At 36.4% G+C, this 56,215-nt stretch overlaps 5 protein-coding genes and 2 long non-coding RNA genes across 10 annotated transcripts; 2 read left to right on the top strand and 5 right to left on the bottom strand.

The window, feature by feature from the left end:
* Positions 1–4,738: 4,738 nt before the first annotated feature.
* On the bottom strand, positions 4,739–6,109 carry LOC6650216. Its single transcript, XM_002073931.4, has 2 exons — positions 5,097–6,109; positions 4,739–5,038 (listed from the first exon to the last, which is right to left on the bottom strand). Exons 1-2 carry the CDS (start codon positions 6,106–6,108, stop codon positions 4,833–4,835), a joined length of 1,218 nt encoding a protein of 405 aa, XP_002073967.1. The 5' UTR covers position 6,109; the 3' UTR covers positions 4,739–4,832.
* A 5,470-nt stretch (positions 6,110–11,579) lies between these two features.
* Positions 11,580–12,268, top strand: LOC124459767. The gene is made up of 2 exons (XM_047009373.1): positions 11,580–11,760; positions 11,824–12,268. The coding sequence occupies exons 1-2, from the start codon at positions 11,712–11,714 to the stop codon at positions 12,138–12,140; spliced, it is 366 nt and encodes a 121-aa protein (XP_046865329.1). The 5' UTR covers positions 11,580–11,711; the 3' UTR covers positions 12,141–12,268.
* A 23,118-nt stretch (positions 12,269–35,386) lies between these two features.
* Positions 35,387–36,622, bottom strand: LOC6650215. 2 transcript variants are annotated; one of them, XM_002073930.4, is made up of 2 exons: positions 36,424–36,622; positions 35,387–36,325 (listed from the first exon to the last, which is right to left on the bottom strand). In XM_002073930.4, exons 1-2 carry the CDS (start codon positions 36,505–36,507, stop codon positions 35,669–35,671), a joined length of 741 nt encoding a protein of 246 aa, XP_002073966.1. In that variant the 5' UTR covers positions 36,508–36,622; the 3' UTR covers positions 35,387–35,668. The 2 variants fall into 2 exon arrangements, with proteins under 2 accessions (XP_002073966.1, XP_023036272.1); XM_023180504.2 differs by having other exon boundaries at positions 36,417–36,481.
* A 2,559-nt stretch (positions 36,623–39,181) lies between these two features.
* LOC6650214 (calmodulin-related protein 97A) lies at positions 39,182–39,713 on the bottom strand. Its single transcript, XM_002073929.4, has one exon. It carries the CDS (start codon positions 39,711–39,713, stop codon positions 39,267–39,269), a length of 447 nt encoding a protein of 148 aa, XP_002073965.1. The 3' UTR covers positions 39,182–39,266.
* Positions 39,714–39,830: 117 nt separating this feature from the next.
* On the bottom strand, positions 39,831–40,440 carry LOC6650213 (calmodulin). The gene has a single exon (XM_002073928.4). It carries the CDS (start codon positions 40,332–40,334, stop codon positions 39,831–39,833), a length of 504 nt encoding a protein of 167 aa, XP_002073964.1. The 5' UTR covers positions 40,335–40,440.
* Positions 40,441–48,483: 8,043 nt separating this feature from the next.
* LOC124459766 lies at positions 48,484–49,077 on the bottom strand. The gene is made up of 2 exons (XR_006953785.1): positions 48,924–49,077; positions 48,484–48,863 (listed from the first exon to the last, which is right to left on the bottom strand). It is a non-coding gene; the product is annotated as an uncharacterized LOC124459766 (long non-coding RNA).
* Positions 49,078–54,088: 5,011 nt separating this feature from the next.
* LOC111519483 lies at positions 54,089–55,136 on the top strand. 3 transcript variants are annotated; one of them, XR_002724390.2, is made up of 3 exons: positions 54,393–54,503; positions 54,562–54,653; positions 54,738–55,136. It is a non-coding gene; the product is annotated as an uncharacterized LOC111519483 (long non-coding RNA). The 3 variants fall into 3 exon arrangements; XR_006953783.1 differs by having other exon boundaries at positions 54,089–54,653; XR_006953784.1 differs by having other exon boundaries at positions 54,089–54,658.
* Positions 55,137–56,215: the final 1,079 nt, after the last annotated feature.

The following is a 56,215-nucleotide window of genomic DNA, read 5'->3' as shown; positions in this document are numbered from 1 at the left end:
AATCTCAGTAGCAGCATCCTTTTGGACCAATTTGCAGAGAGGGCGAAAGACAGACAGAGAGCATGAGAGAGTGTACTGTGAGCGCGTTGAGAGATGAGATGAGTCAAAAATAAGAGAGCAAAGCTTGCGTAGAAGCTTTGATTTTGCAGCTTTGAGTATGAAAATCGCAAACTGAGAGACCGTTAAGAGAAAGTCCTCTCTTGTAGCATCAACTTTCTCTTAATTAAAACCAACACTTTTAACGTTATGAGTAAGTTTTTTTTTATATCAGTAGGTATTTTAAATAAATAATTAAATATGCAATTGTAAGAAATATATAAATATTATAAAATATTTAGAAATATTTCCGATGCAAACGAGTTTCAAAGTAAAACAATAAACAATAAATTTGTTTTCGTTTGTAATTTCAATATACATTTTGTTTGTTAAACTCGGATTCACACACAGAGAAATTACATTACTTAGGATCACTATAAATTCAAATATAAAGTATGAATTTAAGTTAAAATGCACTATCGATTGATTGAATCAATTCTCAATTATTAAGTTTGTCTATATTTGATGCAAAGTTATATTGTTTGTGGTTTTTCTTATTAATGTTTTGCCTTTTTTCACGAATTTAGTCAATTGTTAAAGATTTAATTAAGGATATTTGTTTTAAATTGTAAATAATTAGCCACCATTGATTTAAAATCAACTTTTTTATCTAAATTGTAGTTAAACAATGACAGGTAAAGATGCTAAACCTGCCTGGCTTTGGTTATTGGCAAAGGATTCTTTTCTTTATAATAAGTATTAGTAAAATGCCTCCAACTGAAACAATTTTCAGTCCTTTACAAAGATGCTGATGAAACATCCTTCTAAAGTCTAGTATCGAGTCGCTAAACTAATCCTTTTTAATTTGCTACCGCGTTCTTTGAACTTTTATCCCACAGACATAGACACAGCTGCAGCCGAGCCTAATTCTTTGTGTGTTTTTCATTATATATAAACCAACCACACACACAAGCATACTTAGTAGCAAACACACCCACACATATACGATATAATATGTACATACATATGTACGCTTAAAGAAGGCATCTGTCGTTTTGCTTTGTTATGTTCTGTGACTGTTTTATTGTAAGATTTTTAATACGCTTTCTAGCTTTTGTCTCGACACACACACACCCACACATACAAACACGAAATGTCATTGTCCTGTCAAAGGTTATGCCCTTTTTTGCTTTTGACATTTCTCTATTTCTTTTTCCAGCTCTTTGTGTGCTGACCGGGTCACCCGCAGTCATTTAATTGGAAATGCAAATATCAAATTTCAATTACAAACAACTAATTAGATTTTCGTGTCAAGTTTTTCTGCTCCATCATTCATCATGGGAATAAGATTGAAATTGGTTTGGGGATGAGAATGAGGATGTGAATGTGGATGATAGCGGTGGATAGAACTTTATCGATTTGCCTGGGTGTTGGCTAACTCGCACTTAATGAAATCATTTAGCCAGACACGCAATATCGAGCATACGCCATGTGGCAAAAATTCATTGACTTCTGGCTATGAAATGAAAATGTTTAGTCAACTGTAACCCCTGGGATCCACATTCCCGTAACGGACAACGCACGATACCAGCAACGATAATAACAACAACAACAACGACAGCATAAAACAACATCATGGAAAAAGCAACAAGAGCTACTGCTCTACCATCAAGTCATCTAAGTGAAGGTATTTTTAAACCTAGTACAATCTTCCCAGGCTACACTTCGACTCATGGAAATTTCATTGAGGCCCACAGGTTGGCCAACAACCTAACTGTGGTAATTACTCACACTTGACCCCAAAGGGTTAGGAAAATTGTGCTCTGACTGTGCATGTATAGCCTTCTGCAGCTTCATAGGTTCAACTACTGAGCAGGGTAGATAAATTGAAATTTTTGTTTAAAGCCACTGGTGAAAAGTGACCTATAGGGCCAAAAATAAGCCAATTGAACTTGCTTAGGCATGCAGGAAGGCAGTCGGAACAGATAAAAAGCTTAAAATTATAAAATGGTGCGAAATATGTAGTTGTTGCCTACCCTCAGGCAAAACTGACATAAAAATGGGGTCAACATCTACATATTTCGAGTGTGCTTTAAGAACTAGTTTGACCAGCAAATTGAGTAAATATACCATGTTTGGGCCATAGTAACATTAGAAAGGAAAACCAAGATAAAGCTGTGAAAATATAGGTAAAATAAAGATAAGCTGAACTAAACAAAGCCAATGAGAAAGTTAGTTAGATTCTAATTGACGAGAAGGCCACGAGGTTAAGATTTGCACTTTAGATTATGAAAAATGAACCAAGAAACTTTTCGAGCTCCTTGCCCAATTGTAAAACCTTACCTTTAAAGTAAAAGAAAGCACATATGAATTAATAATAACCAACTCTGCGTTTTTTTATCGGTTGCCCTTTCTACCGAATTGATTAAGTGCTTGGCTACTTCAAGAGGCGGTCTATAGCCATAATGTCATTGGATTTCTTCGACATTCGTACTTGGCAAATAAAACTTGGCTCAGGTTGTTAAGTAAATGTAGCCAGGCACAACTTTGCCTGCACATAAATTCACTTGATTTTGTTTTGTTCTGCCTTCTCTTCTGTTGGTAGTTCACACACCCAACCACACATACATACTCTAACCAACACATAAACAATACTTTATTTACAATGTAATGGCATATAAAATGGCTGCTGTTGTTGCTTGTGTGTATGTGTGTGTGTGTGTGTATGTGTGTTTTGTGGGTTTATTTGCCAGCGGTCAGTTGCTTAATTTCTACGTTTTTATTTTTGCCACAATTTCACTTGCTGCAGTTGCTCTGTTTAGATCTGGGTGCGTTTGTGTGTGTGTGTGTTCATTTGTGGGTGTGGTCAGACACCCCATTACGCCCCTAACTTTTCTCGTTTTTGCTTTTCTTATTTATTTTCGTAATAACAATAAATTACATTTTTCTTCGGTTTTTGCTCTGCTGGTCTCTGTGCGTGCGTATGTTTCCTGCGTGTGTGCCTGTGTGTGTGTGTGCTCATTTGCTAAGTTGTTTTATGTGACTGTCGCTTGTTTGTGGCTTTTTGACATTATTTGGATTAAGCATATAAATCCTTCGGCCTTCGACTGCCCTCAGCTTCGAAACTGGCCGATATTTATAAAACTTTGATTTTAATTTCGAATTTTTCTTCATAAAAAAGTCAGTGGAAAGTAAAATCCAATCAGGATTGAAGAAACCAATGTACAATTGGATGCCGCGCAAGAATAATTACTTTTCTGTCAGCCATTTAGGGACACACGAAAAGGAAAATGTTCCACTTATCGATAACAGTCTTGAAAGAATTAAATAGATTACGAATAATATGAAAAATTTAACGAACAGCATACTAATATCTCGTTTTTAAAGGTCTTTTTAAATGATCTTTTCAATGAAAAATTTAATTTCTTTTTAAACGTCACGGGGTTTCCTTTGAAACAAATGTCCTTACTCTTGGCCATCTCCTTCCGGAAACAGAAACAATCAAAAACTAACAAAAATATACGACAAATTGACAAAGTAAATATTTGCTGTAAGCATATTGAGTATCAAAGGCAGCAAATGTAATTAAAATGTTTAGAAAACTACAAAAAAAAAAAAAAAAATGCACTAAATATAAAATGGGAAATAAAGTCAAGGAAAGGAATATGAAGTCACAGAAAAGATTTCAACGACAAATGCAAGTTAGAAGGTAAAAGCTCGTAAGTCATACAGGTGTAAAACAAAAATGAAAATATATTTATTGGTATGTAGATTTTCATTTACAATTATTTTGATCAAATTTTGCAAGTGTTTTATTTCTTAAGTAAATCCCTAAAAGCATGCTATGAAAATTCTGAAGAGAATCGAATTATTTTTCCGGGTCTTAAAGCCATATTCAGGCATATGTGTTTGTGGGCATGTGTGTGTGTGTGTTGTGCCTAGAGGACGTGGCATAAATACAAGGAGGATGAAACATAAGACGAGGAAGAAGCGGCAATGGCCATAAACAAAGCTGGCAGACAATAAACTTGTTGAGATTGGAGAGGGCTGCGCCTGCTTTTTATGCTCTCGCGATACATTTTGTCGCATTGAGGACACACACACATACACAGAAAAGCACATACATGTACACATGCATACACATTCACATTTACTGAGATAAGAATGCCAACCATTAGGCTTAGTTGCGATTTGCGAAATATGGCCTGTGTATTCCTCTCTCTCTCATTCGCACACTATGTATTAGTGTGTGTGTGTTTGCCTTTCATTCACTCGCTTCGTGCAATTTCGTGATTCGTGATTGCCTGCCATAAACTGTTGCCTACTTTCAGGTGCCACCTAAATGGCAAAGTTTAGCCTAATGGCGCTAAAGTTTAATGCAATTTTAATGCACCAGCACCAACAGAAGCAGCAATACCAAAAGCAAAAACATCAGAGACAGCAACGTAGATTGCCGCAGAATTTTGTTAATTTTCCAACAGCTTGGCTCTGGCACATTTCGCGCTCAAGTTTTTAATTAAGCTAGAGTTCACACATTCAAAAGCACAGACACGCACACACATCCAGTCACATTTTTCTTTTCATTCCATTCATTCTTTTACACAACCATTCACTCACTCGTTTTCCCACCCACTCACTCCATCATTGCATTCATTTATTCAGCATTCCAAAACAATCCGCCAAAACAAAAAGTCTGTAACTATTTGATGTTGCCCTATTGTGTGGAAACTTTTTTCCACTTTCTGGCCAAAATTTTCTGTATGTTTATTAGCTGAGGAAACCAAAAATGCTCTTCATTAAACATATTGCTCCGGCTCCAAGAGACCTTCTAATTCAAATTGTTTAACCAACGTTTTCACAGAGTCCTGTATGGCCTCATTGAGGTAAAGGCGTCGTTTCATATTAATGCCACGCGGTTTATCTGAAAGCAAAGCTGCAAAATCCGCATCCGTCTCATCTGTATTCAGTAAAACTGGTTGCAGAATTAGACCACAATGAACAGCTATAATAGAAAATATTAATTTGGAGCTCTAATTTCTAAATTCCAAGTCATTACTCACCATAGAATCTCTTTTGCTCTGAAGCTAAATGGAACTTTTTCAGGCTAGATGACCATTTTCCTTTGAACTGAAGTCTCTTAATTTGCTCTCGAAATGTTTTATAATAAACACATCTCATTTCCATTTGTTTGCCACTTCTTACGCATTCAATGGCCGATGTATTGATCAAATGATGTATGTCCAATGTTGGTGAACCCCAAAAGGCATATTGAAAGTCAATCAAAAGGACATCAATTGGCACATTGTTTTCATATTTAAACATCATATTATTGGTCCAAAGATCACCGTGCGTCAATACATTAATTTGATCTTCTTCTGGCCGAAAGCAACGCAATCCCAAAGACATATAATGTGGTGCAAGTTGCTCCAATAGAACTGCACTCTCCTTATAGCCCGGTTGACTTTGCAGATATTCAGCACAGGCCCTTAGACATCCCACAAAATAGGTCTGAAAACTTTCTGTATATTGATTAAAAAAGCCGCGATCAAATCGATTCAATGATTGTGTCTCCGCCTGCATAATCACCGATGCTGCCTGCATTTTGGCCAACTTGTTTAGTACTATTCGCACATGTTGCTCATCCAACCGATTTAATCTCGATGCCATCTTGTAACCTTGCATACTCAAATCCTCCATTAGCAGGGCTCTATGTTGTCGATCTATATGGTAGATTTTTGGACAGATTTGTTCATTGGCCAACTCTTGCAGCCTGGGCATAACATTCTCATATATATCCAGTTCTCGATTGAAAATGTCGTAGGGAGCTTTCCTTTCACGTGTATCGAAATCTTCATTTTCCAGCTCAGTTTTTGCCATTATAAAATCAACATAATCCACCTGGCTATCCCCCCATTTGTATACAACTCGTATGCGTGTCAATATGGCTCCATAGTTCTCCCCTCGCCCTAATGCTGTTTCAAGATTCACCGACTTCACTTGAACTTCATCGCTTTGATAATGGACACGAAGTACTTGCTGAAGATAGCTATTATTTAGCCAAGCAGCTGTCATTGTCAAGAGCAAAAAGTCAACTGATTTCGCATGACACGAGAAATGAGAAATGCGTCTAGAATCGTGATAAAATTTTGTGTGATAAGTGATAATATTATTTTATGGATGTAACTAGAGATCTACTTATGCAAATTGTGATAACAAAGAGAGAAATCTGGTAACAGAATATCAAAAGCGGTCTAAATTGTTTTGAACAAGTTTCTAATATAAGACAGTGCATCAAATGAATTTTCATATTTGTTTAGATGAATATCACATTTTATTTAATGTTGTATGAAACTTTTATTTAATATTAAATAAATACATACGTTAGGAAATTTCATACAAAATCGAGTCTAAATATATTCAATCTTGTTCAATTAGTTTAGTGAAAGTTGCATCACCTGGGTCAAAAATACATGTGTACTTTTGTATTCCATTTAATCTATAACATAAAATACATAGAAACTATTATTTTTCTAGTTTTCATTTACACTTTAATCAATTTAAAGTTTTGGCACGTGCTCAATATACGAAACAAACTCAAAATGCTTGTGCATGGCCAGACACACGTGTCCAAGACCCAACCTTAAAACCAATTGAACAGACACAAACATATCCCGAAAACCGAAACCAAAGCAAAGCAAAACTGACCACAAATACCGCAGCAACTGCTCCAACTCCGAGCCAACAAATGATGCCCACCTGGGCATAGGTTGAAGAGATGAGATGGCCGTATCCGCCATACTTAACTACATACATACAAGCAACTGAAGAATGGTTAGTTGTAATAAAGCCCCGCCACGTGGACTTGTTTCTGGCAGGTTGTGTCCGCTGGCCAAATACTCCCAAAAATTGGGGTGAAAAAAATTTGAAAATTCGTGCTCAGTGGCTAGGAAATTCATGGCCACTTAAATGCTGAAAAATAGACCAAACTGTCGAGCACTAAAAAAGCAAAAGTTGCGCTAACAAAACTTTACTTTTGACTTTACACTCGTCTGAGGCTTCTTCTTTGCACACACACACACACACACACAACCGAACAACACCTTGGGCACTTTTATGGTTCATCTTCCCCGCGCTTTTTTCGTATTTTGTTTTACATTTTCTTGATTTTAGGTAAGTTGTTAAAATGCATAAAAGTTAAAGTTTTTTATTCGGGAGAGTCTCTAGCAACAGACGATAAATCAGTTTTTATTGTGCATAAATTAAAAAATATCCAATTTAAGGGAAATTGTAACCCTTTTTACCCTTTCCAATTAACTTTTTGTTTTTCATTTGCAAAGGTTTTGCAGTCCTCTAGTTTAAATCTACATTTTTTTTAACAAACTGAAGGAGTTTGCTAGGTATTCCCAAAAAGGTCTGATCTTTTTAAATGACAAGAAGATACTTAATAGTAAAGAAGGAATGACATTAATACCCAGGTTTTCATTTTCTTTGGGAGTAACAAACTTTGTCAGCAAAATTACTTTTGTTTAAATGAAATAAAAGCTACTGGGTTTGGTCGTATCTATTTAGAACGGAAGTACATATTATTTAGGACTCAATCGCAATTCCATATTATATTCATTTCAACTGCTTTCAAATATTCTGGCCCCTGGGCGCTATGACCATAATCCTTTCCTGATATTAGCATATGTTATCAAATTGCTTAAATAATGCATAATATAAATTAACACATGAGTAAATAGCAACAAAAAAAAAAAATTGTCACAGCTGCCAGGGCAATTATTTATGCATTTGTTGCCCACACACATATACAAACACACACACACACTTTACACACAGACACATTAATGCATAATTATTGTTAATAATTAAGACAATAAAAAGTGAAATGACAATGCAACTCGAATTAAAATGCAACCGGTTCACTCATCTCTATTTTCATTTTTCATTTTTTTTATATATATATACATATTTGACATAATCAGCAACAACACGCGATGTATTCATTATTGTTTTTATGTTTATTTTTGTTCATTAAATGTGTTAAGCATAAATATTGATGGCGTTTATTTATTAACCAAAAGCCTGCATATGATACAGGAATGTCTGTACCTATCAGGATGTTGGGTGTTATTAATTTTTAATGTAATGAAAGCAGCTGCAAGGCAATGAGAAAAATCAACAACAGGCAAAACCAAAGTATGAAAACCAATAGACCGAGTAAAATACATTTTCGTCTGACCAAATTTTTTTATACACTTTTCAATAATTGCTTTCACAGCGAAAAAACATCCAAGAACTGTATTAAGTTTTGATCAAAGAGACCAATAGAAACTTTAAAATGTCAATTTATTGTAAGTCGTATTCTATGAATTCAGTTCAAAATGGAAAGGTGATCTATTAATATCATTCTACCGAAGTAAATTTAATTTTTACCAAAGCTAATTATATCTCAGAAAATTAAAGGGAAAGGAAACCAAATGAAATGCATGGCTGGAAAAATCAAAACGTGAATCAAAATTTATAATTATCCAAAAAATTGCAACTGCAAGTAGCAGACATCTTGACAGATTTGGGGCAACATCATTCACTCACATGGAAACTGCATGTGAGATAAAAATTCCTGTCAGTCAAACGCATGTCTCAAGGCAATGAAAATCAATTTGAAAAAAACCAAAAAAAAAAATAGGAAAAACTGAAACGAGAGAAGAAAAACAAAATTAAGAGACACATGCCAAGGCGTTTGACGCGAATCGTAAGCGCCATCAACATTGGCATTGGAGGCATCGACAGTGAATCGATGCGAATCACTGGGATTCAGCGGTGGCTGGCACTAAGCTAAGGAATGCGTCGCCTTCTTTCAATGCAATGCAAATAGCTCTAAATGCATTTGACGATGCTCTGATTTGATTTCGATATCCTCGGATGGGTGTTGACTTTCAATTTCTGTTCTCCAGCTGCGATTTTCTTCGTAGTTTTCTAGCTCACGTTTTTTTTTGTGCCTTCCTCTTGATAATTCCCTCATGTTGGCGACAGAATTTTCGATTTCAAGTTGGCAAAATGTTCAATGAGATTTTCGGTGTGCTTTTTTTTTGTGTCTCTTGCTTTTTATTTTCGTTTTATGTCCTTGAGCCTCTCTTGGTTGATTGCAAATCTTGTGTTCCTTTTCATTTTTTATATTTTGCCACACTGACAACATGACGTATGCTTGATATGATATTAGGTCGTTTCTCAAGTGCATTCTAAGAAGGCAAAAGACATCTCAATGGATTAAGGCGGCAAGTTGTCACTTGCCAGGATAAAGAAAGGTAGGTAGAAAAAAAAAGAAACTTTGTTAATTTTCAGCAGCTCACGCAATAAAGCAAACCCAGAACGAAGCGGTGCAGAGTATCACGTGCGCATTTAAGTTGCAAGTTACAACGGCAACGTGAGGAACACACAAACAGTCACAGACACTCACACACACACACATACGACTAGTTAGCTCATGTCAGTGTAAATTTTACACACACCGAAACCTGACGTTGCATACAAACTAAATAAGCGAGCAGCTGGGGCAAGAGCAAGACGAGGAGGGGCAAGATGAAAACTCATCTCCGCCTCTTCGGTATGCTTCATCCTCATTCTCAATTTTGCGGTTTATTTTTGCGCGCGTGTGCAATAAAAAGATACTCCTCATCGTCCTATACCAGGGTGAAAAACGGAAGTCAACGGCGGCAGAGACAAGTTTTCTTTTTCCTTTCGTTCTCGGTGCTTATTCCCTCTTTTTTTTTCATTTTGGGTGGCATCGCATCTACATGCCACAACGGAATAGGTAACCTGACAAACGTTAAGGAGGATAGCTGCGCCGCTGCATAATCAGGCAAAGGTATTGCGCCAGCAACTTCAACTCCAACTTCAGCTCCAACAACAACAACTACAACAACGGCAATGGCAACATTTATCAAATGAAATGCACGTGCCAGGCGTTTTGTCTGGTGATGCTTCCTTCGTGCACCTGCAGATAAGGTAGAATAGCTCGAGAACACCAACTTGGCAGATTATACACTCACACGAACACATTCAGGCATGCATAACTTGTCTGTGCATACACTGAGACAATAAATATGATTCTCCTCCTAATCGAATTTGACGAAAGCTAGAATATAGTGAGCTGAAAATATTAAATAATCTTAATTGAGTTAGCTAATTATCGTATTTATCAATCAATTAAATAAAAATGATGAACTTAGGACTTAAATCTGGCCATAACACAGCCTAAAATAACTCACTTGTAATTTGTTCCTATTTCCAATTTGCAACAAGTGCGGGATGTCCTTTACGTACACTATAGTCTCTATTTGAATGATCGTCTGAACAAATGGACGTAGTATTAGTTATCCAAATCCTAAGTTTTGCTGAAAATATCTTTGAAAAATCTAATAAATTTCTTCACCGTGTAAATAGTTAAAAAAGGCAAATAGAATTAGGATTGGACCGCCACTTGCAATGGATAATTATAATGAAGCTTTTGAGTTACTTTTTGAAATGAATTAACCAGCGCAGCTAAGCGTAAGAAGGGTTCCTTTGTCAAGAGCGCTTAGGTTATGAATACAAGATATAATGGAAAGCACTTGCATCTATATATCGCAGAATTTCTTCTGGCTGTGACTGATTACACAAATACCCATCACATTGAATAGTGCAGGCTGAATAAACTTTTTTCTTATTGCGCTCTCACACAAATTGCATTCTGTTGTCTATGGGAAAGTTTCATCACCTTGAAACCGAATGGCAGCCAAAGTGGCTGACTGCATCCTTGTTATTGTTGTTAGTGTTGCTGTTGCATGAGCTGCTTAAGTGCCATGCATTCAGATTGAGTTGTTTTCCTTGTTTTCGTAAGTTTCCCCATACCAGTTGCTTATGCCGTCAACCCGTCTCAATCGTCCTTTCCTACGCTCTATTTCAACTTGAGAAAATCGATGATGTCTTGGAGTTGCTTTTGTTTTTCTAGCCGCACTTCAACTTGAAAATGTTTTGATAAACTAGCTGAGGCTATGCAAAGAGCCAAAAGTAAAGATGCCGGAAATTACTTTTTACTACCGACTGTTTTATACTCTTAAGTTTATTGATAATTGGTTTTATCTTTTCAAGGATTTTAAGTTAGTTTAACATTTTGCATCTCATACTATTAATGATAAATGTAAAGATATCAGCTTCAAGGATCAAATCATTCCTATAAGTGGGGAAATGCTATCAAATCCGCCATTCCATGTACCCTCTTTTTTAGGGTACATACAGTAAAAGTATATGCATTTAGTTGAAGAAGAGAAAAAACTTGAAGAAAACTTTAAGCCAAATGCCAGTCAACTGCAATGACAGCCAACATCGACAGTTGTCAAAATGCTTAAGTAACAAACAGTTGAAAATAGAGGAGGTGAGAGAAAGAGACATCAGATAGGGCAAGAGAAAACTTTTTTCCAATTGTTGTAAACCAAGCAAACTGAAATTGGTAAAACAATTGTCAATGCGTCAATTTGAATAGAATTTTATACAAACAAAAAGCCAAAGTCAAAGTAGATGAGTAGCCCTTGACAAAACCAGCAAGCTTCTTATTGTCAGCTAAAATTCAACGAAAAGAGAACAAAAACTGTGATCAAATAAGGAGTCGAAACAACGATTTGTGTGTATACAAAATGAATTGGCAACTTGCTCTACTTTATGGTGTATTTTTATATTTTTTGTGTAAGTATACACAATGAATTAGCATCCAAAGTTAGCAAATTTTAAAACTAATTGCATTTGCAGTGAATATCATTGATGCAAAATGTGTGGGACGTCGTTCAGGCACCGCACAACACATTTGGCGTCAACTAAAGCAGCCTCTTTCAACTGAGACAAGCTCTTGCCATCGCCTGCAGATGATTGGCAGTGACAATGCAACAGATGCAGTAATCAACGGAACAGCAAACAAACAGCCTTCCGTCATGACTTTGGCCAACTATGTCTATCAATGCGGCAAGCGTCAAGAGAATGATTGTAATGATGCCAAGGAGATCAAGTCCCTAGATGAGGATGAGCAACATATGGCCATTATCAAAACTATTGATATGGACATGACTTAAAAGCCTTGGCTTAGACTTCATATAAGCCAACAAAAATCAATCTTTTGTATATTTTGTTAAGTTATTAATACAAAATAAACTACAGTTAAAATTTCAATTTGCAACTAAGCTGCAAGCTAAAATGTAAACACTTGCTCTTGTTAATGCGGGTTAAAGGAATAATATTTCGAATACATAAGTTTTAGTTTCTTTCATTTATTAAACTCTTGTTATAAACTACTCTGATAAATGATACAAAAAGCTTTTGAGTATTTTATCGAACTTTATTAAGACAAACCACAATTGAAGTATTATGGTATAGATAGATACAAATTGAGTTTTTCACTCTTACAAACAACTACGGGTGAGTATGTGTGTGTGTGTGTGTGTTTGTGTGGGGTATGTATGTGTGATTGTCAATGGGGGTGATGGTGGAATTTTGCATGGCATTGTTCAGCTGACAACTGCAATGAAATGACGATGATGCATGGCTGGGGAAAAACACAAACACAAATATGGAGAAAGGGAGAGATATAAGAGGGAGGTAGAAATGGAGACAAAACATTGCATGTTGCAGTGACAACAAGCAGCAAGAAACTGAAAGGCAGCTCCCGTAGAACAGACATTTTCACAACTCACCCCGACACTCACAACATACACAACTGCCTTTCCAACTTACCCTCCTGGCCAGTTGCAGCAGCAGCTGCATCAGCTTGTTTGGGATTTTCACATTTGCCTGGTTTACACTTTGCTGCTGCTGCTGTTGCTGTTGCTGTTGCTACTCGGCTGTGACATTGATGTGACACATGCAACACATTAGTCTAATGAAATTTTGCCACCATTGTCTTTTGCTTAGGTGTTTCGTTCTCATTCTTTTAGCTGCCCTTCTTGCACCTCACTCACTTAAAGGCACCTATCTACCTAGCTTTAGTATTATCAATTTAATAAGCAGTTTTACTAGTAAGTAATGGCAACTGTTATGCTGTCGACCCTATCTTACCTGGCCCGGCTCTGGCCTGACCTGACATTACCTTAGCTGGCTGTTTTTAATTATATTTGCCTTGTGTTTTTAGCGCATGGCTCATTAAAATGTGTTGTGCTGCCTACTTTTTGGCGGCCCACGAAAGACATTCAAGTTTAATTGCGGCCATAAATATGCGAAGATGCCAAACGCTTCACAAAGAAAGGGTATGTATACTTTTATATAAACTATGAACTATACAATTTTAATACCACAAACAAATATTGCAACACTTGCCAATGAAATTTAATTAATAAGTAAGTCAGGGTTTCAATCATATCTGCAGAAACTTTACTAATTTCAACTAATGAAATAAATTCATAAAGGAAATATTTTACGAAATGTTGTTAAAAGTATTTGAAATTCGTTGGAGTGCTAATTTATTGGCTTTGGTGGTTTGTCCACGTGCCGACAGCTGGTAAGCTTTACCTTGGCGCACTTTTTGTTTCTCTCTCTCTCTCTTTTATTCTCTCGCTCTGCTTGTCTCTCACTGTCTGTGGAGAATTAATTTTTGTAGCTACCCAAGTAATTAAAATGCGGACAGAATAGCAGCAGAGCAAGTAGATAGAGTGAGATAGAGAGATAGAGAGAGAGAGAGAGAGCTGAACAAAAAGAAGTGGCTTCCGAATATCAAAAGGCGAAATTCGACCTCAAGTACGTACTTGGAACTGAAGCTCAAGCTTTGATTGACTGAATGACTGACTGTCGTCTCATGTCTTCTCGTCATGATGAACGAACACTGTGTCATGAACTGCAGCTGTCTGACAATGAGATTCGTTTTATTCATTTCTCAGTGTTACTGTTGGTTCAAACTTCAAAACAAGTTGCCTACTTCCCTTTGCCACTTTTATTTTGCCTCTTTTCTTTTTTGTTTTTGGGTTGGCATTGTCAACTGTCTCCTGAGCTTACTTTTTGGCTCTAAGCAATTTTACAACCAAAATAGAATGAGAATGTAGGGGAAGAAGCCCAAATGCGGAGATGCGAGGCTTACCTGATGCCTCTATGCCTCTGTTTCCGCCTCTGCCATTTTGCCATAAATCAACTCAAGTGCCTACGCCCCAGCTGATTTATTTTTTGCCCTGGCAACTCGTCAGCATTGGAAGAGTACAAAACCAGCGGAGTGAAGTGAATTGTGATGATGGGAGGGGGAGGCAAAGAGAAGACGGTTGGCAGAAGGGATGTGGGCGGTTGGGGAGGGGGTGTAAGGCATTTGCCTAAAATATTTAACCGGCACTTGTGCACAACAATTCCTTTCGTTCTTACGTTTTCCTCTTGTTATTTGTTGTCCTACTTGTCTGTATGCTCATTCTACTTATTCTTATTCTCAGTCTTTACCCTTACCCTTCTTTCCCTATCTTGTCTTCCTCTTTTTTTTCTTTTATTAAATTCTCAAGTGGCATCGAAGGCGAATTTTCGGTTTACCTTCTGTATGCTTTTCCTTTTGCTATTTTCAAGCTCACCGAAAGAACAAAACGAAGAAACAAAAAAAAAAAAAACACACCGCGGAAAAACAGAAAAGTTTCTTTGTCAATTTCCGTATAATGCACAATAATAATACAGCAACAACAAAAACGAAAACGAGAAAGAATAACAACAACAAGAACAACAACAACAACAATTTGCGGCAAGTGATTACCTTAGGCATTTTGTGGCTCACAAATTGCGCTGTTCTCACTGCCGCATGGCTCAAGGGGATTCCTTCCTCCATACCCCTCTCTCCCATCACCTCTCATCAGCTTTCACTGCCCCAGCGTTTCGTAGTGATTGTTGTTAGGGCAGGACCCACGTGCCCAGAGAGATCATCATCAGTGCCAGGTCCAACACCAGCAACACGAGCAACAAATTTAATTTTTAATTTCGTTGCGCATAATAAAAATACCATTCGGAAGCATTTGTCGTGGAGTTAGAAGGAAGGTGAAAACATCAAAATGGACTAGCCGTAGTTAAGAACTTAAAATTGGGCATTGAAATTGGTATACCAAAAAAATAATAAAATTTAAAGCACTCACTTGTGATAGATATGAATTCATCGCAGTTAAGATGACGAATAGAAGAGATTTATATCTTCTTGAGACTGTTCAAACACTCAGACTAATAATAAAAGTTTTATTTACTTAGGTCAATTTTTTGTCCTTTGAAGTTTGATATTTTTTATTGATGCCTGAAGCATTTAAGTCATCCGACTTTAATTCCATTAATAAACGATTTCAGCTGAATGCACTTCTTAATTGAATGACGAAACCTTTTACACCTTTAAAGTATTTATAATTGAACAATATCTAAAATTTTAAAATCATTGATTAAATTAAATTAAAATTTGTTGAAATCATTTAGAAAGCATTCCATTTATCGGCCAAAAATAGTTTAATTTTTCAAGTTTGAAGCAGCTTTCCACTTGCTTTTGCCTAGTTATGACAAAGAATTTTTTTGTTGGAATGTTCAAGAAAAGGAATTTGCCAAGAAGAAGTCTTCTATTTATTGTTCTTTTTTGTTTTTTGTTGTTTGTTCGTAACATTCTTCATATAGCTCACCTACTGACTTGCCGTCATAGTTGCAACAATTTGCCTGACAATTGTTTAATTATGCAGCACAAATATTAAGCAAAGTGCCATGGCGACAAGGATACACCGTCTGCTTTGCATCCTACTAGCTGCAGCTATCTCTTAACCATAGAGATGCCAAGGAAAATGGCAGGCAGTGGCAACGGCAATGGCAAGTGAACTTTGCATAGTTTTCGCCTGTTCCCCAGGCATTGGCAACAAAGAGAAAAGGTAAATAACACTTTTGGCTGGCCTCAGGCGAGACATGGAAGCAGACGCATACCCACTCTCTCATTTCCACGACTCTTCTTTCTCTTATACCACTTGCAGCAGCAATAATAACAACAACATGTCGACTGCACTTTGCAAAAGTTTATACTAAAGAACTTGCCGAGATTTATTTCATTGCTTCTGTCTTAGCATTCCCTACCAGTTGCCCCTGCCATGCACCCTAAGGGCAACACTTTTAGCCAAGAAGAAAGAGTCCGCATAGAAAACTGTGTCAGTTGCAGTTTCCTTCTTCTTCACATTCTTCTTTAGTGTTCTGTATTCAACATTTTCTGCTGGCAAAGAAAAACACATAATAAGTAAAGTGTTTTTTGAGGAAAAACGGAAATTTACGTTATTTTACCAAGTCGTTGAAGCTAAGAGAAAAAAAAAACTTCTGTAAGCCAGGCCAAGTTATTTATTTAGCTAAAAAATTTACTTAAAGTCGCCTGCGTCTGGCACGTATTCAACAATTTCTGCAACAGGAGCAGATCCTTCTGCTGGGGATGAGTTCAACTCATTTGCATGCAATATGACAACAAAATGGAGTCATCTCCATTCCATGTGCTGCTTATAAATTATGCTTCATCTTCGCATCCAACCATCCAAACAGCCATCCTTCTCATCCAGACAATTTCAAATGAAATTTGTAGGAAAATTCTTTTGGCTCTGCATTTGAAGTTTTGAGAGATCCAACAGAATTGACTTTTAATTAGGCAACTGTCAACAGCTTGGGCTTGACTTTGTTCTCCAAAAACTTCTATCAAAATCTCATTAGCACATGGCAGAACGAATGAACGAAAGAGCATAACAACAAACTGGCCGCAGGAATGGGGAACAAGGTTACTCTTGTTCCATTCACCATGAGGTTTGCTAGTTCTCGGTTATCCAGATTCGGTTTTTCATTTTTTTTTCGACCTGAAAGTGCAAAGCAAACAAAACAACAAACATTTTTGATACCCTTTCAGAGAGTATTATAAACTTAGTTAGATATTTGTAACGCCAAAAAGGAGTCCACAGTTAAACCTTATAGTCGATTAAAAAGCTACTTAACTGAAATTTAGTATAATTCAGATTCGGATTAGACCTCTTTGAAAAGTATCTGGGATCGATCAAAAAAACAACTTTGCTAACAAATATTTCATAAAAGTTCCTATTAAAGTTGAGTAAAACAACTTTGCAGCTACAAGTTGAATAGAAACATATGGATACATTTTTTAAAACACTAATTCAACAACTGGACTTGGTCAAATAAATCCCGTTGAAGTAATTAAATATTTTTAGATGGCTCGTATGGCAAGGGTATTTTCTAATTAGTTCCTTACTAAGTTATTGTTTTAACTTTCAATTCTGTGCGAGTGTGTGTGTGTCCTCCTCTCTCTCTCTCTTTCCCACCTGGCTTTGAACAACGTATTTCACTCACATGGACATAGGTGTGCACATACTCTAATTTCGCGTCTAATTGCATAAAGTTGGCTTTTTACTCCTGTTGCCAACTACGTAATTGCATTTCCCTACCAATTGTTGATGCTGTCGAAACTTTCCAACCTCTTTTTTTGTTGGTTTAATTTTGTTTACAAATGTTTCTGTTATTGCTTCACATGTGCTCTCAATTCTCACATAAAAACAATAAGAATCCTTTTTAGTTTTGAATTTTTTTCAGTTTCTTCAACACATAAAAAACAATAAGAGAATCTTCAGCTAAAAAACGTCAGCCGATTACTGAAAAAATATGTAATAAGTTGGCTATATCTTGATTTATTTTTATTTAAAAATCAAATCAACATTTGTTTTAATAAATTTAAAAAGAATTAAGAGTATAAAAGGGAATTCTTTTAACGAGAATATTTTCTTCTTCTCTTCTTTAAATGACTGAATCTCTGAAAAAATCTCATTAACTCACGCCAACAATATACAATCAATTGTAAAATAATGATTTAGCTTTAATTTTAAGTTACATAACTAAGTAAATACTCAACCCCCTCCCTTCCGGTAGTAATTAGAGGCATAATTACGCATACGCCATGTAAAACATTTAAAAGTCTTTTAAAATACATACCGAAAATGAAAGAAGGAAAGGCAACTTCAATTAAAGTTAATTAAGTTGTGCTGAAGAATTTTGCTGGCAAGGCATCAATGACTAAGCATAAGTATGTATAGAAGCCAAAAATTTCATCTAGGTACTTGCAAATTTGATTAGCTGTTAATTAATTTCATTATTAGACAGTCAAGCTGTTAGAAAAGGCAAGTGGGCCAGGAGTCTAAAGAGGCAGCCGTCAATCGACAAACTGGCAACCGCCGGCAACCGACAACCAAACCTGGGTAAACTAAGTTTGCCAAAGTTTTTGCCAGCTGCCGGCGGAAATTGTCAGAAATTGTATAAATAAGCTGTGTATATCCTGTCAGGATGATGTTTCAGGTCCTTCAGCCCTCCCTATGCGTTCTGCCAGTGTAAGTGATATTGTTTATTGCTTTCAATTTGTAATGATTTGATGTTGATTTTAAATATCGACTGGCCTGCATATTTCATGTATTATGTTGCCTAATTGGCAAATTAATTTCCACCATCATAACAATTTACATTTCAATGGGAATTGGAAATTACCCAAAATAGCGAGGGTTGTTCAATAAAGTCAGTGAGTGAACTTCCGCCGTTGTTGTGTGGTTTATTAAGAGTATTACAATTATTTAAAGCTTTCGAAAGAGGTTCAGCATTAAGTGAAATACTTAAACTCCTTGCCCAAATTACCCTTTTTATACCATACACCCATAGGGTGAAATGGTATATTAAACTCGCCAAAATGTATGTAACAGGCAGAAGGAAGCATCTCCGACCCCACAAAGTATATATATTCTTGATCAGGATCAACAACCGAGTCGATCTAGCCATGTCCGTCTGTCTGTCCGTCTGTCCGTCCGTCCGTCTGTCCGTCTGTCCGTCCGTCCGTATGAACACCTAGATCTGGGAGACTGTAAGAGCTAGACCCACCAAATTTGGTATGTAGACTCGTGTAGTATGTAGAGTGATCAAGTTTATTTCAAATGTTTGCCACGCCCCTTCCCGCCCCGCAATTTAAAAAAAGCGTTTATCTCAAAAACTATTCCAGCTAGAGACACCATATTTGGTATGTATATTCGCTTAGTAAATGCACACATTTTGTATGCATAAAAATTTTGCCACGCCCTTTTCCGCCCCCGTAATTTGAAAAACTTGATTATCTCCCGTATTTTTTTTTTCTTATGCAATCAAGTTTGGCACACTTAAATTTAATACTAATATCTAGCAAAATACCAAATTTGATCAAAATCGGATAAAAAACAGTCGAGTTATGCATATAAACGTTTTTCCATAAGGCCGGAGTTGGCCGTTGGCTGGTGGGGGCGCTAGGGTGCTCGTATGATTGAGTAAGCGAGATACTAAGATATGCTTGTAAGAAGCATGTGAAAATGCATTTGTTTAATAAAGTTGAAATATTTGCTTTACTGGTGTATGGTATACCTAAGTCGGCGAGACGACTTACTTACTTCATTTAATCTGACCTCTTTTTAAATGTTAAACATCATAAAACCTTCCTGGAATTGAATTGGCAAGTTATTAAATAACCCTTTGAAAAATATTTATTTTATTTACACACATACACATACATAAATCAGCCCACAAAAATGTTGATTGTGACAGGCAAAAACATTTAAAGCTGACTTTGCTCTAATTTTTGTGGTTTTACCAATCGATGCAGTGACCAGTCAATTCAATGCAAATTGCACACACAGCAACTACAAAAAAAAAGTCAACAAATTGTAAAACGGTAAGCTGGGCCGAAGTAAAAGGACATCCAGAATTTTTGTCAGATACAACCCCAAATGTGTAAGCAAATGAAAGAAGTAGGGAAGAAAAAATGTAAGCAAAAATGCAAAAACTGTGAATTTGTGTTATTTTCTCCACTGGCTATTTTGTTCTCGAGCAGTCAGAATGTGCGGAAGTGGTTGAAAAGCCAGCGACAGGTTGAGCAATAAGAGATTGACTGGACGCAGGAACTCAGAACTGAGAAGGGAGGTGAATTGCAGACCAAACACATACTCTACTTCGAATTTGACACAGCGCATTTGAAAATTGATCATTTCGTGGCTTTATACACTTGCAAAAAGGGTCCGTCCGACCGAAAAACTTGCAAGGGTATACAAACTTTGACGCGGCCCTCTGGTCTTCACCAGGTTTCACTACTAAGGTAAACTTAGTATTAGTGATAGTCTACATCTAAGAGGTAAGGAGAAGAGATGAATGTTCTGTTCAGTGGTCAGATGTAAGAATATTATGCACAAAGGGTATACAAAACTTTACATAGCCGATATTAGCTTTATCGATATTATATACACTCAGCGAAATTCAATTAAAGGCAACCACATTTTTGTACTTACAACTGCAAAAAAAATAAGAAACATCAAGTAACGGGGCATTTTTTTTTCCTATTATATTCTTATTGGTCTGAAGGTGGGCAGTCGATTAGTTACGACTTTCATTTTAGCCGATCCTTTTTGGGTTTCCTCGATGAAAATACTTCGGCCATCAATGCTTTTACGGGTTTTGAGCATTATTATTGGCTTAAACAATAAATTGGAATAAAGGAAGAAATGTCCGGCCAGTAGAATGATACAGGCACCTAATGACTATTGAAAAAACGATATGAAGTGGTTTTAGGTGGACAGGTTATCCCTTGCCAATGCCGAAAGTATGCGACAACCCTGCTGCCCATTCCAACGTTCAAAAGTCTCCTTTGTTAAATAAATAAATCAACCAATTCAAGCCTTTGAGCAGCGACTGCGACGACGAAGATCCTGACACAGAGGTAATATCAATTCAATCGAACGAGTCTTCAAATTTGGCCGGAAACCTACAAACACAATTGCAATGGCATTATGCAAACGTGCGAACCATTAATACATATTAATACAATCCGATTCAATCCTTTAGTCTTATAACGGGGTTCGAAATTAAGAACACCAATATTATACTTTGATTAGGTTTGTACTGAGCCATCGAAACAGACAAAAAAAGTCTACAAATTGTAGAACAGTAAGCTTTCTGCCCAGCGTAAAAAAAAACTACCAACATTTTTCAATATGAAACCCCAAACGTGTAAGCAAAGGGAATAAGAATGGAAGATGAACTGTAAGCAAATATGCAAAAACTGTGTATTTGTGTTTTTGTGTTATTTTCTCCATTGGTTATTTTGTTCTTCAGCAGTCAGAATTTATGCAAGTGCTTGAAAAAGCAAGCGACAGGTTGAGCAATAAGAGATTGACTGGACGCAGGAACTCAGAAAGGAGAATGGCGTTAAGGGAGGTGAATTGCAGACCAGGCACAGACTCGGATTCGAATTTGGACTGTGGCGTACTGACACAGCGCATTTGAAAATTGATCACCGGAACATCCGTGCGCTGACCGGAAATGCACAAATACAATTGCAATTGCATTTTGCAAACGTGCACACTATAAATACATGTGTGCATCATACATATCCGTGTCTGTGTGTGTGAGTGTGTGTCTGTGTCTGTGTTTCTGTTTCTGGTTGTAGGGTGGATGGGTGCTTCAACTTATCCGTTAGTTTGTGTCCAACTATGAAATAACAATGTTCTCTGCGTACTACGCGCACTTTTCATCTGACAATTGTGTGAAAAGTATTTGAAATATTTAGTTTTTCGTTTCATGTTAACTAAACTTAATGGTATTTGTGCATATAAAGGACTACTTTAAGCGGGAAATTATAAAAATAAATATTCTAAACTGTCAAAAGCAAAGCAAATTAGTTTTCTGTATTTTAATATAGTAAATTTTCATTAGAAATATTGTTGGGGATAAGTAATCATTTGGTAACTCTCTTATTAAACATTTAATTCTCACAGTCTAAACTTAACGCTATCCAAATTGATGCATCCTAGTAGCAGTAGTATTAAGGATCAAATCGATGTGATTCAGTTGTGAAATATATATGGAAACCCCTAACAATATTTCATTTCAAAATTGACTTTTTGGTCACCAATAGTTTTGGCCTTAATCTTTTATGGCGAACAACTTCCCCATGTGCCTTGTTTTGTTTTATTTTTCCCCCCCAACATAACTTAAAACCATAAAACTGTTTGACTTATTCTTTAGTTTGTTGATTTTTCTTTGCACATTTTGCCATGTTTTTATTTTATGTGTGACACAAATTGCATTTTGTGGATGACAACAAAAGTTTGTTTGCTGGCCGAGCCAACGGACATGATTAAATTACTCATACGCCCTGTATAGAGATGGTGTGGCACAAGTTTATAGAATTATTGTGTGTAGTCGTTGTTGTTTTTTGGCTGGCATTTAGTTAATTAAGTTTTACAACAGCTTGATGCTGGCCACTCCCACAGCCCTTTTAATTAGTTTTTAATTATTGCACACAGGCACAAAGTGGTAAAGAGAATGAGAGGGGAGTGAGATAGACACAAAACAAAAAAAAAAACTAGGGCAACAAACGAACTTTGACTTGGAGGAAGTTGAGTTTGAATTTGAGTTTAGTTAATTTTATTTGTATTTGCAAGTATTTATTTTGCCTGGCCAACGCCTCCTGCTGCCAGTTACGCCCCAGGACTCTAGACCTAAGCCCTTTGTTTATTTAGCACAAAATGTTTTTGTATAAGTTGCAAGGATATTTAGGGATATGCAAAAGTTTTCAAACAAAGGCCCATTAGAGACCAATCGGTCCAAGTTTATGTGTTGGGCAATTAAGCCATTGTTTGAAAATTCACTGAAAAATTTAAAGAATTTTTAAATTCTACTTTGATCAGCAAAATACGCTTATATATATATATATATACCAATAAATCCATTTAAATGGTCTACACTATGAGAAAATTCAAGCTAGTCAATGATTTTCGAAAGTATAAACTTAGTTTTTGAAACCTTTTTTAGGACTTACATTTTATCCATATTTAATGCAATTATAATAAACATTTAATTTAATTTGTTTTGCTATTTTTTTCTACATTACTTTTCAGTGTGCATTTTGGTCATCACAATAACGGTGATTGAAATGGCTTAGTAAATATTTCACTTTGCCAACTTATGCATATTAAAGTGTTTCTCCGAAAATTGCCCTTCAACTGAAACAGAAAAAAAAGGAAAAATAAAAATCTGATTCATATGCAGATGAAGCAGGAACAACGAATCTCATCCTCATCTATTGCCTTCCTCTCCCCCTCTCCTGCTCTGCTATGTACAAATATTTACACGCTTCGTTGTTCGGCATTTGCCATAAACCACCGCAAAACAATAAAATTCGCAATAAACCAAATGGAAAGAGGCACCAGAAACGGCAAACTGGAAAAGCAATGGCAACCAGCAATGCAACTGGCTTTTCCTCATATGAAATGCATGCAAAGCAACAATGCCAAACAAAGCAAACAAAGAACACAAAACAAAAACCGTTTTCATAACTTATATTGCAGCAGCAGCAGCAGCAACAATATCAAGGCAAAGAGTGAGTACTATAATGGTAATGGGATGATGGGGTTAAACGAAAGGGGAGATAGACTTCTACTTTCTGCTAAGAGAAAATCAACACTGTACAATTATGGAAACAAAAGAATGAACACGTATTCAACACAGTAATTTCTATTTTTCAGCTATTTTCCTGTAAAAATTTGCAACTAACTAACAATAAACAATTTAATTTGCCTTTGAATCGAAAACAAATATCAGTAGCAAGGGTTTTTTTAGCAATGTTTTTCTTGGGGTTTATGTTTCCGCTATAAATTTTCATTATTATTGTGTTTTGTATTTCTCAGCCTTTAACAAAGTTTAAAAATTTATCTTTTAAGCCACTTTTCAATATTGGCTTACAGATTCTACAAAAAAGTTATTTGCTTATCCAACCCCATCTGTTTCAGTCTTTATTACCAAGTGACTAGTTGCCCTTACACCTTTTGCCTATTTTCATTCACTTAATCCTCATCATCGTCATCATCATCATCATCTTTACCTCGTCAAGTTTCAATAAACTTTGCCGACGGGCTTTGCTTTTTGCTTTGATCATCAGATGTTGCCTTTTACGTATATTTTTCTGCTCCGCTCCTTTTTCTTGCCTTTTAAAGCCTTTCTTTTTGCAGCCATGGCAACACATACTCAAATTCAGCGGATTTTGGCTTAAATATGCCTTTGAAGTGGGCTTTAGTAGATTTTCTTTTCCAAATTGTATTCTTTTTGTAATTCTTTATTTTTTTCTGGTTTGCTGGTTTAATTTATTGCCTGTCAGAGGCCAGTGGCGAAGGGTCAGTCAGGACTTGATAAACGGCTTAAGATATATTTGGTCTTTAATAATATGGGGACCCCATATTGCCAGTTGGCCAGTTAACCAGTGTTAACAATTTGCCTTTTTGCCATTTATCTGGGGGAGGGACCAAAAAACAAAATTTGTTTGCACTAACAAAGAGCATAAAAAAAATTAAAGCCATAAAAATGCACAAGTACAGGAAGTTGTTAGTTGACAACAAGGGCAACAGCAACAACAACAACAACAACAACAGCAATACCACCGGCAGCAACATTCAGTTGTAGAGCACTTGTTGTAGTTGTACTTCTGGCTGGCGTTGTAGTTGTAGTTGTTGTTGAGTGCTCGACGTCGTATGCAATTATCACCGAAAAAAAAGAGAAAGACAGAAACAAACCTGCAGGGTCCAAGAGCTGATGCTGCAGTACTCGTCCTGGTCACAGGTATAACAAGAACAACAACAACAACAATAAAAAAAAAGTTACATTATGTGCTCAAAATGTAAATGTCATTTGTGTGCCGAGGAGCATGGCGACAGCAATTGCAGCAACAACATCAACAATAGCAACAACAACAACAACAACAACACTAGCTAGTACTGGTGGCAAGTGTTGCACATTTGAAAAATGTGCTACAACTGAAGTGCTCCTTCTACTGAGTTCACTCCACCTCCGTTTTCCTATGCCTCTGACTCTATATGAATAAATGTTAAAGTACAATCGAGAGCCGTAAATTCTGAGCAGTCATCAGGTAAAATAGGTGTGAGACAGAAAGAATGTAGGGTGAAATAGAACAATGGACACCCAGCGGCCCATCGGCCCAGCCGCCCAGCCGCCCAACAGCCCACAGAATGCGAACAATGCGAAAAAAGGGCAGACACACACACTCTGAAAAGAAGTCTAATTGGTATAATAAAATGTCATAAAATCAAGGAGCAGAGCTGGGTCCTGAAAGTAATCGGAATTGTTACATAGAAATAAATAAATCGAGAGAAGAATACCCAAATTGATTGATTCAAAATGGGCCATCAATGCAGATAATTGAAACCATATTGTGTATGACATATATAAAATTAATTCGCTTTTGTTTTCATAGATATTAAGGACTTTTATCCCCATTTGGGCTTCCAAATCGTTTTCAAATTTTTACAAATTTAAAATATTTAGCAAAGCTACATATATAGCTATCGACAGCTTTGTGCCTAATATAAGCAGTCCTCGGTAGATGTAGTTTTCGTTTAAGCCGAAGGCCTTAGTGGCCAGTGCTTGTAAAATATAGTTAGGTTGATAGTTTATAACTATATCCTATACTTTAATAATAATAATAATAATAATAATACCTAATATAAACGAAAACAAGCCTGTTTCTTTATATTTTTAAACACTTGACTTCAAATTTACTAAGTTTCACTTCTAAGATAAAAAAAAATCGCTTTGTAACTTATTACAGCTTTTATACCTCGATTGAATTTCAATTTCTCGATGCTCTAACATTTTACTCCATAGTGGAGCCTTAACTTTAAACTGACAGAGGCAGCTTTGTCAAAGACCCACAAGCTTAGAAAGTTTTGTGAGATACTGAGACACACCCACCTATGTATACTCCCTCTTTTTTCTCATACATGAACTGTCGATGGCTATATAGCTTAGTTTGATGTTGTTGTTGCCGGTGTGGAGTCGTTTTTTTTTTCTTTGTATTATCTTTTTTTTTTGTTGTCGTTTGCCAACGCGAAGGAACAATCAAGAAAATTAGTTTCATTTGAGCAAATGGCATGGCCATGCACAACGCTGGCAGTAGTCAACATCGACCCACATAACAAACTGAGCTTAAAGCGAAACCCGCATACCAATATTCTAAATAAGGAAGAAGGGGCCACCAGAATGGGGGCAGGGCAGAGTCAATGGATGGATGATGCTTCTGCTTTTGATGGCTTTGCTTGCATTCGCTTTTGATCTTTCCCAAACAGCTGATAAATGATAAGACGCCAACAGAGATGGAAGGAACCAAGAAAAAGTGTAGAACATTTCGCCCCAGGTGTGTTGCACATCAGTTCTCGAAATGGCTGCCCTCCCAAATGATTCCCCTGCCAACTGGCTACTAACTTATATAAAAGAAACCAAAATACAAATACATCAAGGTAACCGCAAAGTAAATAATTAACAAAATAAAAAATACAAGTAACATTAAAGTATTCACACAAACAAGCCGAGCACTCGCCGGATATTGGACTCCAACAGCGAACGGTTACCAATTAGCGTGAAAATAATTTACAGACTACAAGGAACGGTTCGAAAAGATGGTTTAAAATTGCCTTGTTGGCTCCCTTGAGCATTAGACTGGACACGAATTGTTTAACACTTTCAGTTTCAGCCGCATTTTATTCGAAAATATATACCAAGTGCTGCAAACCATATTGAAAATTTATCAGTATGTGATAACATCGATTGTCCAGCCACTTTCCAAAGATTTTGCAAAAAAATAAAATTTATAAAAAACACACTTCTCTGCCAGCATAATGGAAAAGTCCTGTTTAAAATTGTATAAGCAACGGGGTATCCTTTTTGCCTTCTGGGTATCCCGCCAGCTGTCTGTCAACGTGACTAATGGCCCCAATGCACATTTAAGAAGCTTGATACGAATTTATGCATTTAATATAGATCTAATTGCATCACAACTTTAAGTTTGTACAAAGAGAAATTTAAATAAAGCCATGCATACACGCGAATATGACTCATACGCCCCGTTTTGCATGTCATTCTTTTGACCATCATTCGTTTGGCTTTACTGGCCGCTTCGCCATATTTATACAGGTCTCTGGGTTGTATACCAGCTTTGGCTGAGGAAAGCGGTCAACTCTCTGTCAATATTTTATTGGCCACGCATCGGTTTTATATTGTGCACCTTTTTGAGGCAGGAGCACGAGCAGCCACCGCGACACAGAGATATCACGAATATCCACAGAGATACCCACACGCAAATGCACAATTTAATTTATGCCAGAAAAAAACAAACGGAACCAGCAAAGAAAATAAAACCAAACAAAAAACCAAATGGGGGCAAAATAAAGAAATTTGTATGCAATTGCAACAAGCGAATACCATATACATATATATATATATACATATATCTATAGGAGGGTATTGGATATGTTCGTGGTGTATAGGTGCTCAATCGAGCGTTGAACGACATCAAGATGATAAAGCAAATGGAAATTTTGACTGCAAAAGCATATCGACTGAAAGGCAATTTATGATATTAAAAGTATTCAAAAGAAAATTTGACTCGATTAAATGCAACGCTTTTAAATTCAAGCAGACGGAATTTTTGGGTTTTTTTAAATAATTACTTACGTTGACATATGTGACTTTAATCGATTAACTTCAACAATGAACATCAACTTCATTCAATGACATTTGGTTTCTAATAACAATCAATATTAAAAAATAAACTTTTAGTGTTAATATCGCTTTACAATCGTGTCATATTGAATTAGTCCTCTTTAAAACTAAAAGAGTTAAACTAAACCATTTTTGCTCCATTTTTATTTGGTTTACATTTCCCTTTTAATTAAATGCACTTTTTTTCCTTGGCCAACTAATTATATATTGTTCCAAGCTAAATACATATATATGTATATATTACTCCATTCTTATTATCCCTTCAATTTAACCGGTTCTTTCGTTTTCTCATTATCTTTTAGTCTTTAGCAACTGGGCAGCGCATTGCCACTTCGTTTTGCCCTCGAGTCCTTTTTTTTTGCATCGCCTCTCCATCAACACTTTCTCATTTCTTTTGTTTTGTCAGTGCTTTTGTGTTTTTGTTTTTTTTTTTTTGGTATATTTCAGTTTTCTACCCCTAACCCTCAATGAATTCCCTACCCCACCTCTCTGCCACATTTTATTGGGTCTCTTTTTTATTGTTGTTGTGCCATTTCATTGTCTTTTAATACCTTGTACGAATGACATAAATGGGTATATTAAACTAAAGTGGATTTTACAACTAGAAATGTTAACCTTTTTTTTTTTTTTTGAAAGAATTTTCCAAAATTAAATGTGGTAAACTAAGGCAATAGCAATTTGTTATATTAGTTCTTAAATTAAAGTCCAATAAAAGTCTTACAGGATATCTAGCAGGCGTTGCATTGATTTGCTTATGAGGTTCTATTTTTTTATTGCACTGGAGAAATTCTCGAGGACTCTTATGTGATGGTACCCCGGTTGCAGCTTCTGTTTTACATTGGCATACATATTTGCATTTGCTTCGTCTACTTTTTTCCCTCTCTTATACCAATTTTTTTTTGACTGTGCTCCACTCTGCTTGTTTTAATTTCGTTTGCCGTTTTTTTTTTCGAGGGGGGATAAGGGCGTATCTTTGATGACAGAGTCATGAAATTGCAACCCACTTTTCTTCGCTCTCTGGAAAAGAACAAAAAATGACTCGTTTTTTCCCCTTCCATGTTGAAGCTAAATTTCAATTGAATTGTCAGCATTTTGGCCATGGAATTTATGTCACCGAATGGCTTGTCTTCAATATTTTAAAAGTTTCTATACAAATTGATAAAAAGAAAACTTTGAAATAGTTATAGATTAAGACATATAGATAGATAAGTATATAGTGCTTTAAGAAATCCTTAAATCACTTTCCTTATATTGGCCCAGGGTACACTTATTTGTTAATTTTCTCAGTCGATTGACTTGAAACTTTTCAAGCTGTCAGCCAAAAGCATTGAAGAAAATAAAAACATTAGGGGGAAAAAAAAATAAACCTGTCAAATTGAAAATATTATTTCAGGCTAGCAAAAGTCACTGAAGAGAACTGTCTAGAGAAGTGGCAGCAGTCCTTGACATGTGGGCAAGTCCAGCAAACATAATTTTCCATTAGAAAGATAAGAAAACCACAAACGTAACGGATGGGACGAGGACGGAGGGGGGGCAGGGGATGGTTGTGAGACTGGTTTAGTCTAGCTTGGCCCCATTGCTGGTGCGTCCAATGTATAAATAAGTAAGTAAGCAGGAATTAAAATTGCAATATAAGGGCCAGAGGGGTGGAAATGGATGGAGATACAGAGAGATAGCTGGCTTTGGTCTAAATAACTTGGCAAGTGGTTGCCCGCGGCTTCGCAACTAATCAGAGAGCGTCGAGTTGTTGGCAAATTGCAATTTGTGCTGAACAAATTGGCAGCAAAACCTGTGAGTTGGCTTAAGGAGGGAGAGATTTCACGAGACAGAGAGAAAGTGTGAGGGAAAAAAGCTCTTCTCGTTGGTTGGTGTCAATTTAATGTCCATGAATTATAAATGAAAATGAATGGGCATAGCCATGGCGTATACTTGATGTAGAATGTGTTGGTTTTGTTTGTTTTAAAGATGCCACAAACTTTATTTGAGTTGCACCGATATCACCGATATCACCGATTGCAGATTATTGTGAGAAATGCAATTTGAAATATTTGATTTTAATTTTTAGATTGCAAGAAAGAAAAAATTAAACATTGAGTTTAGGGTGAGTGAGGTCAGAATTTAAAAACATTCTTATTAAATTTTTGAAAGTGACTCTCCACCTTCTTCACTCTTTATATGTTCTTATTTAAGCTCTTACTTTTTTGTGGCTTTTCCGCTACTCAGGTAACCTTGTATGTGTGAGCGTGTGAGCGTGTGAGCCATATTGACTTACATATTTGCCTTTCCACTTCAGACTCCATCTACCACTTTGTGCTGTTTCCTTTACGTTTTGTTTCAAATTGTGGCATAGTCTGCCTTCGCACTTCCCCTCTATGTCACCTGGTTTCGTACACTTCACGCACGTGCCATCAACGCAATGGAGAAACAAACAAAAGGGAACAAAACAAAAAAATAAACGAAGAAAAGAGAAGAAAAAAAAAAAACCCTCCCGCGCCATAGAAATTGAGGGAAAACAACATTTGGTTTGGCTTTTGCCTTTGCCTTTTAAGTACATGGCATATGTTTGCCCAGTCACTGAGCCACATAGGGGCTATAGACATATACCTACATAAGTACATATATGAGCATGGGCTTGGGCGTGGGCATGGGCATGGGTCTGGGCCTGGGCATGGTCATATAATAAAGGAAAAGTAAACACAAAAGAAGATGGCTGGCAGTGGGAGCTGTTAATGAAAAGTAACAGCTGTGGCCAAAAAACAAAAGCAAATGGAAATTGAAATTGGAAATTGAAGTTGAAGTTTCGTTCACAAATTTTTGCCATCATCCAAGCAGCTGGTTGCCTAAGCCCATGATTTTGCTGCTTGTAACTGATTCATTTCCGGGCTGTTGCAAGTTATATCTCTCTTTCCTTCTGTCTCTCTCGCTGTCTCAGTTTGGGGGTCTGTGTGTCTGCTTCTGAAGAGGATTGAATGACATTACGTTTGTGACTGAGCTAACAAAACCGATATTGAAGTCTTCTCCTGCCTGCCACTTGCAGCTGGCCAACCAATTGTATCGCAAAGTGCGGCATTGTTCTAGGCAACTCTGCATTCATATGCTTAATTGAAAGGAAGCTGGATATCGACAATTGAAATAGCTTTGTCTAACAGGAATCCACTGATCAAAGAACTGACATTTAATAACTGGAATCGTTTGAGTTGTTGCTTATTTGAAAGTCGGTTATAGAAAAACAACTCACTTATCCATCTGATTGATAATTGAAATTCAAACAAGTCATCAGAGATCTACTACAAATTTACGATGTTTAACTAAGAACTCTTTAGAAAAGCCCCTTATCTATAAAGGTCTTTTTGTTTCTCCACCTAAAGCAGTTAAACCGAAAAAAATAGTATTCCATTCTTTATCTTTTGCTATTCGCCAAGTTTTTAGCAATTAAAATTTTAATTAAAATAGGGTGAATTTGCTCTTAAAATAATTTTTCTGTTCCTCTCTTATCTATTTGTTGTGTGTATTTCTTTTTTCTTGTTTTCTTCTAACTACCCATTGTGAGTATGGAATGCAAATTTTTGTTACCCAATATTGGATTTTACGTGCAGAACTGGCAAAACTGACCAAATGCAAATTAAAGCAATTTGCATAATTTTCAACAACAATTTTGGGGAAACGCACTTTAGATTATACATGCATATACATACATACATATGTATGTATGTATAACCTATATATCCTTTTGGATGCTTTCTCACACGTGCACAAACAACGACATCAGCAAGAGTTTTGGATGCTGGCTAATGAGAAACAAATGCAAGGATACAGGGTGCTGCGTGGGCGGGGCAGGGCCAAGTTACTACAATTGCCAACAAACCCGGACCAAATGTCAAACACTTCTCAACTTGCATAGATTCGAGATGAGTTTCGGTTGCTGTTAAGTAGGCTCATGTGGTGTTCCTATTTATAATGGGAATCGAGCTTGTAATATGATTGTTTGACTTTAATCAGGCATAAACAGGCGACACAACAATAGAAATGTATGAACGACAATAGCTCTTATGGGATTTGGCCAATACTAATTTGCATTTCTTGGTACGCCCCACATCCATTCACAAGTCCTTGCATATAAATGGTGAAAGCATTGAACCAAATCTAAGCTAAAGAGAAATGGTAAACAAACTCTGTTCGAATCCACTTATAGATAACATATTCCACTTCCTAAATCCTATTTCAAGCATGGCTCACTACCGATCCGCAATCCCAATTCATTAAGCGATTTAAATTTCATATATTGCATTATCTTACCCTTACTTATTTGCGGTAATAAACTCATCATCATTTTTATCAAGCACTTCGAAAACGTTAAGCAATGCCTTTCTCCAGTTCGTCATTATTATCAATGAATGCAGAAATCAATATCATCGTCAATGTGCACAGCGAAAGTCTAAATCAGGGCAATTCAGGACTTGCTGTAGTGACTTTTGACCAGCAGAGAGAAATATTGTGACAAATTGAAACTATCTTAGCCTCGAGCAACATCTTAATCAAAGAAATTAGAACAAAACTAGACTTTGAGATGAATAAATATATAAATAAATTTGAAATTAAATACTTTGTCTAGTGCTAACTAAATGATTACTTTTAATTAATTTGATATATTTTGAAATTAAATCTAATGAGTATGAAATAGAATCAAATGTAATTATAAATACTTCTGATGCATTTGTTCAATCACTGAAAGTATGTTATGATTATATTCATAACATTTAATCAGCTTAATAGCTGCAACAGCAAACACTTCAGCACACTTCGAGTCGGCCTCATCATCAACATCAGCATCCACATTAATATCAACAACAACATGAGCAATAATTAATCATTGGCTATATAATAACCGCCATTAAACTAAACAAACACACGTCCCACCATTCGCATAAATTTCAATACGACCTCGACGGTTACATTACATTTAACCTCCTGCCATCTATCTATATGCTCCGCCCCGTATTTATCTGGATTTTCGGTCCCTCCCAGCCATTCACTCGTGCTTCATTATTATCCTCATACTCATATATGTATTATACCTGTGTCTGGCCTTCTGTTTTCATTTCCAATTAAATGGCAATGGGAACTACTTACTATGTATGGTATACGCGTATGTATATGAAACTCTTGCTTTCCTGGGAATTGAGCCCAATGCGCCGTGTGTTTTTTTTTAATATTGCAGGGCAAATGTTTAATGATATGAAATTAATGCGCAAATATCATCGATATCAAAAATGGCTGAAAAGATGTTCCATTTGTGTGTGTGTGTGTGTATGTGCGATTGCGTTGGTGTGATTTCCCCAGTTGCTATTGATGCTACCCATGGAGGATTTCATTGAGTTTTCACAGCTGTCTCAGGCCAGGTGAAATGTTAATGATATAAGCCTCCTTCAGTCTGGAGTGAATAAATTAGCACAAAATGATTGTTAAAAATGCACTGAGAAAAAAAATAAAGACTAAAGACTATACAAAACTTAACTTTAACTTTAATTCAAATACAAAATGTACATATGTTTCAGGCACAGAAATCCTTTGGCTTTTTTCACCAAAAGTTTTATCAATCAATTTTGCTTAGTGTAAAAGAAATGGAATTCATGGACTAAGTCTTTCCAATTTATACCTTTAAGTCATATGATAGATGGGTATATTTAATGCAGGAAAAGAAAAAAGTCAAGATGGGTATATATTAATGCAGGAAAAGAACAAATTTTATGGCTTGTTCATTATATAGATTATTGATTTACATTAAGTTGGGTTAAATAATTTAAGCGCCCTCTCTAACTCTTCATAATTAAGGCACTTTAATAAATCTATGCTAAGTTTTGGAAATGCATGGTAAAATTTAAGTTCTATGTGGAATTGTTAATCATTTTAATTGATTATATAGGGTATTTTTTGTGTCGAAGCTTATTGGAGACATTTTTAAGGACATTTTGTGTTGTTGCGCCCGTGGCATTTCATTTCTTGTCAGCTGAAACTTTTGTTCAAAAGTCAATTTATACAAAATTTATGCCATTGTCGATCTTCATTTGCATGCCGAGCACACACACACACACACACACACATAAAAGAGTGAGAAAGCAAAAGAACAGAGAGAGAGAGAGAGGCAGAGAGATGGCAACCCACAAATTATGTTGTTGCCTTAGATTTTTATGGTCCACACAGACGCACACACATACACACCCATTTAACGCCTATTTCCCCATAAATATTTGCCGCAATTTGAGCCAACAGCAACAGATTTGATTTAACTCAGTTTCTGGTTTCCGTTTCTGTTGCTGTTGTTGTTGTTTTCTGGTTTCAGTTTCAGTTTTAGGCCAAAGCCTCGAAGCAACAAAGAAACAAAGAACAAAAAAAAAAGGAAATTTTTATTGTCCAGCAAAAAGCGACGAAATACGCATGAAATTTGATTTGCTTCATTGAATTGATTTCATTTGTTTTGATTTGTTTCCCCAAAATACGCAAGAACGCAAATTGGAAACGAATGAATGAGTGAGTGAGATAGACGAGGGGAATAAAGAAAGGGGGATTTGTGTGTGTGTGTGGGAAAATCGAAATGAATTCATTTTTGTGTTGAAGTTGAGGTTGAGGCGTGGCATCCATGTGGATGACAGAAAAGCATTGCGGTTTATGTTGATACTGTTGACTGACATATTCTGGTCACAGTTGTCATGGTGCCCACTGCTTCTGTGACTTTTAGTCGTAGTTTATTTAGTTGGTCGCTAAAGCGATCAACACTTGACTTGCCAGTCTAACAGTGTGACAGGCATTAAAGTGTTGGCAAATATTCGACCCTGGCAATGGCATGTGGCAGGCAAACAAAATGAAATGAATGGCCGGCAACAACAACTACAACAACGACAACAACAAAAGCAACAGCAACCCATGATTTAGGCCACATGCGGCTTAAACCTTTCTCTCGCCAAAAACCCAAATACAACAAAAGTTGCCTCTCAATCAAGCAACAAATCCTTAGAAAAGCAACCACTTTTCCTCTTTTTAGCCATCTACTCCTTACAGTGGGCCATAAAATTCATATAAACTATATGGTCAATCAGATCGAAAACGTTAAAACATATTTACAAATTAAATAGTTATTAGCCATTAGCCAAAGGGCATAATATTAAGGATGAGTCCCTTGGAAATTTGTAAAACCTTTAAAATACAAAAAATATTTTTCGATTCTCCATGATAGAACAAAGTTTTATATGTTTATTAAACATACAACATGCAAAATGCAAATTAAACAACATTTCATACTCTTTCTTTCTTACCTGCCCCTGGCGTCATCTTTCCAAAAAGACAAATGTTTGCCTTTCATTCCCATTGTCCGTTCATGGGACTTAACAGATCGAGTCACAAATGACCCAAAAAAAACCTTTTCTAAGCCTTCTCTCCAGTGGGCTTTTGTCTTGAGTGCCTTGGCAAACGTATTCTTTGTCGACCCAATTAATAAAAGGGGTGTCAAAAGTTTTTTGTAACTTTAAATTTAATATATTTTGTTTATTCTTTTCCCCAAACGACGGCAAATCCCAAAGCCAAAAAAGAGAGCGAAAACTAATCATTATTGAAAACGTGTGGAAAAAACTTTACAAAGTGCGTTTTGGACTATAAAATAAAATGGAAAGAAACAAAACAAAGAATGAAAAGGAAAGAGTTTGTACTTATAACTCAAAAGTTATAACAAAATAGCAAAATAGCATGCCAATTGTGTTTGTTCCATTTTTTTTTTATTGGCCATCGCCTTGGGTGCTGCTGAAGTTCTTAGACCTTCATTTGACGTTATCCCAAGGAAGTGACAATTCAAGAGGCAAATATTTCAGGAAACTACGGTTTTTTATCAGAATTTGTTAGACCCTTTCGTAAAGTGGATGAAGTGATCAATTGAAGTGAAGGAAATTGAATTAAAGCAAGCCCAATGCTATGGACAAGTTAAGTTTTCAAGTGAAAAAATTTAAACAAAAAACAGTTAGAAAATATATTTTTCTTGCTACTGCCGCCCTCTTCCTGGCCGTACATCGGCACGTCGATCTCTGGTTGCTTTTTGCCTGGCCTCAGATGCGGCACAGGCCGCCTTGTAAGCCGCTCTCTTGGTATTGTCATAATCCACCTTGGCCGCATTTAATTGCCTTAGCAACAACTCAATTCGATTGCGTGCTGCCTCCACAAGCTGAGCCTTCTCTTGCATCTCCTGTTGGGCACCATTGGCAGCCGCTTCGGCATTGCTGAGATTCTGTTGGGCAATTTTAATCGCATTTTGCAGAGCCTGCAGCAACATTTGAGCCTGTTTGGCAGCATTGGCGGCTGAATCGAGATTACACTGTGAGCCATTCATGGAGGAGCTCTCCTCTTGGAATACATTCTCTGCTTCACGCACTTCTTCTGTGAGTTGTTCGAGAAGTTGTTGCTTACCGGCGAGTGCTGCCTCCGCTGCTTTGGCCGCGGCAATTGCCTTATCAGCTAATTGAACTTTGACCTGGCGGCCAGCTGCCTCAGCAGCCGCCTGCTGAGTATCCGAAGCATGTTTGGCCTCCAGGGCAGCCTTTTGGGCAATGTTCGAGGCGGTTTGCTTCGAATTGCCGCCTTTTACTTCAAGGCCACACGAATCGTCTTCCTTTTGATCCATGCACATGCTCATGCGTTTGTGCTAAATGAGAGATAATTTCAAATTAGCGATTTTCTTGCCATACTAGGACTTTCCCACTATCTCGCTACTGTCTGTGTCAGACACACTTTACCTCTCACCTGTCGTGAATAACCTGGGTTGGCTAGGGTAGACATTAGTTGGACATAGATGACGAGGGCCTGAACTAGCGGTGCAATGCGCATAATTACGTGAGCCTTCAAAGTTCTTGCAAGTTTTCTTTTTCAGTTTCAGCTCGAACATTTTTACATTTCAAGTAGTTTGCTAAGCCAACGTAAAACTCAAGGGGGCAAAAAAAAAAAATAAGAAATAAACGACGAAAATAATATAAAATGTTTAACAAAGTTGTAACTGAGTGAGGGAGCATGATGGTTGGCTGGTGAATGACGTAGACGGCGGCGGGGGTTCGGCATAACTTTTCCGCGCAATTTAACTTAACGTTTTCAGCAGTCTCAAGTCGAGACGAGTTTCTTACATTCTTGGGAAAAAAAAAAGTAGTCCAACAATGCATGTGGCCAACATTTCTCTTCGTTACTTGTTTGCTCTTTTCATTTCGGGCTCTAAATTAATTGGGTCGTCAAAGTCCTTTAGCCCTGATAAGCTTTTCAGCCTTATCGAAATGGAGGCGTAAAAAAAATGAACCAAAAACGAAAGAACAGAATGAACCAAACAAAATGTGTAGGATGAAGAAAAACCCAAGACGATTGCTTGGGTCATTTGTGCGTTGATCTGTTAATCCAACAAAAAGGGTTCGTTCGTTGAAAGCTTTAGCTTTTCTTAACCATTTGATTGAGAGGCATCAGAAAAAAGCTCAAGCCTTTAAGCGGGCACAACCAAAAAGAGAAAAAAAAAATAACAAAATGGTTTCGATTTGACAAGTTTGCTCACTTTATGGTCGACGACTAACCGCAACAAGGCGTATGCGTAATAAAATCTAGCACAAGAGAAAACCCCAACTTAAGCCCAATTAAAGTGCCAGTTCCAAATTTAGTTTAAGCCGAGTTGAGTCCACTAACCGCAACTGTCTGAAATTTTAGTTTTTAGTTTTCTATTTTTTTACCTCTTCTACTTTTTTTTTTTGTGACTTTGGCATTCCCACATTTGTTGTCCTTGTGAAAGAAACCTCGTCACTTGCATGCGCCTTTTTGCGTGTCCAAGTGACTGTGCAGAAGTGTCCCAAATGACACTTTGAGTGGAAACGTGGGCGGCAAACCACAAACAAAAAAGATGAAAGCAAATAAAAAAAAAACATGAATTCTCTGAGAGAAAAACTAAAACGAAATTCCAACAGATATCGATGTCCATAAAAAAATTGACCAACATCATTCGTTTAAGGTGGCAAAAGACGTATTTTGAATACTCTTCAACAGAAAATATATTTTTCGATAGCTATACACAACACAAAGGGTATAAGCAATAAATAAAAGAAGTCAAGTGTCAAATTGTATAAGCAATAAATAAAAGAAGTCAAGCATCGATTTGGGATGTAATTTGCTCTTTGAAAGAAAAGTTTATTTAGGTTCATTTACAAAAAACATGAACTCATCCCATTTTCCACAAGGTGAATACAAATTTTGGAACACAAATCTCACTGTTTGGGATTTGTTTAGTTTCTAAATGGAAATCTATGCCATAGACCACAAAAATATTTTATTAAACTCAAAAGCCAACTAAAGTAAATAATACAAATGAAATATCTAAGAGTTGTCTGCAATGGTAAAAATGTTATTACTATGAAGAATCAAAAACAAAAATAAAATACACCTAATATTTGCAGTAATTGTTGGCATATTTCGCATGACAAGAACTAAAGTGTAATTTCTAGAATTTGAAATTTGCAAACGGCATCAGCAATTTATTTATCAGGTTAACCTGCTTTATTTTGAAACTTGCCATTTATTCTGACTCATACTTTATCCATATCAGGCGGCAATCACTCTACTACTCCCCAACAGTCACTAAAGCCCCCCCCCCCACACATTTCTGTCTTCCACAACCCCTTTTTTCCCCCACGCCGGCACAAATTCAATTTCCTTTGCAGTCAGTCAGTTAAATGGGCTTCTCCTGGTTTCGGTTCCTGGTCTCTGGTCAAAATGAACTAAAAGCTCCCACTGTGTCTGATGTGCCTGATGTCCTGGGCAAGAGATGTGACTATGTATGTACATATAAGCACACACACATACATACATACATATGTATGTGTGATGGTGTTGGGTGTATGTATATTATATTTATGCCACAGCAAGTGCTTATTGATGTTACATCTGAAATTGAAATCTGCTTGGGCAACATTCTGTTTTTGTTTTCATTTTCATAGTTTTTTACATTGTACTCTCTCTCGTTGTGTTTTGTTTTCTCACATTGCAATTTTGCAATGTGTTTTGCGGTCTCTCAATTAAGCAAGTTGGCAGTTGATATGGCCAAAAAAACAAGAATAAATATAACCAAAACTGAAACTTTTGCCATACTCGAATTATTTATAAACTACAACAACTACTACGAAACGACTCTGCAAACTAAGATACAACAAAATTTAATATTTTATGCATAAGCAAATTGAATTTAAGCAACAGGAAAATTGTTCATATGGCCACAAAGGTGCGGCATGTGTGAAAGAATAAGGAACTGGCAAGGTAAAAGGGACGTTAAAAGGAAGTAGTGGGTGGCAGGCAGCTAAAACCACGCTGGGACTTTAGTTGAAAGTTTTTGGCCAAAGCAAAGGATCTGAGAAATTTTCCAAAAATGAAGCCAACCACAAAAACCTGTAAAATGAAATTTAAGCAGAGCAGCAAAAGAAAGAGACAGAGGGAGAGAGAGAGAGAGCGAAAGAGAACTTAAACTTTTTAGAAATAACCAAAATTCGTTTATATAATCATTTTCTTTAATTTGAATCCAAAGGAATGGGAAAATCAAATGGGAAAAAAATGGGGGAATTTTCTACCCATTACTTTTGACTGATCATCCAAACAAACTCTTCGTAGTTAATCATGCCATCGCCATCGGCATCAGCTTCGCGCATCATTTCATCAATCTCCTCATCGGTCACCTTTTCACCCAGATTGATCATGACGTAACGCAACTCTGCTGGTGATATAAAGCCATCGCCATCCTTGTCAAAGATCTTAAATGCCTCACGCATTTCCTCTTCGGTATCCGTTTCCCGCATCTGCTTGGCCATCATGCCGCAGAATTCATTGAAATCAATCTCACCGTTGCCATCAACATCCACCTCATTGACGAGATCCTGGAGCTCCGCTTCGGTGGGATTCTGGCCCAATGAACGCATGAGGGTGCCCAATTCACGAGTGGTTATAGAACCGCTGCCATCCTTATCGAACAGAGCGAACGCCTCCTTAAACTCTGCTATCTGCTCTTCGGTTAACTCACTCATGATTTTAGTATTGTCTTTTTGAAATTTATTTTTAGGCAATTGATGTTGCCGCAGCTAAAATGAAATTTTGTATACTAAATTCTCAAAATGCTAGCTAAACAAAAGCCTACGTGTTTTCTAACGTTCTGACATCATTCTCACAAATTCCACATAGTGTATATTACCCTCGGTATCGGAATCAGCGTTAAGTATTATTTCTTCAATTTCATCTTCTGTCATCTTATCGCCAAAATTTGTCATCACATGCCGAAATTCTGATTCGTGTATATAACCATTGTCCTCCTTATCAAAGACTTTGAAAGCCAAAATAACCTCATCTTCGATTGTCATTTCGGCATATCTTTTCCACATGATGACAAGGAAATCGTTTAGTATTAACTCTCCCGTCGTATACGGATCATATTCATTATAATAATCTTGCAATTCCGCCTCGGTGGGTGTATGGGCAACAGCTCGCATAAGATCTTTCAAATGCTTAATGGGAATTATTTCCTTATGCTCTGGATCGAAGAGTGCAAATGCCTCTTTCAGATCCTTGACCTGTTCATCATTCAATCCATGACTACGTTGGATGGTCACACGTTCTGGCGGTGGCGTGCTGAAATCAAATTCGTTGTCCATGGCCAAATCAACGAAAAAAAATCAAATTTGGAAAAATACCTAAAAGGAAATTGACAAGAAATTTCGGGGCAACTAGCTTAATTTTAACTAATTAAACTAAAATCACCAAAATAATTTAATTGAGAAGTTGTTCTATTAATAAATGTATATCTAAGAGACAAAATTCAATGAATTCCCCCAATTACTTGCAAATCTCGCTGCAACCATCATTTAACGAACTTTCTTTGGTCAAAATTGCAACAGTTTCTTGCTTATAAATTTTAATATTTATCCGGGACAACTTTTTTTCTGTCCTTGCGCAAATGCACCCCCGTGCCAAGTTTATAAAATGAAGAAACAAAACACAAGCAAAATTAATTTATATACAGCCAACAAAGGGGTTCAGAGATGGCCAAAACTATGAAAACTCATTTAACTACTTACTGAAAAGAAGAACAAAGCGAGGTGGAACACAGCGATGCAAAAGGGCGAAAAGGCGAAAAACATATTGCCAAATGCGAAACTTGTGTAGGATTTTCTTCCTCGTTCCTCGTTTTTTTTTTTTTTGGATTCGGATCTCACCTCATTGGGGAGTGAGGTAGGGGGAAATGTATGTGTTTTTGCTCGGAAAGTGGATTACAGGGCGGATGTGTTGCATAGACAAAGTGTTGGAGTTGCTGTTACCGTTACCGTTGCCATTTCACTCTGATGGAGTGACAAACTTTGCACGTTGCACAAAAGACGAGAACGACAACGACAACGACAACAACTACAACGTCGGCGACAAAACTTGTGCAGATTACTCAGCCTTACTCTATTTTCTCCCCATAGTTTCTCATCTTCTTTTGCCCCGTTTTATGTGTAACACAAACCCGGTACTTAGTGAAAAGTGAAGAAAAAAAAGGACCCCACACATACACACAACATGGTGGATAGAAACCAGTGTTACAATGTTGAGCTTTTAACGGTAAATTGTTGCCAGAGTGCAGGGGGCCAAAGACAAAAGTTTTTTTTACCCCCTTTTTCCCTTGCAAATGAACAGCAGCAACAACAACAACGAGAAATAAGTTGACTGGCTGAACGACAGACACTACAATTCCGTAGAGAATGAAAGAGGGCTCGGATGAAAGCAACCTGAAAGGAGCAAAACAAAAATGTGTCAAGTAAATGCAATCCTTCAAGTTGAAATTTATGCAAAGTGCCGCAGTTCATGTTCGGGAAGGGGGGGAGGGGGATGAGAAAAGTAAAGCCAATAAGCACTGACGAATACCAACCCATCTTAAACAGAGCACTTCTAGTGCATTGTTATTTTAATTCGAATGCCAACGAGTTGATAGAGAGAAAGAGACAGAGAGAGAGAGCAAGAGAGAGCGGGATGAGCGATATGAAAATGTCACACTAACCAAATTTTCTTCCAAAAATTCTATGACAAATTTCTTGAACAAACAGAAAGCGGAAAAATCATAATTAACGCCAATGCCACTTGAAGCACGAAATGCACCAAATACCCTTGCATACCACAACCAAAACAAAAACTCTGTTAAAATCCTGGCTTATCGTGATTTTCAGTTGACTGATAAACCAATTATGGATGCAATGAGTTAATCATGTCATCACATAACAAGCTCTCTTTCGATTGCCGCATACAATTTCCCGCAATAATTTGCATATGAAAAAAGAATCTTATACAAGTTTGTGATGCTTCAATAATTGGATTTTTCATGAACACAATTTCCGATTACTATAATTTATGTCAAGTGAGCTTTCTGTATTTCTTGCGAGTGTGCAAAGTTCATGTCAAAGTTGAGCAAAAAACATTTCACTTGCAGAAGGGTATGAAAATTGCAATTTTCGTAGTTGGCAGTTTGCCAAAGTTAATCAAATTTCTTTTTCTTTTTATGCTTTTTTTTTCTGTTGATGCCACGAAAACTTTAAATAAGTGGCGAGTGGAAAATCTCCTTTTGCAAATGATAATAGGAGTCAGCTGCAACTGAGTGACTGCTGACTAGCTGGGATTTGAATGAGGCGAAAAGAAGGACGAAATTTTGCGAAACAAAATTGCAAAAGACAAAAATTAAAAAGCTAAAAGAGGCTGCCAGAAAGGTTTCCTTTCAAATTGTCCGCAAGTTTCGGTGGAAAAGTCAAAACCAATGAAATGCCAAGCAACTGACATCCTCTCATCGAATGACTGACGGCCTAAGCGGAGTTGCTTTAGCACCATTTCCTAGCCACACAATGAAGGACATGCAAGTCCGTGTATTGTGTGTGTGCGTTTGTGATGGTGTGCGTGATCCGATAGACCGACATTTTGTTTGGTGAAATCGTAGCTGAGAGGCGAAAAAGGCAAAACGTCCTGCTGCCTGTGAGGGAACTTCAATTGATGTTGCCTGTAATAGGCAAGGTGAAGAAGAAGAAGAAGTTGAAGCAGTCTACTAGGAGAACTTTGTCCTGGGCGGTGAGGTCGGGCTGTCAGTCACTTTAGTGTTGTCACTTCAGAGAGCGCGGGGCAATTGACTGTAAGTAGTCAGAAGCAGGACTTGGACGGTCTTCTGCAGCAGCTTGCAAGGCATTTGGATTAGAAGTGTTTATGCAAATGCGGACAACTTTGAGTGATTGCTACTTGCCAGGCAAGCAGATACACAGCACAGAGGGGCCACGGGCCACAAGACAGACGGGAACTTGATGTGACACAGACACACAACCTGGTGTTGTCTTTTTGGCCAAGAAGTGGCAGCAACAAAATTGATTCTAAATGGTTTACTTTAACAGATTGAAAGACCTTTTCTTTTTTTGTTTCGTGGCGTTGTTTTTAGCGTGTGTATGTCGAAATAATTTGCATTCACTTAACACTTAACATACCAAACACACAAAAAATATGCGGAGGACGGGAAATATATTTCTCAATTATTTCAATTGTCATTTAAACAATTCTCTGGAATTTTGTATGCCATACAAAAAGTTATAAAAGCTACCAATTCCGCTCTTTTATTTGCGGTTATCCAATTTTGGTTGAAATTCCAATTAATTTCTCACACATTTTTTAAGTGGTATTTTGTATTTATTTTTTTTTTTTTGCTTTTATCTGCAACACCATTTCCGTTCTGACTGCAACAAATGATGAAAACAATGTTAATTCGCATTGTGCATTTTACAATTGTTTACACTGACATGTAAAATGGATTCAAGTGCCGTTCTCGGTTTTTATTTTTCCCAGCATTGTTCAATTATAAATGAACGCATTAATGACTTAATTCCAGTTCAGCCCTCTACAGGGATTTATGTTACTTTGGTCGATTGCCGTTGGGCTATTGGTAGGAAACAAAGTTTTGAGTAGATAACCTTAAAAACGCAAAAATCAAAACGAAACCAAATGCTTGACACACTTCCTTGCACAGAGTGCAAAAGAAATCTTTGCTACAACATAGCCAAGCCGCAACAATGAAAGTCCTTGGCAAAAGTATTTCACTTTCTCACCGCAGACTCGCTTCGACTCTTGGCCAGATTCCGAGTAAGTAATTGCTGCAGTTCTCGATTCTCTCCAGTTTTTGCCGTTGCTGCCGTTGCTGCCGTTGCTGTTGCCGTTCGGGTTCGCTTAATTGTCTACAGTTTTGCTTTCAGCAAACTAGCAAAAGTTTTCCATCGCCTATTTCCTTTTCCCCTTACACTCATTTTTTCAATCTTTTTTTTTGTAGGTTTTCCTTTTCTTTCTTCTTTTTCTGGTTTCGTTTTGCATTGTTGTGCTGTCTGAGCCTTTAAAGCCAAAAGCAAATCAATTAAACTACGCCCAAACCGCAAACAGAGAGGCAAGTCAAGAAGCGGAAATCTATTGAATGACTAGAAGAGAATGGGCGGTTTTTGCGGTAAGTTAATTTGATCTTAAACAAAAAGCAAAAGAGTCCAATTACACTTTTAAAAGGCACAATAGAAAATCATAACTTAAGATAGTCAGTAATACTAAATTGTGCTCTAAATTAAACTAGTTGAAGTTCTTGAAAAACTGTTTATAATCAATCAAGATGATTGCTTTATCGATTTGGTTTGAAAAATCAAATAGAATACAATTCATTACAATCGTCTCTGACTGCAATACGCCAATCAACCTCAGGCGTTGGCAATTTTCTTCTACACGAATACATATATTAAGGCCTCAGCTGCAGGCGATGAGTTCGAGTCAGAACATTCGGACAGTTGAAAAGTTGCATAGTTAAATGGGCGGAGAATAAGGTTATGTGGGCGGTACACAGGCAATCATGGCCAGCTGATGTCGTCAACGACGACAACGACGACAACGACGACGACGACGACGTTATCGTTGCTGATTAATTTATGCCAATATGCAATTTTCACACCAACGAGCAACGAGCCACTGCAATAACAGTTCAAGCGCATAATTGCATGGGTCTGGCTCTTATTTATGGCATCGACTGCTGCATTGTTTCTGCTGTTGGCCCTGAGGCAAATTAAGACTAAAAGGAGTATAAAAAACTGAATGCCAACGTTATGGAAAATGCCTTTGAGTGCTAAAGGGCGCTGAGGTCATAAATTGAGCTGTCAGCTGGCAAATAAGTTTTAATAATTTTATTAAAAAAAAAACCTCAACACACTTACACTCACACACAATAACTTCCTATACTCGTATACGTATCAGGGGAATGAAAAGCTTTTCATTAAATTCACATTTCACTTAGTTTCAGCTTGCCTTGGCCTTTGATTAGGTTGAATGAAAAACCATAGCATACATTTCAGGGCATTTCCTGCTGGCTGTCAAATTGCTCAACCTCTCTTGTGCGCTGTTTCTTTTTCTTGCCTGTCAACCACAAAGTATATACACCCTCCCCACACACACACACACATACACACACACAAAAAAATGAATGAAAGCGTTGGACAATTTGCCATCCGCTGGATTAGATTTGCTGACTGGAGGGCAATCAATGTCAGTTTTTGACTCACGTCCTCTGATGGATTGCCAGGCAAACTGTATGTGAGATGCACAGTTGAAGAGTTGAACCTGAAGTTTGAAATTGTTTAATAAGCTAAGCGTTGCTCAATTTTGACAGGTGGCAAGTAGCGGCGGCAACAAAAGTGTTCCAACTAAATGGATCAAATATTAAACAAATTGCATACAAAATTACTCTTTAACAGCTATTTGACCCAACATGGTTTGGTTTAAGGAGTCATTTTCCTTAATAAATGACCATAATTTTGTTAATAAGCACAGTTGTTAGTTTACTGAAAATGTTTTCAAACTCAGGCATAATAGGGTTAATAACTAGATATGCATAACATATGATAGCCATTTTATTTTTCATTGGATTACCTCATCTGAACACATGTAATCCATATGATGTAACCATAATTACACACAAAAAGGTTTGCTTTTTTTGTTGGCATCATTAGAAAGGTCCGTCAGTGTTCAGTTGTTGATACTGAAACATTATATTTGTCTCAAGTCTGCAGTAGTCTCCCAATTGTCAGTGTTTTCATTCCGAGGCTAAGTAAAAAGCTCAGTGTAGAGCTTTATCTAGTCCTATTTACTCACATTTCCATGTTGTTTTTCCATTAGCCCAACAACTGTCCTTGGCCTTTTAAGTTTGCCTTGTACCTGAACTTTTTGTCAGTTTCTGCCGTTTTTCGGTCGTTTTAGTTTTGTACATGTGAGTGTGTGTGTGTGCTTTTGCTTTTTTTTTTGTTGACCGTCTTGACATAAATTCTAACTAACATCTACGTAAGGGGATAAAGAGGCAAATATTTATAACACCTTAATGGCTAATGAGTAAAACGTGCCACATACACATGCCACGTCGCCTCATCGTAATACATACGATGCTAAGGAAATTTTCTTGAAAACACAAAAAGAGAACATGAATATGCAAAAACACGAAGCAAATACATTAATTAAATTTTTTGTTCGGCCACCCCGTTGTCCCAATCAACTGCCGCCCACTAATACCAGCAGCCTTGAGAGGACAGCCAACTGCCGTGGGAGTTGAACGGTAACTGATATTTATGTATAACAAAGGAACGAAATAAACAAAATTCATATGGCCATGTGTGTGGCTGATTTCTGATTGAGAAATATTATACAATAACATACAAACATAATCATACATACATATAGCATAAACAGTGGCTGCAACCAGCAAAAGAAATTCAAATGCCATAAGCGCTTTTTGCATTATTTATCAGCATAAAAACCAACTAATAAAACCTCATCAAAATGCCAACAACAAAGCGACAAGAAAGTACGAAAGCACAGACATTACGAAAGACAGTCGGTGAGAGAAAAAGGGAGAATCACAAACAATATTGCGGCGATATTACAAAACAAAAGATAATAATATAATGAGCACAAAGAGGGACAAGTAAGGCAAGGCAAGGCGGTAGGCAGCCAGAATTCAAATATGTGCGATAAACAGCCTTCATTAAATATTAAAGCGCTAATGGAAAAGGAATACGCTTCAGCCTTTGAATAAAGCAAAGCCATGAAAAGGCAGTGAAATAAACTCTAAAGTACCCTCTAATAATAAGGTGAAATTTATTAATCATCAATATTATTTCTTTTGCCTAGGATTGATAAACTTAAATTCTAAAAGAAATAGTAAAAAAATTTTAGTCTCCTTAGAGACTTTCTTTTATTTATCACCTTTTATATATTGTGTGATTGATTTCGACAAAAAAAAACTGGGTATACAAAAAGAAAAGCCATCCTAAAGAACAAAATAATCATAAAATAATCAGAAGTTAGAAGGAGAAGAAATCATTAAATTGCTTGTGGTTTGCGGTTGGCTCAAACTCAAATTAAAACTCAAACTACAAACAAATTAACAAAGGCAGGATTAAAGGATAACCCTTCCTTTGCCCCATAGGGTAACATAACCACATATTTTCTCAGCCTTTCCAATGAAACCTTGTCATCTTACACCATGAATTGTGTCGTCGGCGTTTCCATGTACCTTTTCTTTTTTTTTTGCTTTGTATTCTTTGCTATATTCTGGCATTTCTGTTGTGCCTCGCGACTCGAGGGAAATTTTCACAGTATTTTGATTTTTGTTTTCTGTTTAATTTCAACTTATTTTATTTGACGCTTTATTATGCAAGCCATATGTGGAAAAGGTTGCCCCACAACTGGCGTACAACGTGGGGCCACAAAGTTAGCGAGTATATGTGTGTGAGTGTGTCTGTGTGTGCGTGTGCGTGTGTGCATGCCTTGGGGAGGACATTTTTACATTCAGTTGCCTTTCCCGTCTTTCCTCAAACTCACTTTGTGTGTTTACTTGGTTTTTTGGCTAATTTTACGCTTTTCTAATTCAATATTATACCATATTATTACATTTTGAGGTTATGCGAGCTTATGTTTTTGGGGTTAACATGCTTTTATATTGCGGTTTGCGTTTAAATAAAACAAAAGAAAATGATACGTAGCATTTGTGTATGATAATGTTTCTGCTTTCAGCAAGCATTGAATAAAAGTTACATTTGGAGTTTGATATTGCCGATACTTACTCTATTGGTAGGCTATTGAAAAACTCAAAGTTTTAGTTTTTTTACAATTATTCATTATATTTTTATGAGGAATAGTAATATTAGGCTAAAGTTTCAATCCAATCCCAATTCAATCCATAACTTGTACGACTTCATACAATTGTTGTAACTTTTTCCTTTTGCTTGATCGAACACTATCAACTCGAATGATATTAAATAGATATATTGTGAAAATAAATAAGCAAAATGGCATATTGCTAACCCATGTGGTAAGCTTATTTCCAGACATGGCAGATTGTTGCAGATTTGGTTTAAAGTAGTCATCATCAATTGTCGTCATCATCAGCTGCAATTTCAAATTATGCACACAAATCTGAAATTTTTAGCAACCTCAGCGTAAACTATCTGCATGCGAAATCAAGTGCATCAATTGGCAGTAAAGGGACAGGTGACAGCAGGTAAACCAGAGTGTGATAAAAACCGCGAATTTCTGTCTCGCTCTCGCTAAACCGAAATTCAGTTTCTAAATGTAATTGCAAACAAAAATTTTACGGTCTTTTGCACAGGGCCAACTAAATTATAGATGGACCGCATTTGAAATTGTGATAGAGAGATTTGGTTTTGTGTTATCGTTGGTTTAGTCAACTCCATTTTGTTTTTAGGGACCATTTCAACAAGGACAGAATAAGTTTCAGTTTTCCATCACTCTCATACCCATATCAATGGCCCTTCCCTTTTTTTTTGGGAGGGGGTGTTTGGGGGAATGGGGTGCGAGTAAGCTTTATTTATGCCATGAATAAATGCAAATTTTGCCAACACCGTAGCAGATTTTGAAACACGAGAGCAAGTCCTGGTTATATCCTGGCATCCATAGCTCGCGTGTCCTTTGCATAATAATAACTTGTAAATGTCATGTAGAGTGTGTCTGTGTGTGTGTGTGCATATGTGTGTGTGTGTGTTTCCCCATTCTCAACTGCTCTGGCCTTTTTTGCTTTAAGCTTCGGGCGTGCGACGTATGCGAATTAGCATTTAATATGTGCCATAAGGCCATCTGCATTAAAATTGCTAATATGAAAGCAATCTTTTAGTTATTTATATTATAAAAAAGAAAAGCAAATGACTTACTTATTAGTCGGCATTGCAATCTTTCAAGTGAAAACGCTTACGGCATTAGCACACAAATTGATATCGAGTAGGGAACAAGGAACAAGTCAAAAAAAGTAGAAAAAATTGACACAAGAGCCAATATCTACACACTCACTTCTCTTCCTCTCGCTTGTTTTTTTATCTGTTTGCCAAGCCATTAGGAAAAGCTCTCTACGAACTGTAATTAGTTACATACACGCCATCTAATTGACTGAAAAGGAGGGGGAAAAATTGATTTATTTGCTTTGGCACAAGGTCGTTTCGTTGTGCAATGGAAAAAGTTAAACATGACATCTGATAGACTAAGAAAACTAGGCTAAGAAAGGAAAATTAATATACTATTACATCCTCCAAATAAGAGGTAACAATCACTTCAAGCAAAGATTTTTAATCCTTCTCGTTGGAAATGTTAGTAAACAGACTTTTTTTGAACCCATTGAGCCCAATATTATCCCCACGGCTCAGAAACTGAACTCAAAGTTATAAGGGCTAAATAATTAGTCTACGATGTCATATCCTGACTTTACAGTTATCGAAGCCTATTAACTAGCAGCTGCAATATACAAGCAAGAATACAAATTGAAGATCCAAAACAGTAATAATTCTTACATCTTTGTAGATGAAAGTGCCAACAAGTCTAATAAAGTGGACTTTCATTCTTTGCTTTAACAAGAATATTTATTTCTTTTTTTTTTTTATTTAAACTTTTGTTTACCTTTTTTTATTTTCACAAGAATGTACATTATGTGAAACTTTTCGTAGCAACTGTAACTATGGAAAATATTTTCGCATGTGCAATTTGCTTTAGCAATTTGTCTCTTCTCACTAATTCGTTAAAGCCAATTCTCGTTTTCTGAATTGGCAAGCATTTCGGCTTGTGATGCTTGTGCCTTCGTTTCTTTTTTTTTGCTTTAACCACTTGTGGGCCATACGTTTTTGCCAACACAAAAGCGAGTTGGTTGTGGAATAAAAGCCATTTGAAAACTATTACGCCCATGAGATTCATTCAAGTAGTGCGGCATTTATAACTCAAATGTTGCCCAAGTAGCAAGGCAAACAAAACAGCAAAAAAAAACCATAAAAGAGGGGTAAAGAAAAGAATGAAAAAGCCTAAAGAGAAAGAAACCAAATCAGTAGTTGAACTTGGTAAAAAGAAGCTAAGCAATAGAGACTGAGATGATGTGCTCACTGAGAGTCATAGCAACTGTGAAAGGAACAATATAGTACCTATATATATAGGTTATATGTATAACCTTTTCTAATTATTAATGACCACCAATCTGTGGAGATATAAACAGGTTGTTGACATTTGCTTTTAATTTTAATGGTGTCTTTAGTTTAGTTTTAGATTCTCGATTTGAATTCATATAAAATATATACTGACATATCGTTTTTATTTGATAAGTTTTGCTCATCTCTAACCATACATAAGCCAGAATACTGAAAGAATCGAGCAGGAAGAATCATTGCAAAAACGGCAACACAAAATGGCCTTTTCTATGCTTGCTTTTTATTAGAATGTGTCCATGGAGACGTGGGCGCCAGCCATTGTCTGGCCTTTTGTGTGAATCTCCTCAAGTACATACATACATACATATAAACATAGATAAATGTCAAAGTATGTGTGTGTGTGTGTGTGTATGAGTGTGTGAGTGCGTGTGCTGTATATTTCTTAGCACGTAGTTATCTTCATAGACAAATAACTAGAGCAATATATAAAACAAAAGAGAAGCAAGCTAAACAAAATATTTTAGTTGTCATACAACTTGTATATGTATGTATATGTGTACGCATTATAAATTTCTGACAGATCCTGCCAGGATCCATTGCATTAATTACTTAAACAAGTAATTACCCAAAAGTGGAGAATCTAGAAATGTAAAATAACTGAAAGTTAACCCTAAGTATTTGTCATTGATAACATTAATCGATCACTTTTCTAATTTTTAGTATTGATAACTTTAATCAATCAAAACAAAACGAAAATTCAAATCATAGATGTATAAACAAATATTTTGAATAAAAAGAGAATTCATTAAATGAATGATTCATCCAAATGGAGGCTGATCGGTTGGTCGGTATCTTCTATTTTGAAGTTTACTAACATCCCAGCCCTTTTTGCCATTCTGCTGAGGTGCGCGAGTTGTGGTTGTTGTTGATGGCCTCCGATTTGGTGGTTGAGCCAATAGGATAAGGCCAATGATCAAGAAATTGATCTTGACAAACCAAGAGCCGGAAATTTTCATTTCGAATGATCTGATGAAACAATAAAATGTTACAAGACTATTTATACGAAAACCTAAGGCGAACTAATTACTAATTCTTTATTCACACTTAATTAATCCACACTTAATCAAATTACAATGAAATCAAAAGGTCTGCTAATTGAAGATTTATATAATATAATATAAATAACAATATACCTTCTGGCATATCGGTACGATGGATAATTCATGGATATCAATGAAAAAGGATCCAAGACGTTTGAACGATAGGAAAAGCTAAATACATAAAATTTATTATTGAAGCGGATCCTGTCACTTAATAGCCTTTTAAAATTAATAGAAACTTGGAAAATTAACTTTCAATTCTCTAGTAATTACCTAGTCACATTTATGTTGGATAATGATTTCACTCTTAAAACGAAAAATTAACAATTAAAGTAAAGTTTAGTCTTTAAACGTCAGAACAAATCCAATTTCAATCAAGTTCTACATGGTAAGACCTCTAATATTTTATAAATTCAATTCATATTAACTTAGGTATTATTTTGTACATTTTGAATTAAACGCTGTGTATTGGAGTTCTTGATGTCTTTATTTATTTATTCATTTCATATTTATCCACTTGGCCTAACAGTTGGATTCGAAACCAAAGTCAATGTGCGGAAAGGCCTCCTAGTTGGGGGTCTTCCAGCCGCAATGGCGAGCAAACTGGCAATAAAGATTGAAATGGTGAAGAAATTCATCTTGATTAGACTGGTGAAATATAAGTTGAATTCAAAACTATTTATAGCTAAATTTGGGTTTGGTCTAATCTAGCAAAACATTTGCATTATTCACAATTATGAAACTCAAGTGACTTTTCAAGCTTTAACAACCAATCATACGGTTTCTAATGATTTAATATTACGGTGAAAAGATTCAAAGATTTGATAAGAACAGGGTCTGACTAATTTTAATAAGTAGATTACCAAATCATTTCCAATTGCATTATGTACGTTTATTAATTCTAAGCTTGAAAAATGTGGGTCAACCTTACCAAATTGCGATTTGAAAGTGGCATAAAAGAATACTATAATTTTTTAACCACTTTGACTAATCATTTTCACTAAATAAAAGCTTGAACACCTTGATACGTAGACTAGCTGCCTATCATTATGAAAATGAAAAACAAAATTGTAATAGAATTACTATGAAATAAATTTATTAAATTGCAAATAAATACAAAAAAATGTTATTTAAAAAATAATTATAATTTTTATCAGTCTAAAACTGCATTTTACAATTAGTTTGTGTTTATGTATCATCGCAGTAAATAGTGGACGACGAAATAGACAACTAGAAGATGGCAGATTAGCATTTTGTTCAATAATTACCATGCATAAGTAAAATGAAGTAAGTACGAGACGACTGTCTCGCCGACTTCGGTATACCATCCACTAGGTGAACACGTATTTTAAATTTCGAACACCAAATTTATGTCTACTAAATTCGTTTTACATGTGTCACTCACTCTCGCTCACTCTCTCACAAAAACAAACGAGCACTCTAGCGCCGCCACTACGGGCCTACGACCACTTCCCCCCTTTGGACCGCCTAGTAAAATTCGTTTTAGGTTGGTAGATAGAACTGTGTTCGATAGTCCAAAAATTGAGACGGGCAATCAGTTTTTTCTAGATTATGAAGGCGAAAGTGGTCGTGATAAAAATTTTAAATATTATTAATCTGTACGCATACCAAACAAATTTTCTTACCAAATTTGGTGGTTCTAGCTTTGTTGGTTTTCGCACTCCAAGTTTGGTATCAATAGCTAGTATAGTCTTTGAGAGAATCAGTTTTATGTAATTTGGGGGGCGTGGCAAAAATTTGAAATAAACTTAAATAACGTAGATATTACAGGAGTCTAAGTACCAAATTTGGTGACTCTAGCTTTTATAGTCTCCGAGATCTACGTGTTCATAAGGACAGACGAACGGACATATCTAGATCAACTCAGCTGTTGATCCTGATCAAGAATATACATATATACTTTATGGGGTCAAAAATGCTTCCTTCTGCCTGTTTCGTACATTTTGGTGACTTTAATATACCATTTCACCCTGGTATGGTATAAAAAGTCATATAACGATCGATGCTAGTCAAGTAAAAATGAAATAGACAGATTTCTAAATTATCCTTTTTTTTATTCAAATTAATCCCTCAACATCTCGATTTCCATTAGTTTGAATGTGAGAGCGTGTTGGCCGCTGGGTGGTTGTCGTATTTCGAACAGGTGGAGCCGGACGTCGAGCCAACAGAATAAGGACAATGATGAGGAAATTCACATTGAATATCGAAACAGATAAGAAGTTCATGTTGATTGCACTGTTGAAATACAAGTTAAGTGCAACACTATTTATATCAAAATTGTGTTTCGTTTTAGAGTAGATTAGATTTAGATTTAGATTATTCACATTTATGTAATTTAAGCGTAACGTCATGCTTTGGGTACTAATTGCTTTCAGCAGCAGACTTCTTGCCAATATTAAATTGGTTTTATACGTTATCCATTTCTTCAAATGCAGAAGCAATTCTTTAAAGCCATCTTCTTTAGATTAGATTGTTGTACTTGTTGGATCAAAACTAAGATAATGATATTCAGAAGAACCAACTAATGTGTTCAACTATTGACTAGGAAGTAGGAAGAACAGATAACAAAAGCAGAATGATTTACTCAGTAGATTCAATAAACTGTTATCGATCACATGTTGTTGTACTACATACAGGAAAAATGATTATAAATGGGACTTTATATATACATATATTCGATATATTTTTATTATAAGAAAGGTAATTTTCCATGTTATTGATTAGGCGGATTTCCATGATGCAATAGGTACCAACTCGGACCCTTTCCATTAGTTTCACGGTGAGAGCGTGTTGTCGTTTGGCTGACAGTCGATCTACGTGGACTTGGTGGAGCAGGACGCTGAGCCATTAGGATAATGACAAGAAGAAGAAAATTCAGACTGAAGGTGGAGATGCTAAAGTAAACCATTTTGAATAAATACTGAGGAATCCAGGGGAAAAATACGAAATTATTTATAACAAAATTGTATTCTTTAGTGTAATCAAATAGGATTATTTACCAAAGCATTTAAAATCGCATTATCTCCACTTGCACAATTTACGCCCATTAGAAAATATTTGCAGAAGCGTGAAATTAATAATTTATAATTAGTGGTAAATTTTGTAAGTGAATCAAAAGGAACAAATTTAATTAAATATAGCATCATGGAGGGATTTCTTGGTTTCCAATATCTTAAACTTCCTGTAAAAGAGTGGACCAGTTTCAAAAGTAAAAGCCTTTTTATTCGAGCATTCATTATTCATAAAGATTTTTTGTTTTATGGAAGGTGGTAGCAGTTCATAAAGATCGAATAGGACAGGACATTGAGCCATAAGGATAATGACTACAAAAAGAACATTCAGACAGAAGATGGAGATGGTAAAGTAAACTTATTTGAATGAATTTTCGGGAAACGAGATGTATGCACGGTAATTTGTTACAAAATTGAATTTTTTATTGCAGACAAATTGAATTATTACCAAATCATTTACAAATGCAGTAACCTTAAGATTGGGTTGGTAACGCCGAATGGCCAGACCACCTCAGAACAGCTGTTAAACAACGACGTGGCAAGCGATCCATAAGAGTCGAGGTGGCAGCGACCCACAAGATAACGACGTGGCAACGCTACTACGAGACGACGACGAAGAACACCTTTTAGAACGAGCCCACAACGAGAAAACGTCTATATAAAGAAGTAAAGAAGAAGTTCAGAAGTTCAAAGACGAATGAGAAACGACGCTCTCATTAAAAACCTAGAGACGAAACAATTACCATTCAATGCAATCCTTTTGTATAGTTACTAAAACCTAATTATAATCTAAAATACTTAAAACGTATCACCATATAACTAAATACAAATCTAAACTGGACTACTTATTTGTACGGAATCGGAACCCAGTCCCACATTTACATGTATCTTACTAAAGAAGCTATAACATTCTAAATTTTTATGTTACTCTAGTAAAAATTTAGTTACTCTAGGCAGCCTTTAGTTTCCCAAAATTTCGATTAAACAAAAAAAAAAAGACTTTACCGTATGATTCTATTCAGAAATTTTTACTCGATACAAGAACGTTTTAAAGATATATTTGTATATATTTTTGCTTCTTTTGTTTGCTGTCTGCTCATAAATATGATGAACTAATTAATTTTCATTATCAACAGAAGCTGAAAACAGCTGCCGGGCAAGTTATTTGTTGTCCACATCTCTCACTGTCTTTGTGCCTATCCATTTTTCTTGGAATAATATTTATTAACTGTCGCAAGGCAACGCTTAAAGCTATTTGCCAGTTTTAACTAAACATTTAACATTGAATTGTTTATATTAAAATTTCCCCCCTCAAACTCAAAAATATTGGCTTGACTGCAGTTCTGGTTCTGGTTTAAACTAATGCAAAAATTTATTGTGACTTTTAGCACTGCCGACAACAGATGCTGCACATTATATAGAGTGTGACTATGGAGTAACAGAGTAAAAAAATAAAAAGAGGAACCCCGAAAAAATACACATGTGTCTCCTGGTAGAGTTTTATCTGCTACACTGCACGCTTCACATTTGCATATTTTGTGAACACATCCAGCAGGAGCAGGAGGAAACACAGACGGAGCATCAGTTCAGTTCCTTTATTATTCTTGCCCTTTTTTATTTTATTTTATTAATGTGAAAAATGTAATTTCAAGCATTTGCAAGCAACTGCATATGAAGCGAGTTGCCTCTCCCCAATGGGCAAAAAGTCACAAGCGAAAAATTCGGCATGTGGAAAATTTGCAAAAGGAAGAAAACCAAAGGCCTCGTGAGTTTTTCTCAGCTGCAAATAAGTAGAAAATTCAATAAAAGTCCACTATAAACAAATTTCATTTGAAGTAAAAAGCATAGAATAATCTAATCTTTCACAAAATCCTTTTACCTAACGAATGCAAATAATTTGTCATTGCTG

This window comes from Drosophila willistoni, chromosome 3R (genome assembly GCF_018902025.1).
Source record: "Drosophila willistoni isolate 14030-0811.24 chromosome 3R, UCI_dwil_1.1, whole genome shotgun sequence".
NCBI lineage: Eukaryota > Metazoa > Arthropoda > Insecta > Diptera > Drosophilidae > Drosophila > Drosophila willistoni.
This window is presented reverse-complemented; position numbering and strand designations above follow the sequence as displayed.

Bases quoted from the DNA above. Each gene is read 5' to 3' on its own strand.
- LOC6650216 (XM_002073931.4), bottom strand. From the start codon at position 6,108: ATGACAGCTGCTTGGCTAAATAATAGCTATCTTCAGCAAGTACTTCGT. The intron at 5,039-5,096 runs GTGAGTAATGAC...TTTCTATTATAG, and splicing joins AGAGCAAAAGAGATTCTATG to CTGTTCATTGTGGTCTAATT.
- LOC124459767 (XM_047009373.1), top strand. From the start codon at position 11,712: ATGAATTGGCAACTTGCTCTACTTTATGGTGTATTTTTATATTTTTTG. The intron at 11,761-11,823 runs GTAAGTATACAC...TTGCATTTGCAG, and splicing joins TGTATTTTTATATTTTTTGT to TGAATATCATTGATGCAAAA.
- LOC6650215 (XM_002073930.4), bottom strand. From the start codon at position 36,507: ATGCGCATTGCACCGCTAGTTCAGGCCCTCGTCATCTATGTCCAACTA. The intron at 36,326-36,423 runs GTGAGAGGTAAA...TCTCTCATTTAG, and splicing joins ACCCAGGTTATTCACGACAG to CACAAACGCATGAGCATGTG.
- LOC6650214 (XM_002073929.4), bottom strand. From the start codon at position 39,713: ATGAGTGAGTTAACCGAAGAGCAGATAGCAGAGTTTAAGGAGGCGTTC.
- LOC6650213 (XM_002073928.4), bottom strand. From the start codon at position 40,334: ATGGACAACGAATTTGATTTCAGCACGCCACCGCCAGAACGTGTGACC.